The 72089-nt window shown below is 41.8% G+C and overlaps 1 pseudogene; it reads right to left on the bottom strand.

Moving 5' to 3' along the window:
• Positions 1-19867: 19867 nt before the first annotated feature.
• Positions 19868-33869, bottom strand: LOC109932085 (annotated as a pseudogene).
• Positions 33870-72089: the final 38220 nt, after the last annotated feature.

The following is a 72089-nucleotide window of genomic DNA, read 5'->3' as shown; positions in this document are numbered from 1 at the left end:
TGAAAAACGAGGATAACTGAGATGTACGGGAGTGGAATGCCTCATCCTGGGAGCAGATGCTACGGGAGTGGAATGCCTCATCCTGGGAACAGAGGTTTCACAAGCTTCAAAATCTCCCCTCCCCCTACCGCATCCCAAAACCAGTCCAGCTTGTCCCTGCCTCCCTAACCTGTTATTCCTCCCACCTATTCCCTCCTCCTACCTCAAGCCGCACCCCCATCTCCTACCTACTAACCTCATCCCGCCCCCTTGACCTGTCCGTTCTCCCTGGACTGACCTATCCCCTCCCTAACTCCCCACCTACACTCACCTTTACTGGCTCCATCCACGCCTCTTCGACCTGTCTGTTTCCTCTCCACCTATCTTCTCCTCTATCCATCTTCTATCCGCCTCCCCCCTCTCCCTATTTATTTCAGAACCCCCTTCCCCGCCCCCATTTCTGATGAAGGGTCTAGGCACGAAACATCAGCCTTTCTGCTCCTATGATGCTGCTTGGCCTGCTGTGTTCATCCAGCTCTGCACCTTGTTGTCTTAAAATCTGCATAATCAGTTTCATTAATGTCCTTCAGGAAAGAAAATCTACCATTCTTACTTGGTCTGGCCTATCTGTAATTCCAGGCTGAGGTTATGAGAATATGGCTGACTCTTAACTGCTCCCTGAAATAGTCGAACAAGACACTGAGTTCAAAGGTGATTGCCAACAACATCTAATTTCCATGAAAGGATAAGGAAAATAAAATTAAACTTCAATTCCTAACCTTTGCTGGGGTATTAACAGCCTAACATACACTTTAAGAAGTTTGATAATCATTTTAATATTGCCAAAATGTTGCTTGGGTCAGGATAGGAGTTCTTAGTTCTTTAATCAAGCATGATGAGGAGGTTTTCTTTCACAGACATATAAGTAGAAAATGGGGAATGGGAATGTGTGAAAGTAATGGCTGCTAAGGAACCAGTCTTTGGACATTGTAATTTATCCTGTCAATCGACATAGCTATCAAATTAATGTTATAATACACAAAACCTCTCAGAAAGACCAATGCAATCTTCAAAGCAGAAGCACTATCATGCAAACAGTCTGTTGTCATAGTAAACACTGTGCGTCATTACCTCTGAAATTTTAGTCTGTTTCACACTGTGGCTTCTTATTAAAATTGCTACTTAAATTATTACATCCACTAATCATTTGCTCTGTAGTTTAAATCACTCCTGGAATTACATCATTGAACTAATTTAGCATAATTGACGCAAGGTTCAGAGGGTTTTTTGAAGTATTTTTATGCAAATATATCTTTGGGAATACAAGGATAGATTTTCTTTCTAATCTTGAATGAAACCTTTTCACCTTTTATTAGAATAACAAAAGAGCCACGTGGGTGATTTTGAAGTGCTGCACTAGATTGATGTCAAGCTCCAATTGTAATTCATCTTTGTTCTGAAACTGGGAGCAGCAGGAGCAGTACTGGGCTCTCAGCCAGGGGTTTTGCAAGGTTATAATTTTGTCCAAACAATGTGGGGTATTTTTATCAGTTCCTAAACAGCCCACCAGATGGAGTATTGTTGGCAGGGGAGCCTGGGAACTGAGCCGGAGAATGGTGGATGGGTTGGGGCAGAAGTTGGAAGACAAGGTTATCAATCTTACCAGCACTAAACTGAAGCCTCCAAGAATTAAAGATTAATCTTTCAGACACTAACTAACAGCAATCCTGGAGAAAATTAACAGAGGCATTTTTTTTTCCTTTATTTGTTCATGGGATATGGCCATTGCTGGCTGAGCTAGCATTTATTGCCCATTCCTAGTTGCCAATTGAACCAACTGGTTTGCTAGGGTGATTTCGGGGATAGTTAGGAAACAATTACATTGCTGTGAGCCTGGAGTCGCCTGCAGGCCAGAAATGGATTCCAGAATTCATTTTCTAAAGTGAACTAGATGGGTTTAATTGATAATGGTCGTCATTGAGCTAGTGGCTCAAGAACAGCACCTCATTTTCCACTTGGAGACCTTGCAACCATCAGGATTCAATATCAAGTTCAACAACTTTAGGGCTTGAGCTCTCCCATGTCCTTACCCCAACACTCACACACCAGGCCTTTTCATCACATAGTCTGTTATTACACATAACCCATTATCAGCCAATAACAGTTGCCATTAATAGCCATTCACCCTCGTAGCTGGATCATTATCTTACTCCTGTGCCCATCCAATTGTTCTTCTCTCTCTTTGGACTCTATCTCCACCTATTACTTACTTCTTACCCCTCCCCTCACCCTATCTTCTGCATTAAAGCCAACATTTTCCTATAGTTGCGAGGAAGGGTCACACAACCTGAAACATTGATTGTGATTTCTCTCCACAGATGCTGCCAGACCTGCTAAGCTTTTGCAACAATTTCAGTTTCTGTTACCATTAGGCTAATGTCTTTTTTAATTCTCCCAGATTTTCATTTATTCAGATCTACCATGGTGCAATTTGAACACATGTCCCAAGATAATTAACCTGGATTACTAGACCCATGACAATACCTCTATGGTACCACCTCCCCCAAAAGTGTGGATACTGTATATCAGGTATGAAAGAATGCGTTGTTTGACTGACAGTTGATAATTATCCAATGTGTAGAACCACAGGAGATGGGAGAGATACTAAATGAATATTCCTTGTCAGTTTTTACTGTGGAGAAAGAGATGGAGGCGAGGTAACTCAGTGAAATAAATAGTGATGTCTTGAAAACCGTTCTCATTACAGAAGTGGAGGTATTAGTCATCTGAAATAGCATAAAGTTTGACAAATCTCCAGGACCCAATCAAATGGATCCCAAGATGTCGGGGGAAGTTAAGTAAGAAATTGCAGGGCCCCGAGGAAAGAATTTTGTATCATTTCCAGCCATGGGCGAAATGCTGGAGGACTAGAGGGTAGCTAATGTTGTACCATTATTAAGAAAGGCTGTGAGGAGAAGCCTGGGAACCGTAGACCAGTGAGTCTGACATTAGTGATGAGTACGTTGTTGGAGGGGTTGCTGAGAGTTAGGATCTACATACATTTGGAAAGGCGAAGGCTGATTAGAAATAGTTGGAATGGCTTTGTGCGTGGAAAACTGTGTCTCACAAACTTGATTGCATTTTTTGAAGAGGTAAAGAAGAGCACAGATGAAAGCAGATTGATAGACATTTTCTACAAGGATATTAACCAGGCCTTTGACAAGGTTCCAAATGTTAGACTAATAAGTAAAGTTAGATCACATGGGATCCAGGGAGAGCTAGCCACTTGGATACTAATTTGGCTTGACAGTAGGAGACAGAGAGTGGCAGTGGAGGGTTATTTTTCAAACTGAAGACCCGTGACCAACACTGTTTCACACGGATTATTGGTGGGTCCACTGTTGTTTGTCATTTATATAAATGATTTGGATGAGAATATAGGATGCATTGTTGGTAAGTTCGTGGATGACATCAAAATTGATGGTATAGTCGACAGTGAAGTAGACAGTGAAGAAGATTATCTAAGATTACAAAGGGATCTTGATCATTTGGGCCAATGGCCTAAGGAGCGGCAGATGGAGTTTAATTTGGATTTTTTTTATTCATTCACAGGATGAGGGTGTTGCTGGCTAGGCAGCATTTATTGCCTATCCCTAATTGCCAGCTGGCACTTAAGAGTTAACCACATTGCTATAGATCTGGAGTCACATGTAGGCCAGACCTAGTAAGGATGGCAGTTTCCTTCCTCAAAGGACATTAGTGAACCAGTTGGGATTTTCCAACAATTGACAATGGATTCATGGTCATCATTAGACTCTTAATTCCAGATAGTTATTGAATTCAAATTCCACCATCTGCGGTGGCAGGATTCGTATCCAGGTCCCCAGAATGTCATCTGGATCTCTGGATTAGCGATCCAGCGATAATACCACTAGGCCTTTGCCTCCCTGGCAAGGTGTTGCATTTTGGTAAAACAAACAAGGGGAAGACTTATATAGTTCTGGGTGTTGCCAAACAGAGTGAGCTAGGAGTTCATACAGTCCCTCCTGTATGGAAGTAGGCCATTCGGCCCATCAAGTTCATATCAACCCTCCAGAGAGCATCTCACCTGGACCCAATTTCTCGAGGCTCCCCCAGCCCATCCCTGTAACCTGGCATTTCCCATGGCTAATACATCTAGCTTGCACATCCCTGGACACTACAGGGCAATTTAGCACAGCCAATCCATCTAACCTGCACATCTTTGGACTGTAGGAGTAAACCAGAGCACCCAGAGGAAATCCATGTGGAAGCTCCACACAGACAGTCAACTAAGGCTGGAATCAAACTTGGGCCCCTGGCACTCTGAGGCAGCAGTGCCAAACACTGAGCCACTGTGCTGCCCTTCAGGGACACAGTTCTTTGAAAATTGCATCATATGTGGGGTCATTAAAAAGGCGTTCAGCATGCATGCACTCATTGCTCAGAGCATTGAGTATCAAAGTTGTTAAGATTGTGCTGGACATTGGTGAGGCCACTTTTGGAGTACTACATACAGTTCTGGTCACCCTGCTATAGGAAGGATATTATTAAATTGGAGAAGGTTCAGAAAAAATCTACCAGGATGGTGCCGGGACTGGAGGATTTGAGTTATAAGGAGAGGCTGAATAGGCTGGGACTTTTTTCACTGGAGTGTAGGAGATTAAAGGGTGACCTCATAGAGTTTATAAAATCGTAAGGAGCATAGATGAGGTGAACAGCAAAAATCTTTTCCCTAGGGTGGGGCAGTTCAAAACTAGAGAGCATATTTTTAAGGTGAGAGGAGAAAGATTGAAAAGGCAACGTTTTCACACAGAGATAATAGGAGCTGCCGATGCTGGAGAATCTGAGATAACAAGGTGTAGAGCTGGCTGAACACAGCAGGCCAAGCAGCATCAGTGGAGCAGGAAAGCTGATGTTTTGGATCTGGACCCTTCTTCAGAAAATTTCTGAAGCTTTCCTGCTCCTCTGATGCTGCTTGGCCTGCTGTGCTCATCCAGCTCTATACCTTGTTTTCACACAGAGGGTGGCTTGTATGTGGAATGAACTGCCAAAGGAAGTGAGAGATGCATGTACAGTCACAACATGTAAAAGACATTTGCACAGATACATGAATAGCAAAGGTTTAGAGGGATATAGGCTAAGTGCGGGCAGGTGGGACTAGCTTAGTTTGGGAAATTTGGTCTTAATGGACGAGTTGGACCAAAGGGGTCTGTTTCCATGCAGTATGATTCTATAAGTAATGAAGTATCTAACACACCTCTGTCCGTAATAATGATTCAGGTTCAGATTATGATTCTTAATGATGGGCCTGAATGGCCTACTCCTGTTCCCATATCGCTCATCCTTTGTACCACTGATGACAGGGTTACCATTTCTCAATTTGATATATTCTTTGTAGGCCCATTGCATAACCTTTCAACTGAGACCACCTGTCAGCCATTCTCCCACCACTGGTCTGTTCCCTGGGCATGCTGCTTTTCTATATCTCTATCTTTTCTATCATGATTGAAAGGAAGTGTTCGAAGAAAAATGGAAGTGCACTACAGAATATTTTTTAAATTTCCCTACAATATTTCTCTTGGATTTTACTCACTCTTCAGTTTGTCAGGACCCCAGGATATTACAGGAGGGATGGCAACTATGATCAGTGGTCAGACAAGTGAATCAAAATTCTCTAACCACTGAATCTTGGTGCCAGAGATAGTAGGAACTGCAGATGCTGGAGAATCTGAGATAACAAGGTGTACAGCTGGATGAACACAGCAGGCCAAGCAGCATCGGAGGAGCAGGAAGGCTGACGTTTCAGGCCTAGACCCTTCTTCAGAAACGTCAGCCTTCCTGCTCCTCTGATGCTACTTGGCCTGCTGTGTTCATCCAGCTCTACATCTTGTTATCTCAGAATCTTGGTGCCTGTCTGTTGTGTACCAAGTAAAAACCAGGCAATCCTTACCTAAAGGGGGACAAAACTGAAGTAGGATTCATCCTGGAATTGCTGTATCCAAAGCATTTGAGGGTGAACACCTCTTAGAACTTTACTCCTCTTCTGCTGCATCTCTTTGACAATGTAACATTTTGCACTGTGGAAAGAGCAAAAGAGGATTGGAAAAAATTATCAACAAGATTCTATTATTTATAGCTTTTACTTTGAATTAGAACCAACCTTGACTTAACAAGCAAATAATGCTCAAATGAAAGGATATAAGCTGCCAATGATTACCTTGAGTCATAGAGTCCTACAGCACAGAGACAGGCCCATCGGCTCAAATGGCTCCATGCTGAACAAAATATCTATCCATGCTAACCCCATTTCCTGCTCTTGGCCCATATCCTTCTAAACATTTCGTTTCGCTGTATTCATCCAAATGCCTTTTAAATGTTGTTAATGTACCCACCTCAACCACTTCTGCGCACAGCTCATTCCATATGCGTGCCCCCCTCTGTGTAAAAAAGTTGCCCCTCAGGTTCCCATGTATTCTTTCCCCTCTTACCTTAAACTGATGCCCTCTTGTCCTCGATTCCCTAACCCTGGGAAAAAGACTGAGTGCATTCATCCTATCCATGCCCCTCATGATCTTATACATTTCTATAAGATCCGCCTCAGACTCCTATGCTCGAAAAGAAAAGTCCTAGCTTGTCCAACGTCTCCCTATAACTCAGTCCCTTCACTCCTGGCAACATCCTTGTAAATTTCTTCTGGATGACAAACAGCAATGGGCCCAGCACCAACCCCTGAGGCACACCACTAGTCACAGCCCTCCAGTCCAACAAATATCCTTTCACTATTACTCTCTGCTTCCTACTTTCAAGCCAATTGTGTATCCAATTTTCCAGCTCTCCCTGGATTCCACACAATCGTGGGAGCATGAAGTGATAGCCATGGATACCCACATGGGCTTGCCTCTTTGTAGGATACGTGGAACAATCCCTCTTCCGAAGCTACGCTGGCTCTATCCCCCACCTCTTCCTCCATTACGTCGATGACTGTATCGCCTTGTGCTCTTACGAGGAGCTCGAACAGTTCATCCACTTCACTAACACCTTCCATCCCAACCTTAAGTTCACCTGGACCATCTCCGATACCTCTCTCTCCTTCCTGGACCTCTCTGTTTCCATCTCTGGCAGCCACCTGGAAACTGATATCCATTTCAAGCCCACCAACTCCCACAGCTACCTAGAATACACCTCTACTCACCCACCTTCCTGCAAAAATGCCATTCCCTATTCCCAATTCCTTCGCCTCCATCACATCTGCTCCCAAGATGAGGCATTCCACTCCCGGACATCCCAGATGTCCTCGTTTTTCAAGGACCGCAACTTCCACTCCACAGTGGTCAAAAATGTCCTCGACTATGTCTCTTGCATTTCCCGCAACTCATCCCTCACACCCGCTCCCCGCAATAACAGCCAAAACAGAATCCCCCTCGTCCTCACGTACCACCCCACCAACATCCGGATCCAACGCATCATCCTCCGGCACTTCCGCCATCTGCAATCTGACCCCACCACCAAAGACATTTTTCCCTCCCCATCCCTATCTGCTTTCCGGAGGGACCACTCTCTCCGTGACTCCCTTGTTCACTCCACACTCCCCACCAGCCCCACCAACCCCGGCACTTTTCCCTGCAACCGCAGGAAGTGCTACACCTGCCCCTACACCTCCGCCTTCACCCCCATCCCAGGCCCCAAGAAGACTTTCCACACAGATGTTCACCTGCACATCTGCTAATGTGGTATACTGCATCCGCTGTTCCCGATGTGGCCTCCTCTACATCGGGGAAACCAAGTGGAGGCTTGGGACCGCTTTGGGGAACACCTACGCTCGGTTCGCAACAAACGACTGCGCATCCCAGTCGCGAACCACTTCAACACCCCCTCCCACTCCATCCCTGCTGTAGAGTTATTAGGACTTGTGAACTATGGGTACCTTTTCATTAATTGGAAATCAGCTGTCAAGGAGAACTCAGGCAGAGGAATGACGGTACTGATCTGTGTATTATAGTTGGTTGCTGCAGGAAGAGCCAGTATTACCGGGCTGGAGGTACAAGGTATCTTTGTGCACTCAGCAAGAGCGAATATTTTCGCACATGTATCAAGATAATGTGCTCACTAGATTACCAGTTGATTTATATACTAGTACATTCTTATTTTAATTGTGCATACTAATGTAAGAATTTTCACTGTTGACTGAACCATTTGCTTTCTACTTCTTCAAGCACAAACAGTTAAAGGGGCTCAGCAACAAATGCAAGTTTTATCATATTACAGTATCGATTTCCAGCCTGCCAGCTGCAGGCTTTTTCTAACAAAGGAAGGTTAAATCTCATGATGAAGTGCAAAGGCTTTAAACCCAAATCTGGCAGGTCATCAAGTCCTCTTTGTGTTCTGATCAGTTTTACTCAGGTTATTCATGATGCTTTCAACTGCATGTAACCATGCACATAAAAGTGGTCACCTTGCTAACTCCCCTCTCCTCGCTGGCAATTTGATTCAGTGGAAACACATCTCACAACTCAGCCATGTCCTGCAATCTGGGGAAGCCCTGTATATTCCAACTCTCAACTGACATTAAGCAGGAGACTGTGATTGGCAACAATTCCCTGAGCTAAAGAAAGGTAACAGTTAGTCAGGCATCTTTTTCTTTCCAGTATTGCTGAAACGTTTTCTGAGAAGGCAGAAGATACAGAAGCTTGAATACGTATACCAACAGGTTCAAGAACAGCTTTTACCCTACTGTTATTAGACTACTGATCGGACCTCTCTAACTTTGAATCTAATGTTGACCTTGCTGTTGTGCACCTCCTCAGAGAGTAGTAAGGGCGTGGAATGCCCTGCCTGCAAAAATAGTAGACTCGCCAACTTTAAGGGCATTTAAATGGTCATTGGATAAACATATGGATGATAATGGAATAGTTTAGGTTAGATGGGCTTCAGATTGGTTTCACAGGTGAGCACAACATCGAGGGCCGAAGGGCCTGTACTGTGCTGTAATGTTCTATATTCTATGTTCTATGTTCCTGTGCAGTCATTACCTCGTATGCCTCGCTCTGTCTAAGCATCCTATGATCTGTATGCCCTTGTTTGTTATGACCTCCCTGTACTGCTAGCAAAATAAAACCTTTCACTGTACTTAGGTACATGTGACAACAATAAATCAAATCAAATCAAATCAAAAACAGTTCCAATTATGTGGTAGCGGCAAAGTCTGACTCCTTATGATACATGCACATGCATACTCTGACCAAACCAGTAGAAATTCCTACTTGAGTGAAAGACCAAAAAGGTGCCAATACCACGGATCCATTGTCAAATTCACCAAAGATCCTCAGTCAGCATCTTCAAAATGCACGACCACTTCTATCTAGAAGGACAAGGGCAGCAGACATATGAGAACTCCACCACCTCCACATTCCCCTCCAAGCCACTCACCATCCTGACTTGGAAATATATCGCAGTTCCTTCACTGTTGCTGGATAAAAATCCTGGAATTCCCTCCCTAACGACATTGTGGGTCAACCTATAGCAGGTGAACTGCAGTGTTTCAAGAAGGCAGCTCACCACCACCTTCTCAAGGGCAACTCGGGATGGGCAAGAAATGTGGCCAGCCAGCGACACCCACATCCACAAATGAATAAAAAAAGAAGTGTTGGCATGTTCAGCAAAGGAGGCAAGAATTGGAAATCCAAAACACAAAATATTAGTGCTCATTGTATTTACCTCTGCTTTCCTGAATCATTTCTATTCTCCTTACATCTTTAAACAAGCACTTACAGCTTAGATGATAGGTTGTTAATTACCCCATGGGAAACCATAAATCAATATAAACAAATGTGTTGAATAACCCTGAAATGAAGAAATTACCAGCAAGATTCCACATTTTGTAGCTTTTACTTTGATACAAACCAAAACCAACATTAATTAAGCATGAATTAATAAGCAAATGGTTGCTTGAATTAAGAGGTGAATTTTATTTTAAGTAGTCAATACAACAAAGATACAGCTTCCCAAAGAGATGTGGCAGGATGCAACAGTTTTAAAGTTGGTTTAAACTTGGACCCTGACAAGTAGAATCTGTCACTTTTTCATTCAATTGATTTGGATCCTGAATTGCAATCTCCAGTAACTGTACTCCATCTGAGATCCATGGAGACCATATCCACTTGAACAGCACACTGATGCATTATCTCCTCAAGGCCATAAATATAACAATCATTGCTAAATCGTAACAAGAAATTCAGGAGAAATTTATTTACTCAGAGCGTGGTTAGAAAGAGGCATTATCAAAAGGTGTAGTTGAGGTGAATAGCATAGATATATTTAAGAAGGTGCTAGATGAGTACACAAGGGAGAAAGCAACAGAAAAAAAAATGGTTAAAGTCAAGTAAGGAAGGGGAAAGTTCTTGTGCAGCATAAAGTTTAACATAAGCCAGGTGGACCAAAGGACCAATTTCTATTGTTATGATTGGATGAGGAGAAGGAATCAGTCCCTTTCTTTTAACTTCCTCTCAGTTGACCAAACAATTTTTTTTTGTGTGTAGCTGTCACACTTCAAGTAAATTGTATGCCACAAGAAAACAGAACCGATTACCAAGGGTTTCCAGGAAAGAGGAATTTCATTATCTATTAACCCCAAGGCAAAATGATAAAATCTTGACATCAAAAACATAGACTCAAACAAATAAGTTTAATGGGAGAAGTATCGGATTCAGACAAGGAGCATAGAGGTTATGCAATTAAATAGTTCTTACAGTCTTTGAGGTATTAAATTCTTAACCTGAGATCACAGTTTTTTCATCAATATTTAATATCCTCAGCATCAGCAGAATCTGTAGACATCTCCGCATTCCCAATGAATGGTTGTTTCCCATTTTTCTATTCACCATCATTATATTCTAAGATGATGAGGGAAGGAGGCAGAGGCAGAGAGTTGTGGCTCTCAGTGTCACACGTTCATTTTTCCTTCTGTCTGCTCTGCTAATCAAAGTAGCTGTTGAAATGTAGTTCAGTGTGAATTCCAAAGTCTATTTTCTTTCAAAACTGATAACCGCCAAGTGAGTTTTTTGTCTCCCAATGCGTGAAATGATCTTACACCTATAAATTAAGCAGGAGATGTAAATGCCTTAATGTTAACTTATTCATCTAGTTTTGGTGCATTTTGGAAAAATTGTAATCCCAGTGGGTTTCACAAAGCATGACTCAAACTGTGGTCAGGTGGTGTCTGCAACCATATTAGATCCACCTTTCCTCCTTTTTAAAAACATTTGAGTCTATGAAAGATCTCAGGTATAACAACCCAATAACAGAAGTTACAGTTCAATATTACCATGGTTGTAACTTGATGCAGCAAATTCTGTGTAATTCATATTTTCAATCTAACTCTATTTGTTGCAACATTGATGTTATTTTCAACAAGCTACCACACTAAGTGTTAGGAATACAGTTTCAGCTCTAATAATCTTTCATTACAATTAAAAGCATGCAGAAAGATAGCTATTGAAGTCAAGAGACTGAATGGGTTGGAAACTAATTCTACATTCCTGGGTAGATGTTGGACAATATGACAAGGTTATCAGGTGAATTGAAACAAAAACAGAAATTGGTGGAAAAGCTCAGCAGGTCTGGCAGCATCTGTGGAGAGAAATCAAAGTTAATGTTTCAGACCGAGCGAGTTGAACTTTTCCAGCGATCTCTGTTTTTGTTTCTGATTTACATCATCCGCAGTTCTTTCATGTTTTCTTTATAAGGTGAACAGGATTTATTTACCAGTGAAAGATGTATAGTTAGCCCATAGGTTGTGAATGGGTTCCATTCTTGAGTCTGTTCACAAGTCGATTTGTACATAAGTAGGAACACAATGCAGGACAGTATTAAATAGTCAGTCATAAGTACATAGAGATGTTGACACGCCAGATCTTTAAAACTAATATTAATACACATCTGGATTGGATTGCATTCATTAGTACGAATGTTTGTAAGTCTTTGAAATTTACTTTGTAAATCAGGGATGCCCTGTACTTGTTGGATTGATTGGACTTCTGCTGTTTCAATAGATGCTTGTTTTTCAAGGAATTCTTGAGTGGCAAATAAAAATAAACACTTTAAAATTGACTGTAACTGCATAATAAGGGACACTAACAAAGAATTCAGCAAGCAGTTTTAAATGCAGCAGTGAATCATAGTTCTGTAAAATTAGATCAAATTGGGATAATACCCCATGCCAAATGATGGCTAAAAATATTTATGGAACTTAGATCAACAAAATGTGAGCAGTTAACCACTAAAGTCATGTGAAGTACTGAAAAACCACTTAGTACTGAAAGAAACAATTATCTTAGCCTTTCTTCATCGTACAGACTGATAGCACCTCAACAGAGAAACATTCAAAGTAATAAAAAAGATTACAACAATGTAAACATGTAAAAACATCATAAGCAGCATGGGGTAATGCTGATATTTCTACTTTTATTTTTGCTGTTTTGGATGTTACTTGAAGCCTTTGCTTGGCAATCTTGGAAGACAACTTTAATTCCATATAATAAACATTGGGGCCCTTTGATTCAGCTGGCAGCACACTCAAATCTGAATTATAAGGTTCTGAGTTCAAGTTTCATTCCAGAACTACAGCATTATAAAGTCAATGCTTCAAATCCAGTGCAGTACCGAGGAACTGGGCATTGTTGAAGATGACGGCTTTCAAATCAGATGTTAAACTGCAGTCCCATCAGCCTACTCAGGGAGAGACGAACAATTCCATGTGACTACTTTAAAGAGACGAGGAGATATCCATGGTGCTCCACTCAATATTTATCCCTCAATCCACATCATCAACAGAATTGCTGATTATTATTGCAATTATTACCCATTTGCTGTGAGAAAATTAATTGCCAGATTGTCTATATTAAAGCTAAACTTTAAAAGTACTTGAGTGGTTGTAAGCACTTTGTGAGATCCAGAGATGAAAGAGGCTGTTTAAATGCAAGGCTTTCATTCTTTCTGGAAAGGAGACAGTTAAGAGATGACCTGATCGAAGTCTGTGAGGTTTTGAAGGAGTTTGAAAGGGCACGTGTAGGGAAGGTATGAACTTATGAACATACATACCTACTAATTGGTGGTGGAGTAGCGCTTTGAAGCCAGGGGCTCGTCTGCTCCGTCTGCTTTTCTTTTCATTTTTTTTTCCTCATGTTGAAGAGCTCGGTCATAGAAACGCTATTCGCGGCAATGAGTGAGCCTAGTGCAGACTCGAGTGGATCCAGAGCAGAATTGAGTAGGCCCAGCAGTGCAGACTTGTGGTGGCAGCGTCAGAGGCAAGTTAGGGCCCAGTATGGGACCCAGCAGCAACTGCATTGGTGAGGTGGGTCCGTAGCAGACTCATGATTGCGTTTGGGCTGCTGGCTGTATTGGTGACATCTGCACCGGCAAGGTCCATCTAGGAATTATACTGGTAAGGACATCAATGATGCCAAAGAGCGACGACTTTCATTCCAGCGGCAGCGACACGGTGAAGGGGACTCATGCCTGGCCACCAGACTCCTGGCCAGTGACCAGACTCAAAACTTTAATTCTGCTTTCTCCCACAGAATACTGCCAGACCTGCTGAATTTCGCCAGAAATTTCTGTTTTTTGTTTCAGATCTCCAGCATTCACAGTTCTTTGTTTTATTATTCCTCACTTTTATATTCAATTCCCCTCACAAGAAGTGATAACATTATATTAGCTTTCCAAAATACTTACTGTACCTGAATATTAATCTTATATGATTCATTCACTATGACAACCAGATCCCTCTGCATATCAGAGCTCCACAATCATTTACTATTTGGATAATATTCTTCTTTATATTCTTCCTGACAATTTCATACTTTCCCATATGATCCTTTATTTGCCAAATCTTCGCTCACTCATTTAATGTGTTTGTATCCTTTAAAAAATCCCTTATATCCTTTCCACAACCGAACTTTCCTACCTATCTTTGTGTCATCAACTAAATTAGCATTTTTCCTTCCCTAAAGAGCATTAATGAATAAAATACATTTTTAGATCAATTCACAATGGTTTAGCTGTCATCATTAGACTTTTACTTCAAGATTTTTTGGATTCAAATTCCGGCATTTAACTTGGTAGAATCAATGTACCTGAAATATTACGAAAGTATCTAGGTTATTAGTCCAATAGCTATAACACTATGCCATCACCTCCACAGATTTCCTCATATTTACTTTCCTGCATTTTCCCCATAACACTTGATTTACCTATTAATCAAAAATCTATCTATCTCAGCCTTAAATGTACACAAAGAATCTGCCCCTACATGTCAATGTGGCATGGAGTTCCAAAGACTCACAATACTTTGATAGAAGAAATTCCCCTTCATCTCAGTTTTGAATAGGTACCCCTTTATGCCCTCTGGACCTGGATCTCTCATCCAAATGAACCTTCGCTGAACTGCTTTTTCCTTAAATAAGAGGAGCAAAACTGCTCACGCTACTCCAGATGTGGTCTCACCAGCACCTTGTATAGTTGCAGTAAGACTTTGCTTCTCTAATACAGCAAATCCCTTGAAATAAGGGCTAACATTTCATTAAGCTTTCTGATTGCCTTTCTGTGTTTTGTGCACAAGTACCCCTAAGACCCTCTGTGTTGCAGCTTCCTGCAGTTTTTGTCCATTGAAATAATACTCTGTCCTTTCATTCTCCCTTCCAAAATGAACAACTTCACTTTTTAACACATTATACTCCATTTAGCAACTTTTTGCCCACTAACTTAAATAATCAATACCTCTCTCTTTGAAATATTTTTATCCCTCTCGCAATTTGCACTTCCAATTATTTTTGCGGCATCTGTAAAATTTGTCTTCAGGACATTCACTTTGTTCTTCCAAGTCATTAATATATACTGTGAACAGTTGTGGTCCCAGCAAAGATCCCTGTGGAATTCCACTGCTCTTGGGTCAACAACCTGAAAAAGAACCCCTTATCCCCACTCATTGTTTCCTACCCATGAGTTAATTTTTCATCCATGGTAATATACTATCTCCAACATCGGTGGCTCTTATTTTATGACTTAACCTTTTGTGGGGTGTTTTATGGAACACCTTTTGAAAGTCCAGATGCAAGTCGTCTACTGGCTCCCCTCTATCCACTTTGATTGAGACATCCTCAGAAACTCTAAAAAATCAATCAGACTCAATTTCCTTTTCATGAAGGCATTATTACCTCCGTTATAATTTAATCCAACATTTTTCCAACAATAGTTGTTAGGCTAATCAGCCTATTGTTATCCACTTTTTTGCCTTTCTCCCTTTTGAATAAGAGACTTTTCCAGAATCCAAGCATCCACTAATGCACCCATTATCTCTGTATCTATTTCTAATCAGATCATAAGATGTAAGCTATCAGGGCCAGGGAACGCATTTTTGACTTTAGCCCCATAAGTTTGTCTAATACTGTTTGTCCATTGATACTGATGGTATTTAATTCCACCCCCATATTCTTTAGTATTAGTGGGATGCTTGAAGTATCTTCTACATGAAGACTGATGCAAAACATCTATGTAATTCCTCTGTCATTTCCTTGTTCCCCATAACTACCTCTACCAGATTCAATTTCTAAGGACCTTATATAAAAAAACAAAAGAACTGCGGATGCTGTAAACCAGGAAACAAAACAGAAGTTGCTAGAAAAGCTCAGCAAGTCTGGCAGCATCTGTGAAGGAAAAAAAAGAGTCAATGTTTTGGATCCAATGACCCTTCTGTTTTGTTTTCTAAGGACCCTATGTTCACTTTGACCTCTTTCTTCCTTTTTATTTATTTGAAGAAGCTCTTATTGTCAGTTTTATATTCCTCTTTAGTTTGCTCTTATAGTTTATTTTCTCTCTCATTATTATCTTCTTAGTACTTCTTTGCTGGATTCTGAATTTATCCCAGTCTTTTGGCTATTTGGCATTGATTTTTCACATCTTTATCTGCTTTTTCTTTTAACTTAATACTCTCCTTGACTTACTTGGTGAGCCATGATTGGTTTATCCCTCTCTTAGAATCTTTCCTCCTTACTGGGACATATTTTTTTGGAGTCATGAATTTCCTCCTTTTCATTGTAATTCACTTTATATAAGTTAAACACAGCCATTTCTTATCCAAGTTTCTCATATTCAAACTGAATATTAAATTCTATCATGTTATGATCACTACTTCCTAGGGGATCCTGCAAAATCCTGCAGACCTACACTCCTCACCCTGAAACTCAAGTAAATTTCAACCAAATTATGATTGTTGCTACTGAGTGGTCCCTTCATTATGAGGCTATTAATTAATCCTATCTCATTGCACAATACTAGTATAATCTGCATTCTGGTTTGCTCTAGGGTCTGATATTCTTAAAAAGAATCCTGAAAACATTCAATGAGCTCCTTATCTGGTCTACCTTGGCCCATCTGATTTTTCATACTCCTATAATTGAATGAAAATATTCCATGCTTATCGCCATAACTTTCTATAAGCTTCCTTATTTCTTCCTTTCTTCCTTTTGTTTCCTTTTTGTGCAACCCTACGATGTGTTTATTATCAAAAAACTTATACAACACTCTGACAAGTGACTTTGTGCCTGTATAATTTCTCATCTCTACTGAAACCAGTTCTACAGTTCGGTTTCCTGAATTAGTTCAGCCCTCTCTATTCAGCTACAGGAATACTTAGAGGAATAAATAAGGTTTTTGTAATTTCAAAAATATATTTTATTCATAAAAGTTATATTTATATATATACACAAATGCAATTCAGTACTGTACAGTAGCATATCAAGGAAGTAAACAAGCATTGGAATTTGACTCTATACAAACAAACCAAAGGTATTTCTCATTTGAACCAGGCTATATTTACATGCATTTGAGGCACCAGGAGAGTATGATAACTGAACGGACCCCCAGTTAACTTCAGCCACTTCCTGTCCTTCCTAAATGTCATGTACCTTTCAATCATCAGCTCCCACTCTGTGTCATCCTGCAGCCCATGTCTCCGCAATGTCTATCAGGCCGCACTGACTTATTTCTATTTGCATTATCATTTACATTTACATTATTTGCATGATCAGTTCTTCTGCTTTGTTTTGAATGACACGGACATTCAGATACAAAGCCTTTAATTTGTCCTTTTATTGTTTTATAGTCTCTTGCCTTATCTGTTTCCATATATAAAGTAGAGGAGGGAGGCCACAAACATACGATAAGAAAATTCATGAATAACGTATTTCACTCGGAACTTCTGGGATGTGGGACTCATGAACGTAAGAAGTCATTGAGGAGACTGATGTAGTTCACTTTAAAATCATAGAATTATTACAGTGTGGAAGGGGGCTATTTGGTGGATGATGCCTGTACTCATCTCACGTCAATCTCCTGTCTTTTCCCATATCCCTGCACAAAATAACTACCCAAAAAGTTCAATGTCCTCTTGAATGCCTCAATTGAACCTGCTTCCAACACATTTCCAGGTAATACATTCCATATGCTAACAAATCACTATGTGAAAAAGATTTTTCTAACATCTTGCTTTGGTTGCAAATCAATTTAAATCCAAGCCCTCTCATTCATGTTCATTTTACCACAGATTTTACCCTATCTACTCTGTCCTGACCACTCATGATTTTCATAGAAGATCATCGAATCGCTGCAACGTGGGAGCAGGCCCTTCGGCCCAACAAGTCCACACTGACGCTCAGAGCATCCCACCCAGACCCATCCCCCTATAACCCACCTTATCTACACATCCCTGAACACTATGGGTAATTTAGCATGGCCAATCCACCTAACCTGCACATCTTTGGACTGTGGGAGGAAACCAGAGCACCCGGAGGGAAACCCACGCAGACACGGGGAGAATGTGCAAACTCCACACAGACAGTCGCCCGAGGGTGGAATCAAACCTGCGTCCCTGGTGCTGTGAGGCAGCAGTGCTAACCACTGAGCCACCGTACCGCCCCTCTATCAGATCCCTGCCAAGCCTTCTTCTCTCCAGAGAAAAAAGTCCCAACTTCTTCAATCTTTCTTCATAATTGACGTTTCTCATTCCTGGAACCATTGTTTGTACAATCAGTTCTCTGGTTTGTTCTGAATGATATGAATATTTAGATACAAAGCCTTTAGTTTTGTCCATTTTGTAGTCTCTTGCCTTATCTGTTTCCGTATGTAAAGTAGAGGGGGTGGGACCACAAACGTATGATAAGGGAATTCAGGGGTAACACTCTGGTAGATTGCTTCTGCACTCTTTCCAATCCATTCGCATCCAGCAGAGGTCTAACAAGTGTCTTGTACTTCAGGTGTCTTCAAGATACACAATAATGCAGAACTGCTGAGCAGAAACTGAAAGCCAAGTTGTGTACCAATGAGGATGGCCTCAACCGTGATCTTGGGTTCATGTTGCACTACGTGTAACTCCACCATACTGTTCTGTGTTTGTAAGATCTGCCTTACTGTTCTGTTTGGACACCACCACATTGGTAACTTGTTATGATCTCTGTACCTTAATTAGTTTGTACAGGTTTGGACTACTTGTTACTTTGGTTAGAGCCTTGTCATGCAACTCTTATACCTCTCATGTTATTCCAACCATTTGGTTTGTCTCCAGCACCATCTTATCTTTGATTTATTGTAATTATCTCTCTGCCTCAATTAATCAGATCATAGGTCATCCCTTCACTTGCTATTCAACTGTTGACAATTTACTCACACCATTTGACACTTTTGATCACCTGCACTAACATTATTTGTACTTTTCTTTTGACCCTCTTAATTACCTGGAATTATCTTATACTCTATGCCTCTGCTGATAAAGTCAAAAACACGGTCCATTACTTACTGCTTTCTCCCTGCTTCCTTAAATGATTTGTGCACATATATACCAAGGTCCTTTTAGTCCTGCAATCACTTTAGCATTGTACCCGCTATTTTATATTATCTTTCAGTGTTCTTCTGACCAGTGTACTTTGAAGAGAAGCATTCTTTAAGGAGAAGGCAGATACACGCATTACGAAGAAAATAATAGAAGGCCAATCTGGATAGAGCTATTTGGAGAGGGGTGGGAGGAAACTCATGTTGAGCAAGAAAAAAAGCTGAATGGTCAGCTATATAATTCAATATAATAACTGGCTTTGAGTAGAAAATGTGAATGTTGGCAAGGAAACAAGTCTGGTCTAAAATTGGAAGTGGGTGTTGAAAGACAGTAGCACAGCATGAAAAATGATGTGATGATAATGGTCTTCCATTCTTTTGAGTTCAGCTTCGAAATCTGAAATCTTTCTGTATAATATCGTATAAATCCTAAATCCTGGAATCTATAGCTGCTTAACTTTTGTTAATTAAAAGCAAGTGTACTTCAAAGTAATAGCAACAAGGCAACAGCTATATTTAACAAGAACAACAATGTCTTGTATTTAGATAACACCTTACAATAGCTTAAAAATCAAGTGGGACATAGGAATGGGATTCCAGAGATGAGAGTTAAGATGTAGCTGGCAATGTGACCCCCAGTGATGGTTCAATTAACTTTGTGGATGACAGAGATGCTGCAACTAGGTAAGTACAAATATCCCAGAGGTCTGTGGGGCCAGAGGAGATTACAAAGTTTGGGAGGGTGGACACCATGGATGGTAATCTTCAGTGTTGGCATACCAACTAGACAGATAGAACTAGACCAAGCTGCTAGATCACAAGATGTTCTCAACACAAGATGTTCTGAGGAAGGGTCACTGGACCCGAAACGTTAACTCTGTTTTTGGCTTCATAGATGCTGCCAGACCTGCTGAGCTTTTCCAGCAACTTTGTTTTTGTTCCTGATTTACAGCATCCGCAGTTCTTTCAGTTTTTATTTCACAAGATGTTCTCATTTGCCTCCCTTCTGATCTGAAATGGGGGTGTAGTTGGTAAGGTCACATCCTTGAGCTCAACAATGCTGTAGTGATCAGGCAGATGTTTCTTGGGTTCAGGTTTACCCTTTAATCCCACAGTAGCATGATCTTATCTTTAATTCCCACCATACCTTGTCTTACCAGTACATGGCATACAGCTGTATCAACATTGTATCTCACTGGGTCACCACTATGGATAATTAAACCATCAAAAAAATTCACGGACCTGGTTCTCTGACCTTGGAGTTTTCCAGAAACAACCATGCCACAGCCCTTAGCCCTACTTCCTGTAATGAAGAACATCAAAGCAGGCTGTACACATTGCCAGAGATAGTAGGAACTGCAGACGCTGGAGAATCTGAGATAACAAGGTGTAGAGCTGGATGAACACAGAAGGTCAAGCAGCATCAGAGGAGCAAGAAGGCTGACGTTTCGGCCCTAGACCCTTTTTCAGAAAAGGGTCTAGGCCTGAAACATCAGCCTTCCTGCTCCTCTGATGCTGCTTGGTGTGCTGTGTTCATCCAGCTCTACACCTTTATCTCTGTACATATTGTTCTTAACAACTTGTAACACAGGGATTCTGCCTGAACAGCGGGACAAAGCCCTCTAGTAGCAAACCTAACAGCGTAAACTGCAACACTTCCATCTGGGAAACCTGTGCCACCATTTTCCTTCTTGGAGCCCCAACTTGGAACAAAAAGTGCTCAGCTCTTGTTTTGTATAAAACCACCACCAATTCACCTGCGTTACTAATTATATAATTAACCAGCCCTGCCCATCAGGGAGCGGTCATCTCTTTTTAGTTTAAATCAACCTATTCTGACATGTTACGACACACCTTTGGAGCAGGTAGGACTGGAAACCAAGCCTCCTGGCCCAGAGATAGAGACATTACCACTAGAAGGTTCAATGCGTATCACTTGTGTTCAATCAACTCTGGAATTGTTCAGGTTGACACCAGTCAACTTTAATGGTGCAGTGGTATTGTTCCTACCTCCGTGCCAGGAAGGCTGGGTTCAAGTTCCACCTGCTCCGGAAATGGGTAATAACATCTCTGAACAGGCCGATTCAAAAATATCTTCGGATTGATCCGAGAGGAGGCAATGACCAAGTGGTTCCGTTGCACCATGGCAGGTAGTGGAATTTAAACTACAAACAAAAACATCATGTGGCACAAATCTTGTGTATTATCCTTACCTCTGGACCAGGAGACCAGGGTTCAAGTTCTACTTGCTCCAGAGGTGTGCAATAACATCTTGGAACAGATTGATGAGGAAAAATAGGTTAAATAAAAGAAATCTAGATTCAGGTTCAAGTTGTGGGGCTTTGTGGCATTGTAGTAATGTCCTGACCTCAAAACCAGGAAACCTGAGCTCAACTTTCACCTGCTGCAGATGTGTGTCATAACATAGCTGGACTGGTCGATCCTTAAAGGGACCTGAATTTACAACATTGAGAAGGAACATGTTGGAACAGTCACATAGGGAGATCACAAAGATACAGATGAGGGTTTCAGCAGTTGAGTTGAAGCAGGGGTGGAATTAGGTGATGGTACAGGGGTGGAAATAGGTAGTGTCAGCGTTTGGGTCAGGTATGTACTCCATACGGTTCTGGTCGCTCTGCTATAGGAACAACGTAATTAAATTGGAAAGGCTGCAGAAAAGATTTACCAGGATCTTATTGAGGCTAGTGGGTATGAATTATAAGGTGAGGCTGGATATCTGGGACATTTTCACTGGAGCATAGGAGGTTTAGGGGTGACCTTAAAGAGGTTTATAATATCATGTGCGGCATAGATAAGGCAAATAGCAAAGGTCTTTTCTGGAGTAGAGAAGTTCAAAACAACAGGGCAAGATTTTAAGGTGGGAGGGGAATGATTTAAAAGGGACCTGAGGGGCAACCCATTCACACAGACGGTGCATCCTATATGGAACGAACTGTCAGAGAAAGTGGTGGATTCAGGTATAGTTACAATGTTTAAAAGACATTTGGACGGGTACATGAATAGGAAAGGTTTAGAGAGATATGGGCCAAATGCAGGCAAGTGGGATTAGTTTAGTTTGGAAAATCGGCAAGGACGAGCTGGATTGAAGGGTCTGTTTCTATACTGTATAACTCTACCACTGTGTGCACAGAAGATTGCTGGGGGAATCAAATATCCCAACGAGGTTGCAAACATTCTGCCTCAGCCTCAGATCATTGGTCGTTGAGTAATGGAGTTAGTAGCTAGGGAATGGACCAAATACAGCAGCTTCATGCTTCCCAACATTTAATTGGAGGCAATTCCCAATAATCCAGCGTTGAATTTCGGAGAAGAGGATTGAAAACTGGTAAGGAAGTCAAGCTGATGCCATGCATGAGAAAACTAACAGTGTTTTCGGCTGAGGTAACCAATGACCGAAGATGGAGATGCAAATCTAAGAGAGCTAAGGATAATTCCTTGATGCGTCCGAGCTGTAATGGTGCATGTGTCAGAAGATAAACCATTGCACGTGATACGCTGCTATGATTAGATACAAACAGAAACAGACAAGTACAGTTCCAGACAGCTGGATGGCAGTGGAGTCGGAGAATGTGGTCAATTGTGTCAAACGCTGCAGGCGGGTCAAGAAGAATGGGGAAGGATTGCTTATCTTTCTCACAGTCATGTGAGAAAGGGATGACTTTGAAAAGAGCCATTTTGAAACTCTGGGAAGGACAGAAACCTTATGTGACAACAATGATGACATTACAGGAACATCTTTAACACGTTCAGGATCTTGTACAGCATGTGAAGCCTTACAGCATAACATAAATCCTGAGATCGACTGCTCCTTACTGATGCACGTCTTTAATCAGATGTGCTTACTATCATAAACACCTCCTACCAGACATTCATTAATTGCACAGCTGGATCATGACCACATGGCTTCCTATTATAGAATACATAAAACAAAGGACATTGTTTTTAGGTCTAGACACTGAAACCTCAAACATTCATGCTCTGCCCAAAGGCAGGTTCTGAGCTCATTGTCTGCTGATATTTCATGATGAACTGTTTCTGTCCATTGTGGTCTGCCAGTGCTTTCCTCTCTCATCAGGGGGAGGCCCTGAGTCAGCCATCTCAGCTGGAACAGGAATCAAACCTGTGCTGATGGGTATTTATTCACAGCCATGAACTAGCCATCCTGCTAACTGCCCTCCTACGGTAATTGATTCACCTCAAACCAGTGTGCAAGTGAAGCTTGCAGTTTGGCGACAAAATTGAATGACAAATGTTCATGAAGATTTTTATTTATTCGGTCACAGGATGAGGGTGACACCGGCTCGGACTGCATTTATGGCCCATTCCTAATTGCCCAGAGGGTGTAGTATTGTAACGAGGTCAGCCAGATAAACTTCATAGAATATGACTTCTGTGATTGGGACTATTAATGTGATCCAATCAGGAAGCCCTGGTGACAGATAAACGCTGGTGTGTCAGACATCTTGCTCAGTCTGAGAGCTGAGTCAATGTTAAGGACTCTTCACATGTAAATAAAGGGTGACTTGGTGAAGGCATACAGCCTCTGTGGAATTTCTTTCAGCAGCTACAAGAGAAAAGTACACTCCAGAAGAAATTTGATCACAACAGTTGTCTTTGATTTGGGGTAAGCATTTTTGGCATCATGATTTTGTTTTAATCATTTGAACCTGTGGTTGAAGACTGGACCCAGTATATGGAAAGAATGTGTTATTTTTTCCAGACAAGTTACATTGGGGAAGATCAAAAGCAATGAATAATTCTCTTGACAACTTGTGGGCCTGCAGCTTTTTTGGTTATTAGGAGCCTAACATTCCCTGAGGCACCAGATACTAAAACCTTTCAAAAGTTATAGGTTTAGTTAAGGAATATTACAAGCCCAAGCCTCCTCTAATTCTGAGTTTTACTCAGCAATTTAAAAACTAGGGGAATCTTTATTGGGATTTTTGACTCGGTTAAGATGACTGGCAGAAGCATGTGATTTTGGTTTAGCCCTGAATGAGATGCTGAGAGATTATTTGGTATGTGGGATTAATGATGTAACCATGCAAAATAACCTAGTAGCTGAAGCAACATCCAAATCCGAACCAATCAAAATAAACATCTGATTAAATGGTCATCCAGTTCTAATGGAGGCCGATACCAGCACTGCCATTTCAGTGATCTTTAACAAATTTCACTCTGGACTACAAACCTAATGTCTGTGCAAGACTTTGGCTAGACTGAGAGCCTATACCAAGGAAGCTTTACAGATTAAGGGTACAACTTTGTTCTAGTCTCTTATGAGAAGCAACTGGTTCAGTTACCACCGATTATAAATTTAAAAAACTCAGGCCCAAGCTTGATGGGGTGAAATTGGTTGAGGAAGATTCATCTAGATGAGCTCAATATTTTTGATTAGAAAATGGCTGCCTGAGTGAAATCCTAATTAAATACCCAGATGTTTTTTAGGAAGCTCTAGGGACTATCAAAGGAGCCAACGCCATGTTGCATGTTGACCAGGAAGCAATTTCACGATTCTGTAAGACCCACCCAGTGCCAGTTGCCTTATGGGCAAAAGTAGAGGGAGAAACCTGGAAGCTGTAAAGCGAAGGAATTATCAAACCAGTGCAGTTTGCAGAATGGGTAGCACCTGTTGTATCGATTGTGAAGCCCAAAGGGTCGGTTCACGTTTTGTGGGTATTTTAAACAAACGGTAAACTGCTGTTTGCAGCTGGATAAATACCCAATCCCTCGCAATTAGGATTTATATACGAAGCTGGCAGTGGGGGATGTGGGGGGAAGGCTGTTCTTCACAAAGCTGGACATGAGGTATGCATACCTGCAATTGTGGTTACATCAGGATTCTCAGAAGTATGTTACAATTTAATACCCATAAAGGTTTGTACCAGTATACGAGATTGCCCTTTGGGGTATCATCAGCCTGTGCCATTTTTCAGTAGACAATGGAGAACATTTTACAAGGTCTACTCCAGGTTGCCATTTATCTAGATAACATACTAATAACAGAAGACCAATAAGGAGCACTTAGAGAACTTGGAATGGTCCTTAATGCTTCTTCCATGTTGGCTTATGCCTTAGAAGGGAAAAGTGTGTGATCCAGGCAGCCAAAGTGACCTACATGGGCTACAGAGTCGACAAGACTGGGTTACACATGTTGGAAGATAAAGGGAGGGTGATTAAATGTATCCAGTTCCCACATCTGTACCAGAGCTTAGGTCTTTCCTTTGGCTGGGGAATTATTACAGAAAGTTCATACGTAACTTGGCCTCTATCCTGGCATCTTTGCATCAACTCTTTAAAAAAAAAATCAGCTTTGGAAATGGTCATGTAGCCAAGCCATTGCTTTCCGGGAAATGAAGAAACAGCTATCATTCTTAAAGCTGTTGGCACACTATAATCCCAAGCAAGATCTGGTATTGATATGCAATGTCTCTCCACACTGCATCAGTATAGTATTATTGCATAGGTGGCCCAATGGAGAATAATGCCCAATAGCGTATGCATCCAGACTTTGGTTAATGCCAAGAGTAAATATGCCCAGATAGAGAAGGAAGGTGTGGCGTGATATTTGGAGTCAGGAGTTCCACCAATACCTTTATTATTTACAAATTTATATCCATAATGGAAAACAATCCCCTGCTAGATCTACTTATAGAGGACAAGGCAGTGCCACCCATAGCTTCAGGAAGAATTCAGCGATGGACTCTAATTCTAAGTGTGTATAATTACAAGTTGGAACACTGTCTGGGAGGACAAGTAGCAAATGCAGATGCATTGAGCCACTTCCCACTGGCAGATACACCATCACTGGAAGAGTATGCAATGGTTTTAAATTTTCTAGACACACTTCTGGTCACAGTTGACAACACCAGACTTTGGATGCAGAAAGATCCAGTCCTGGCAAAACTGAAACAGTTGGTGGTGACTAGGGGAACCAAACGGCCGTCACAACCAGAATTGAAACTTTTTTGGACCCAGAGAGATGGGATCACGGTAGGGATGACCCATTATTATGGGGAGCAAGCGTGATTATCCCAAGCAGAGTTCGCTGTCAGACACTGGCTGAGCTCATTCTGGGGCTTCCAAAATGAAGATGTTGGTGAGAAGTTAAGTCTGGTGGCCAGAACTGGACGCAGATGAAGCTGCATTGGTGGGGCAATGCCAGAGTGCCAACGAGGACAAAGGTTACCAGCATGAATATCTCTCATTTTCATGGGAATGACCAGGAAAAGCCTGGACTTGGTTGCATGTTGATTATGCAAGTCCTCTTATGGGCTTAATGTTCTTAGTCATTGTGACATGCATAGAGTTCATTTATCAAACATGGGGGCAACAATAAAAAAACTGCATGCATTTCTTTGCAATATATGGACTCTGGAAGGTGTTGACCACAGATAACAGGCCATTGTTTACCAGCAGGGAATTTGAGTATTTCCTAAAGTAGATTGGCATTCAGCATATATGGCCAGCTCCATACCATCCATTATTCAATGGTCTAGCAGAAGGAACAATCCAAAACTTGAAGGCAGGCTTAAAAAAAAGCCTACAGTTTCACTTGATGACAAACTGCACCGGTTCCTATTTGATTATAGATTCACCCCTCATGCAACTGCAGGGATACCTCCAGCAGAGCTGCTAATGGGAAGAAGACTCCACACCAGGTTAAATGTGATCTTCCTGGACATGGCGGGGTGGGGGTGGGGTTGTGGGGGACGGGCAGGGTGAAACAGCATCAGGAGCAGGCCAATGCCAGACACAAGACTCTGACAGTGTGTGGGAATCACTGGAATGGCCAATAGCATCCAGGAATGTGCAGATTGGGTGGGTTGCCAAATGGAAATGCAGGTTTGCAGTGATAGAGTGGGAGAGATGTGTCTGGGGCTATGGTCTTCAGAAGGTCAGTGTGGATTCGATGGGCCGAATGGCCTGCTTCCACGCTGTAGGGATTCTATGATTTTAAGCACTTCACCACAATTTTTGAAGTAATTTTGAATTGATCCACCAATGCTGTAAAATGGAATAAGTACTTCTCGTGTAGAAAGGCCTCGTCAATAGCAATGAACTGAAAACATACCGAAGGGTAAGTATAGGTTTGAGACACTGGGAGAAATCCCCAACCACAATTTTCTACATCTGACTGAAAGGGCAAGTGTGGGTTTCATTCAATGCCTTTAGAAAGGCAGTGCAGCGTTTGCACGGTATGGCACTGAAATGTCAACTTGTGATGAAAGCCCAGTTAGTCCAATGGCCAGATCGCCATTTCTGCAGCACGGACTGGATTTGTACATCAGGACCTGTGAAATCCCAAACACAGCAAAACCCTTGGGAATAGCCTAGGAATGAAGATAGACTGGAACTTTTTTCACTGGAATGTGGGAGTTTGAGGAGTGACCCTATAGAGGTTTATAAAGTCATGAGGGGCATAGATAAGTTGAAGAGCAAAGGTCTTTTCCCCAAGGTAGGGGAGTTCAAAACAAGGGGGCATTTTTTTAAGGTGAGAGGAGAAATCTTCAAAATCCCCTGGCACCTTAAACACTCTGAGAAAAGTCCCTCAAAGTCAGAGAATTCCAAGTGTTCTCACTTCTGTCATGTTCATAGTTAACAGGAAAAATTAGACAGTTAAAAACCTAGTCTATCCCTTGGGTGACTATTAGGTTGACATCCCAATGTAACACGACCATCCAATTCATATTCGCTGACCTCTTAGATCCTTGGGACCCGTGACAAGCCAACACCTCCCCCCCCATCCCCCCGACTAGAATACCCTAACCCAACACGTTTCCACATACACACTTCCTCGCCCCCAATGCATGCCAATGGGCTGAAACATTGGACCTCAACACCCCCATGTCTTGTATGTCCATATAGATTCTACAACTGCATATGTTCATTTAGATTATTGGTAGTAGGCAGGAATGTGAGTTGCCACAATCATATCAAATAGTGGAGCAGGCTCAAAGGGCCGAATGGGCTACTATTATTTCCTGTTCATATGTTCAATTTGTAAGTCCTTCCAGTATGGCTGGTAGTGAGTGGGACAGCTTTCTGGTCAGTCATGCTTGGTACAGAGTGGCACCCCCTCAAACTATAGATTCTGGTGGCCTGTTCCAGGAAAATCCAGCTGTGGAAAAAGACATAAGAATGTGTTTTGACCACCTCATACACCACTAGGCAGGAGAAAAGAAAAGAATAACTCAATGGCACTTGAAGATTCAAAGCAACCTGAAAGTTTCATACTTCAAAGAACGTCTAATTCACACCACCTCTGTTTGGATTATATTTGTACAAAGTCAGATTGCAATCCAGAGTAAGGTTGTGACAATAATTCTGAGATGGAGGCATTAACACAACAGACTTTTGTTTTATTCTTTCAGGTTTAATGATTTATTCTTCTCCTTGAATTTCAATGTGGTGACCATGTTTAAAATGGAGAAGACAGCAATACAACTCAGAACAGAAATTCACCTATAGGTTTAGTATCAAGAACGAATCAAAGTCCTTGAAGACCCAATGCTAACCTAGTCACAATCCTATGAACCTGTTTGCTGTACGAGCCTCTCTGCTCCTATGATGCTGCTTGGCCTGCTGTGTTCATCCAGCCCTGCGCCTTGTTGTCTCGGATTCTCCAGCATCTGCAGTTCCTACTATCTCTGCTGTACAAGTTCTCTGGTTTAATCAGTCTGCTCTCTTTGAAGATCCAGATCAGAGGTCTGGTGAGTGGATGAATTGATGTAGACTAAAGCACAGATTTGCCCTTGAGGTTCTTTTCTAATTTAGGTCTGGCTCATTCACACTCTGTTGTTCGGTAAATTGAGCAGAGTCCCTCGGCATGCCTTATTAACTGCACACAAAGGTTTATTAGATTAATTTTGTTATATTACTTTTCCATAATTGAGACCATATTTCCCTAGTCCGTGAGGACTTGACACAGGCAACAATATACAAATATAGTGCTACACAGTCAGTCTAATACCATGTAACATTATGTTTAGGAGCTGTATTATTTGTATGCATGTTGTTGAGGAACATTTGAAATTTTATTGCGTACATAAGAACATAAGATGAGGAGGACTAAACCATACAGTCCCTTGGGCTGTCTCTGCCACTCAATGCAATCATGCATTTGCTTGTTTAAACCTCTCCCCCATGATTTCCTGTTACGTCAAACTCTGTCCAAATCAACCTCAACCTTCTGGGATTCAGAATTCTAAAGTTTCACAATGATTTATGTAAAATATGTAAAATAAATTCCTCATCTCAGTCCTAAATGATCAGTGTTTGCTCTGTCAGGGTAATTCAGAATCTTATGTTTCAATGGTATTATCTCTCATTTGTCTGATCTACTATGAACATAGGTCTCATTTACTCAGTCTCTTATCATAGGAAACTCTCTGTAAGCTAACGCATTAATTGCATTGTATTGTACCACTATCTGTAATTGTTCACATTGTCATTGTGTCCCATGTGCAGACTTTGTCTTACAGCAGTGAGATGGAACATCAAAAGACCAACAGGAACCTAACTGAAGAACTGCATTGTGGGTTTGATAACAGGAAGGCATGATGGAAAATTTGGTCAAGTCACAGATTTGCCAGCAAGAGCAGTCAATAAATTTAGTTGAAGCTGTAACACAGCCATGAGAAAGTCAGAAGTCACATGACACCAGGTTATAGTGCAATAAGTTTATTTGAAATTGTAAGCTTTTGGAGTGCTTCTCCTTCGTCAGGTGAAGGCTTCGTCACCCTGATGAAGGAGCAGCGCTCCAAAAGCTTGTAATTTCAAAAAAACCTGGTGTCGTGACTTCTGACTTTGTCCACCCCCAACATCAGCACCTCCATGTGATGGCAGCCATGAGAAAGGAAGTGAGGGGGACAGCGCCTTTCTGTGCTTACTAAGACCATAAAAATGTCTTCTCTGCACCTGCTCTGAATGTTAGTGATAATATCCCAGACAAATGTCTGTCTGTTCAAGCATGGCCTTTATTTTGGGTGTGTGTGCGTGCATGTGTGTGTGTGTGTCAGAGAAAAGGTACATCTGGCACTACCTTCAAAGAGGACAGTGATAGAATTCATAAGACCTTAAAATGGGCCAAACCTTATGTGACACAGAACCATAATAAGAGAAAGGTATACAGGAAGCTTTTGAAGAAGCATTTTGATTGTAACAAGGTCAGCCAGCTTGACTTCATAGAATGAGTTCCCTAATTGGGGCTGTTAAACTGGTCCAATCACAGAGCCCTTGCTACAGATAACAGAGGAATGTCAGAGATTCTGGCATCCCGAGATTTGCCTTTGAAGAGGCAGTACTAGAAAGAAGGACTTTTTCTGTGTAAATAAAGAGTGACTTGAAAAGGTGGTGTGGACTTTATTGTACTTTAAACTCAATCTCAAAAGTTCTTCATTAGCACTTTTCTGTAATAAGCTACACATATAAATATACATTTCTTAGGAACTTCCAGCCAGCTGGATATAAAATGCAATTGTCCATGCAGACAAGATTGATTCTTTTCAAAATATAACTTAAATCCACTTAAGTTTGATTTAATTTATTATTGTCACATATATTGAGACACAGTGAAAAGTATTGTTTTGCATGCTAACCAGACAAATCATACCTTACACAGGTACATCAGGATAACAGAACAGAATATAGTGTTACTGTTAATCTAATATGAGAGGTCCATTTCACAATAAATATCAGAATGATTCCAAATTTCTTAAGGTGTGGATAACAAAGATACTGTTTAATCACGTGCTTTTAAGTTTGAATCAAGGAGTGTGCTCTTAAAGATCTGACTTTTCTCTGAATTAGCATTAAGTCACATCCAGTGTTTTATCTTCTTCTGAAACATACTCCAGGATAAGCTTTTGTGTTAAGCTAACTCTCATTGTCATCAGCAACAGTGTCAGTCTTCTATCATTGTAAGGTAATGGACATGCAGGAAATCAATTCCATTGGGAATGGGGGAGCACCATATTCTGCACTTTTGTTGATAGCTGAAGAGACCAATTTGTGAGGCCAGAGCTATTACAGTTGTTGCACAGAAAGTTTACCAGGTGTCATTATGGGTTGTTTTTGGTGTTTTCACCTGTTTCCAAGCCACAGTCACTAGTTAGGATTAGCTGGCCTACAGGTGATTCTTGCCATTTTCTATCATCAGCGAGTGTGAGAACGAATGTTTAGAATCCTCATTCCACATTTCCAGGCATTATTGAAGCTGAGCTTTGGCCGTCCTACTGGTCATCTGGCTCCAGCTATCTTGCAATACAGAAAATCTTCAGGTACGCAAACGCCTTCCATCCTGCCAACATGCTGGAGCCAGTGGCTCTGCCTCTTAAGTGCCAACGCACTTAGCAGCTTTATCTTGGAGAGAACCGCTGCATTTCTGATTTTGTCCATCCATGAGATGCCCAGATAGTGCTGCAAAAGGCTAAAATGAAAGTTGTTGATCTTCTTTTCTTGATAGCTGTAAGTAGCCAATGTTTCCCAGGCTTCCAACAAGGTATCAAGAACATGGACTTTATATACGCAAGCCTCGGTTTTGAGAGTCAGCTTATTATTCTATGCACATTTTGTGAATTGACCACAAGGTGACAGTTGCTTCTATTTGTGCATATCAAGTTCTGCATCAAAAGACAGAATGTCCCTCATCGGGGACCCATGAGGAATGAATGTGCCGACGACTTTCAGCAGCGTATTATTTAGTGTGATTGGGGTGGAAACTAGCTCTCAAGTGGTAAAAGTCACAGGATGACAGGGCTGTTACCATTAACTGTGGCATCAGAACTGGCATGCTGAAGATAGGGGAAGGTAACTTGCCAGTCCAATAATTCACACTCCTTTGATGCCATGTCAATTTGATTCATTTAAACTTAGCGTGAGTCACATTGCCAGGTTCAATAAAGGATTGTGGAGATTGGGTATTAAGCAGTCAATTTGATGAAAAGGTGACCTGGAGTCTTAGAACAGAGGGAGTTAAATAAGACAGCACAGTAAGGGGCCATCAGAGGATGGAGAACAGTAAATACCGAATGTCTTGCAATTGTAATGAGGCACCTCAGGGTCAAATACACTGTTTGGAGAAAAGTTTATTTTATTGCACTTTCTGTAATATCCAGTTCAAAAAGATTTGGATTTTTTGACAACTTTTATGAAGGCAGAAAAACAATACAAAAGGATAGCTTGGAAACCAGCTTTAGGGTCAGGCGGGTGACCCATGAATGTCAGGTAATGTTAAGCGTTCACTTTATCAGAACAGAAAAAGATAAGTTGTGTTCATTGGAATAAGTCAGAATTAGGGTAAGTGTTGGCATAGTGGTAATGTCACTGCACTAGTAATTCAGAACACTAGGCTAATGTTCTGAGCACATGGGCTTGAACCCAGCATGGCAGATGGTGAAATTTGAAGTCAATGGCGAAAAAAATTGAAATAAAAAGCTAGACTCATAGTAACCATTAGTGACTGCTGTAAAAATCCATCTGGTTCACTAATGGTCTTCATTAAGGAAATCTTCCACTCTTACCTTGTCTAGCTTACATGTGACTCCAGGGCCACATCAATGTGGTTGACTCTTAACTACCCTCAGGCAATGAGGGATGGGTAATAAATGGTGGCCTAGCCAGAGATACTCACGTTCCATGAACCAATTTCAAAAAGTCAAATCGATTTGCAACTGTCACTCCATATGGTCACCTGACGAGAAATAAAGCAATTTAATAAATGACATCAAATCTCCTTCCATGGCACATTCTGTTCAGATTACCATCTGAGAAATACATCTGTCTGTCCTATAAATTTTATTGATATGTTTATGTGTAAGCAATTTTTCTTAAATACTGTATAAGCGTTTATGGGATGTGAGCATCATTGGTTGGGCTAGCAATTATCATCCATCCTTAAATGCCCTTGAGAAGGTTATACATACAAATATATAATTTGGAGCAGGAGTAAGCCATTTGCCTCTTGAGACTGCTCCGTCATTTGATTATAATGATTCCTGATGTGGTTGTAGCCCCCACTCCATTTACCATTCATACCTTTCACCTCCTTGCTTACCAAGAATGTATACACCCCTGCCTTATTGTTAAAAACTCTAATTCCTTCCTGTTTTGAAAACCAGATTTCCGATGACTCAAGACTCTCTGAGAAGAAAAGAATCTCCTTCCCTCCGCCTTTAAATAGTTCATGTTTTATGTCGAAACGGTGACCTGTCTTTCGAGATTCTCCCACAAGAGAAATAAATCCTCAGGATCTTAAAAGTTTCAATTAAGAGTACACTTACTCTTGTAAATGTCGTTGGGTATAAACTTAGCCTGTCCAACATTCCCTGAAAAAGAGAACCTACCCATTCTAGGTGTCAATCTATTAACCCGTCTCTAACTGCTTCCTTGCAAAGGTGATCAATATTATACATAGTTCTCAAATGCGCCCTGTAAAACTGAGGCATAACCTCCCCGATTTTGTATTCAATTAACCTCGCAGTAAATGGTAGCATTTTATTAGTCTTCCTGTTGTACTTGTATACTAATATTTTGTAATTCAAACACTAGGACACCCAGATCCCTCTAGAATGTTCTGGAAAGTTGTATAATCTCTCACCATTGAGGTAATAAGCTTCTTTTGTATTCTTCCAGGCAAAATGGACAATAAGACATTTTCCCACATTGAAATCCATTCACCAGATCTTTGCCTATTCATTTAATATATTTATATCCCTTGTTCCATCCTTATGACTTAATATTTTAACTATTTTTGTGTTGTCAACAAATTTTGCAATACTGGGCTGAATTTTAGCGTAAACTTGGCCAAAGTGTCAATTTCTAGGAGTTTCAAGGAAGGTTTCTCTCTGTAAGCACTAACAGCTTTGCTCACACTATTGACCACACATCTCCGATGTCCTGCTTATGCCATACCTTTGCCAGTGATGGAAGTACTCGCTACTGCAGGGATCTTCCAGGATTCCCAAAACCATATCCGCGTACCAGAGCAAGTGCCGACAATGAAGATCTCCTCCTATGTGTGAAGATTTGCACCAGGAATGTTTGAGAAAGGGGTGTTAGGTCTCAATTCACCAAAAGGGACCTTAAGTTCCTGTTGGATAGGGTCAGGGCAGAGGGGGGGCTCTCCTCTTTCTTCTGGGCCATCAGAAGAGACCACAACATCAGATCCTACCAGCCTGATCTGAAATCGCCACCCAGGTCAGTGCAGTGTCCGTGGTCCAGTGGAATGCTCAATATTGTGGCAAGAATGTTAATAAGGTCAAGAATCATCATCTTCAATTTGCCACCTCACACTCACTCGAACTCCTGTATTGCGTCATCTCCCAACAAGGCTCGTGGTCTACCATTTGCACTTTTCAAAGTAGCATTCCCCTAATCATTCTCCCCCATCTCAATTATCCACCCCCCCCACCCCGCCTCCAAGTCTACTAACCCTGCATGCCCACTGTGTTGCCTACTCACTCACTTGACAAACGGGACAAGATTACTTTAGGGTATCTGGTCAGTATGGGTTAATTGGACCAAAGGTCTGTTTCCATGCTGTACAACTCTAATACTCTATAATCACTTCCTTTGTCTCATTCTGAGAAAAATCAGCCAAGAATATGGTGGAGAGGATCCTTGCCTTGGCAGAATAGGACAGGAATCACACATGTGGTGATCCTGAGACCTCCATGTCTCTGCAGCCAAGTAAAAATAATTTCAAATGCTGTGCTGTTCTCTCATTACCATCACAATTAATTTATTCATTACAAGCCCAAACTACCAACCTTATTTTGCAATTCATTCTCTTTCCTATCCCTTGCAGGCACCAGTAGCATCTGCACAGTCTTCAACCTGAAGGGAATGGTTCCACAAGATATCATCCCCTCCTACACCTGTGAGGCAGAAGCCACAGATCCCTTAGAGGATAACCCAGCAAGGCTGCCTGTTGCAATCTCTAACAGCTCAGATACTGATACTTTGGTGGGTATTTTTGTTAGAGTCAACAGCGCATTCTGATGAATGCCAAAACTCTAAAGCCTATCGAGGAGGAAACACCACAGGTCACTAGCGCTCAGAAGACTGGCACAGACTAGGCACTGCTCAACAACAATCAAAGGAGGACCGATCAACTCAGCCATTCATTAATTCATCCAAGTGGACAAGCAGACACAGGAGCAGGGGGCTGGTTTATCGAGGACACTGGGTGAATTGACTCGAAGGTTCCACCAACGCTATTTGTACCATGCTGCATCAGGCATTTGAACTTCTGGCTGTGACCATGAACAGGTTGGCAGCTGCAATGAGAGCCAAGTCCTGCGCACTCATTCTTTAATGCAGATGCTCAGAAACTGCACTCTATTGTTATTGCCATTGATGCTCAGCAGTCAATAGAAGGCTCCCAGGCAGATGTGGAACCACGCACAGGACCCCAAAGGGGACCCATGTGGGGATTCAAGCCATAAGATAAGGTGATAAGACCATAAAATGTAGGAGCAAAAGTAAACCATTCCATGAGATCACAGCTGGTCTGATAATCCTCAATTTTCTTGTCTTTTCCTCATGACCCTTGATTTTCTTACTGAGGAGAAATCTATCGAGGTCATCCTTGAGCGTAATTAACAGCCCAGCCTTGACAGCCCTTGGTTCAAAAGAGCTCCACAGATTTACCAACCTCAGAGAAATATTCCTTTTCATCTGTCTTAAATGGGAAACCCCTAACCCTGAGATTATGCACTCTGGTCCTAGACTCTTCTACAAGGAGAAATAACTACTCTGCATCTAAACTGCCAACCTCTTAATAATTGTATACGTTTCAATAGGTTCTCCTCTTAATCTTCTAAACTCCAAAGAACACCGGCCCAATCTACCCAAACTCTCCTAACGCAAAAAAAACCTGTTCCAGTTGGTTGCCTTGCCGAGCTGGTTCATTGATCCGCAGATGTTTCATTACCACGTTGGGTAACATCAGTGCAGCCTCCAGTGAAGTGCCGTTGTGTTTTCCCGCCTGTTACTTAAACTCTGGAGTCCGTTGAGCTGGATTACCTCACTTCCAGTTTTCCTTCGCAGTGGGGTGTATATGGGGTCGAGATCTACGTGTTTGTTGATGGCTTTCTTCATGGAGTACCACGCTCCTAGGAATTTCTGTGCTTGTCTCTGCTTTGCTTGTCCCAGGATCTTGGTGTTGTCCCAGTTGAATTGGTGGTTCTCCTTATCCATGTGGATACAGATGAGTGAGCATTAGTCATGTCTGTTTATAGCCAATTGATGTTTGTGTAAACAAGGTGTGGAGCTGGATGAACACAGCAGGCCGAGCAGCATCATAGGAGCAGGAAGGCTGACGTTTATTTCTGATAAAGGGTCTGGGCCCGAAACGTCAGCCTTCCTGCTCCTATGATGCTGCTTGGCCTGCTGTGTTCATCCAGCTCAACACTTTGTTATCTCAGATTCTCCAGCATCTGCAGTTCCTACTATCTCTGATGTTTGTGCACCCTTGTTGTTAATTTCCTACCTGTTTGTCTGATGTAGTGTTTGTCACAGCCTCTGCAGGGAATATTGTAGATGACATTGGTCCTGTCCATAATGGGTATTGGGTTTTTGGTTCAGGTGAGCAGTTATCATAGGGTTGATGTGGGTTTGTGTGATACACTGATGCCCAGTGGTCATAGGAGTCTTGTAGTCAGTTCAGATGTGTTCCTGATGTAAGGTAGTGTGAAGAGTGTGTCGGAGCATGTAGTATCTTCCTGGTGTCGTTCATGTAATAAGCATCTTCTGACCCAGTTGTTCGGGTATCCATTGTCTTTGAATACTTGGAAGAGGTACTCTTCTTCTTTCTGGTGTAGCTCTGTGCTGCTGCAGTGTGTTGTTGCCCATTTAAATAATGTTCTCACACAACTTCGTTTGTGTGTGTTAGGGTGGTTGCTATGGAAATTCAGTACTTGGTCAGTGTGTGTGGCTTTCCTGTGTACCTTTGTTTGGAATTCCCATTTGTCCTGCGCTCTACCATGATGTCCAGGAATGGGAGCTGTTGTTTTTCTCCTCTTCTCTGATGAGGGTGTTGTTTATTAGTTCATGTGTTGCCTCCAGTTTGGTTTGGTTTGCTTAATGATGACAAAGGTGTCATCCACGTAGCATATCCATAGTTTTGGTTCGATTAGCGGAAGGGCCATACTTTCAAGTCTCTGCATCACCGCTTCAGCTATTAGTCTGGACTTAGGTGATCCCATGGGTGTCCCGTTGATCTGTTCATATATTTGGCCGTTAAAGGTGAAGTGGGTGGTGAGGCATAGGTGCAGTAATTTCAGCATTTTGTCTGTGGAGATGGTGTCACTAGGGTCTTGTTCTTGTTTTAGTAGTGTCATCATTGTTTTTCTTGCTATCGATCTGAATAGGGCAGTAATGTTGAATGATACCATGGTTTTGTCGTCATCTATTCTTATGTCCTTGAGGGAATTGAGGAACTCTTGGGCTGAGTGGATTGAGCGGGGTGACTTGTTGACGAGGTGCTTTAGTCTTTTTTGTAGTTCCTTGGCTAATCTGTGTGATGGCGTGTCTGGCAGGGAGACAATGGGTCTAAGGGGTACTTCCGGTGTGTGTACTTATGGGAGGCCGTAGAATCAGAGGGTGTTAGTTCCTTCGGGTTTCATTCTTAGGAAGTCTGTTTTGTTGATCTGTCCAGTCTCTTTCGCGTGTTGAGGATCTTGTTGCCTAGTTGCGATGTCGGGTCTGTCTGCACTTGCTGGTACGTGCTCTCGTCAGCTAGCAGTCCATGTGCCTTGGAGAGGTAGTCCCGTTTATTTAGTATTACTGTCATGCGCACTTCGTCTGCTGGTAGTATTGTGATGTTCTAGTCCTTTTTCTAGGGCTTTCCTTTCCGATGTGTTGAGGGTGTTGCAGTTTGTTGACTGATGTTGATGGCTCATTCTAGGTCCATTGTCCAGTCTTGGTTGGTAGCTTCCAGGAATAAAGTTTTTTGACATGTAATTTCTCTGTTATATCTGTGGAGCCGGTTGTGTGCGTCATTTATCATTACCTTTACTATCTTGCGGCCGTTTTGTTTTGCTGTTTTGCGAGCTTGTGGGTTGTTGATGGGGGGGCTTTATATTTCACACTATGTGGTAATACCTGATTCCTGAGGCATCCATGTAGAAAGTAGAGGTGTTCGCAGGTAGCACTCTGTCGTTTGGCGTAGTTCTCCTATTTTAGTGCCAATTTGAACACTCAACGGACTCCAGAGTTTAAATAACAGGCAGGAAAACACAATGGCGCTTCATCGGAGGCTGCACTGATGGTGTTACCCAGCAGGGTAACAAAATGTCTGTGAAACAATGAACCAGCTCGGCAAGCCAACAACTGCAACATCCACAACCCGAGTTACAAATCTGCTCTAAAATCTTAGCAAGAAAAGCCTACCTACTCAGAATCAACCTGATCCAGACTGTCTCCAACTGAATTTCCTTTCCTTTGACATTTTCTAATCATTTAATTCAAAGCCATTATTACATACCTCTGGAACAGGTGGGATGTGAACTAAAGCTTTCTGCTTCAGAGGTAGGGACAGTGTCACTGCACCACAGCATTTAGTCTCAGATAATGGGACCAAAACTGTTCACAGTTATGATCTGACTAGTGCCTTGTATAGTTCTAGCGAGACCACCCTGTTTTTATACTCCATTCCCTCTGAAACAAAGGTGAGCAGTCCACTTGCTTTCCCGATAAACTGCTGAACTTGGATGATTCATGCACAAGGTCCCCTAAATCCCTCTATGTTGCTGCTTTCTGCAGTCTTTCTCGAATTGAATAGTATTCAGCTCTTCCTCCCACTAAAGTGGATAACCTTACATTATATTCTGAGATAACAAGGTGTAGAGCTGGATGAACACGGCAGGCCAAGCAGCATCAGAGGAGCAGGAAAGATGAGGTTTCGAGTCTGGACCCTTCTTCAGAAATGGGAGAGGGGAAAGGGATTCTGAAATAAATAGAGAGGGGGGGAGGCGGATGGCAGATGGATAAAGGAGCAGAGAGGTGGAGACGAGACGGACAGGTTAAGGAGGTGGGGATGGAGCCAGTAAAGGTGAGTGTAGGTGGGGAGTTAGGATGGGGATTGGTCAGTCCAGGGAAGACAGACAGGTCAAGGAGGCGGGGATGAGGCTGGTAGGTAGGAGGTGGGGTTAGGGGTTGAGGTGGGAGGAGTGGATCAGTGGGAGAAAAGAAAGACAGGTCAGGGAGGCGGGGACGAGCTGGGCTGGTTTTAGGATGAGGTTGGTGGTGGGGAGATTTTGAAGCTTGTGAAGTCCACATTGAGATCATTGGGCTGCAGGGATCCCAAGCAAAATATGAGGTGCTGTTCCTGCAACCTTTAGGTGGCATCATTGTGGCACTGGAGGCCCAGGATAGACATGTCATCCGAGGAGTGGGAGGGGGAGTTGAAGAGGTTCGCTACTGGGACTCGTTTGACGCGAACCGAGCGTAGGTGTTCCACAAAGTGGTCTCCAAGCCTCCACTTGGTTTCCCAGATGTAGAGGAGGCCACATCGGGAACAGCGGATACAGTATACCACATTAGCAGATGTGCAGGTGAATATCTGTTTAATGTGGAAGGTTTTCTTGGGCCTGGGATGGGGGTGAGGGGGATGGTGTAGGGGCAGGTGTAGCACTTCCTGCAGTTGCAAGGAAAAGTGCCAGGGGTGGTGGGGCTAGTGTGGAGTGGACAAGGGAGTCACTGAGAGAGCAGTCCCTCCGGAAGGCAGATAAGGGTGGGGAGGGAAAAATGTCCTTAGTAGTGGGGTCAGACATTTACATGGGTTTCTATGTGTATATGTGTTTTGAATAATATGGTTTCACTTAATACAGTTATTTTTCAGGTACATAAATACCACAACGTAATTGTTAATTGAGGATAATCTGTACAGTCTGGTATTTCCACTTTATCTACTACAAAGGTTACTCCCTCAAAGAAGTCCAGTAAATTCATTAAGCATTATTTCCTTTCCACAAAATCTCTTTCACAAAAGAGATGGTGGTCAGCTTTCTTCTTGAACAACTGCCATCTTTCGGGGGGAGATATAACCTTATTGCTGTTTGAAGAGAACTTGCAGGATTTTGACCCAACGACAATGAAGAAATGATGGTATATCTCTAAGTCTAAACAGTGTGTGACTCAGAGGGGAGCTAGTAGTGATGGTATCCCCACATGTCATCTACCTTTTCCTTTTAGGCTATAGAGTTTGTGTGTTTGGAAGGTACTGTTGAAGGAGCCTTGGAGAGCTGCTATGAAAGTCAACCTTCATCAAAATAAGATACAGAAACCGATTAAACAATTATTCATTCACAGGATGTGTGCTTGCAGTCTGGAATGGCATTTATTGTAAATCTCTAATTGCTCTTGAAATGGTGGCTGTGAGCTGCCTCCTTGAATCACTGCAATACATTTGCTGTAGATACACAACAATGCCCTCAGGGAGAGAGTTCCAGGATTTTGGCCTAGTGACACTGAAGGACCGAAGATACATTTTGAAGTCAAAATGGTGAATGGTTTAGAGGGGGGCTTGCAGGTGGTGGTGTTCTCATCTATCTGCTGACCTTGTCCTTCAAGATTGTAGTTGTTATGGGTTTGCAAGGTGCTGTCTAAGGATGTTTGGTGAATTTATGCAGTCCATCTTCTAGATGGTGCACACTGCCGTTACTAAGCAATGATTGTGGAAGAACTGAACATTTGTTGATGTGGTGCGAATCAAGCATTTGTGCTGTCCTAGATGGTGTCAAGCTTCTTGAGTGTTGTTGAGACAGCACTCATCCAAGCAAGTGAGAATTATTCCATCACACTCCTAACTTGTGCATCTAAATGGTGGACAGGTCCTTGGAAGCAAAACATAAGTTACTTACTCAAAATTCCTAGCCTCTGACAAGCCCTTGTATCATTTTATTTTTATGGCCAATCCAGTTCAGTTTCTGGTCAATGATAACATCCCTAAGCTGCTAATGGTGGAAGATCCATTGATGAATAGTGCCAGAAATATTGAGGGATGTTTAAGTTCTCTCTTGTTGGAAATGGTCATTTCCTGGCAATGTCACTGAAACTTAGCAGTATTTACAGAAGACCGGGCATTTGCAACATGACTGCAACTTTCAAAATCTGTCTCATTGCAAATTTTTTTAAAAAATATTATTCAGTCATGGGAGAAGGACATCACTGGCTAGGCCAACATTCATTGGTCATCCCTAAATGCTCAGAGAGCAGTTAAGAGTCAACCACATTGCTGTGGGTCTGGAGTCACATATAGGCCAAACCAGGTAAAGATGTCAGTTTCCTTCCCTAAAGGACATTAGTTAGCCAGATTGTCTTTCCCCTACAATTGGCAATAGATTTACTGTCATCATTATTTATTTATTTATCACATTTACTCCAGATTTTTATTAAATTCAAATTCTACCATTGGCAGGATCTGAACCTGGGTCCCCAGAACATTACCTGAGTCTTTAGGGTAACAGTCCAGCAATAATACCATGAAGCCATCCCCTCCCCTTACACAGTGATAATCTAAAGCTTTTGGCACTTGACACCAAATCACCATTTTTTTGTAGCCACTAAAACTATTCAACACCATTGAGTCCAGTTGTCATTAAATGGTACATAAACGTTATCATGTAAAAACTTAAATGCTAAAAGAATGTACAATATTCAAGTTTAGCTTTTGGGAACAAGTTGTTTCCTGAAGATGTTGTTCACTGAGCTTAATGATTCAATTAGAATGTTGTGTGGAAATGAAGAGAAGTTGATTAACAATTAGCAAAACACAGTGAGTGTAATCAGGTAGTTACGCTATCGATGATTTTCTGAGTGGTTTGGATTACCTCCTTTGATATCCTTCCTAATCAATCTTGGGCACTTGGCAGTGGAATCATTACAGCATCTGAAAATAAAAGAAAAATCATTTAAACAAGACAAAGCACTGCTGAAAACAATACTAGTAAGAGTAAAAATGATCAAAGTATTTATCCTTGCACTGTAAGGTGTGATTGTAGTGCCTTCTGTAATGTAATCATTCTTTTGCAATTAAGACAATAAGATCATAAGAAATGGGAACATGAGTAGGCTGTCAGTCTCTTGACCTTGCTCCATCATTCAATAGGATTATAGCTGATCACTTTCCTGCCCTTTCCCAGTAACCCTTGAAATGGTTCTGAAGAAGGATCACTGGATTAGAAACATAAGTTCTGCTTTCTCTCCATAGATGCTGCCAGATCTGCTGGGATTTACCAGCAATTTCTGTTTTTGTTTCTGATGCAAAATACCTTAACTCCTCTATCATTTCCTTGTTCCCCATAACCATGTCCCCAGATTCATTTCCTAAATGTTCACTTTGACCTCTCTCTTCCTACGTTTAAAAAAAACTCTTATTGTTAGTTTGTACATTCTCTCAATTTGACATTGTAGTTTATTTTCTCTTTTTATTAACTCTTTAATCCTCCTTTGCTGGATTCTGAATTATCCTAATCTTCAGGGCTATCACGGACATTGGTCTGCTTGTATGCTCACTTTTTTTTGTTCATTAACGGGATGAGGGTGTCGCTGGCTAGGCAGCATTTATTGTCCATCCCTAATTGTGCAGGGGGCAGTTATGAGTCAACCACATTGCTGTAGGTCTGCAGTCACATGTAGGCCAGACCAGATAAAGGTGGCTGTTTCCTTCTCCAAAGGACATTCGTGAACCAGATGGGTTTTTCCGACAATCGGCAATGGATTCATGGTCATCATTAGACTTTTAATTCCAGATATTTATTGAATTCAAATATCTGCCATGGCAGAATTCTCACCCAGGTCCTCAAAACATTACCTGGATCTCTGGATTAACAGTTTAACAACGTAATACTCTCCTTAGGAGCAGAGAGGCTGACGTTTCGGGCCTAGACCCTTCATCAGAAAAGGGGGAGGGGAAGGGGGTTTTGAAATAAATAGGGAGAGAGTGGGAGGCGGATAGAAGAGGGATAGAGGAGAGGATAGGTGGAGAGGAAACAAACAGGTCGAAGAGGCGGGGATGGGGCCAGGAAAGGTGAGTGTAGGTAGGGAGTTAGGAAGGGGATAGGTCAGTCCAGGGAGGACGGACAGGTCAAGGGGGTGGGATGAGGTTGGTCGGTAGGAGATGGAGGTGCGGCTTGAGGTGGGAGGAGGGGATAGGTGGGAGGAAGAACAGGTTAGGGAGGCAGGGACGAGCTGGACTGGTTTTGGGATGCGGTAGGGGGAGGGGAGATTTTGAAACTTGTGAAATCCACATTGATACCATTGGGCTGCAGGGTTCCCAAGCGGAATATGAGTTGCTGTTCCTGCAACCTTCGGGTGGCATCGTTGTGGCACTGCAGGAGGCCCAGGATGGACATGTCGTCTGAGGAATGGGAGGGGGAGTTGAAATGGTTCGCGACTGGGAGGTGCAGTTGTTTGTTGCGAACCTCGTTTTTCAAGGACCGTAACTTCCCCTCCTCGGTGGTCGAGAACGCCCTCAACCGTGTCTCCCACATCTCCCGCACCTCATCCCTCACACCCCGTCCACGCAATAAAAACCAAAAAAGAATCCCCCTCGTCCTCACGTACCACCCCACCAACCTCCGGATCCAACGCATCATCCTCCGACACTTCCGCCATCTGCAATCCGACCCCACCACCAAAGACATCTTTCCCTCCCCACCTTTATCTGCTTTCCGGAGGGACAACTCTCTCCGTGACTCCCTTGTCCGCTCCACACTCCCCTCCAGCTCCACCACACCCGGCACTTTTCCCTGCAACCGCAGGAAGTGCTACACCTGCCCCCATACCTCCTCCCTCACCCCCATCCCAGGCCCCAAGAAGACTTTCCACATCAAGCAGATGTTCACCTGCACATCTGCCAATGTGGTATACTGCATCCGCTGTACCCGGTGTGGCTTCCTCTACATCGGGGAAACCAAGCGGAGACTCGGGGACCGCTTTGCAGAACACTTACGCTCGGTTCGCAACAAACAACTGCACCTCCCAGTCGCGAACCATTTCAACTCCCCCTCCCATTCCTCAGACGACATGTCCATCCTGGGCCTCCTGCAGTGCCACAACGATGCCACCCGAAGGTTGCAGGAACAGCAACTCATATTCCGCTTGGGAACCCTGCAGCCCAATGGTATCAATGTGGATTTCACAAGTTTCAAAATCTCCCCTCCCCCTACCGCATCCCAAAACCAGTCCAGCTCGTCCCTGCCTCCCTAACCTGTTCTTCCTCCCACCTATCCCCTCCTCCCACCTCAAGCCGCACCTCCATCTCCTACCGACCAACCTCATCCCACCCCCTTGACCTGTCCGTCCTCCCTGGACTGACCTATCCCCTTCCTAACTCCCTACCTACACTCACCTTTCCTGGCCCCATCCCCGCCTCTTCGACCTGTTTGTTTCCTCTCCACCTATCCTCTCCTCTATCCCTCTTCTATCCGCCTCCCACTCTCTCCCTATTTATTTCAAAACCCCCTTCCCCTCCCCCTTTTCTGATGAAGGGTCTAGGCCCGAAACGTCAGCCTCTCTGCTCCTATGATGCTGCTTGGCCTGCTGTGTTCATCCAGCCCTGCACCTTGTTGTCTCGGATTCTCCAGCATCTGCAGTTCCTACTATCTCTAATACTCTCCTTAGCTTCCTTGATTAGCCATTATTGGCTTATTTTTCTCTTAGAATCTTTCCTCCTTGCTGGGATATATTTTTGCTGAGCATCCTGAATTACCTCCTTAAATGTCTGCCCTTGCTTGCTTTCTGTCATTCCTGCTCATCTATCCACCCAGTCCAGTCTTGTTAAGTCTATCTTTCCATCATTGCAATTCTTTTTATTTAAGTTAACATTGCTGTTTCTGATCCATGTTTTTCTCACTCAAACTGTATATTAAATTCTATCATGTTATGATCATCAATTCCTAGGAGATCTTTTACTCAGAGGTCATTTAGTAAACCTGCCTCATCACCCATTACTAGATTCAAAAAGTCTGTTCATTAGTTGGTTATATGACATATTAATCCAGGAAACAATGTCCAACACACTCTTTGAATTTGTTGCCATAGCTACCCTTTCCACTTTGATTAACACAATCAATATAAACATTAAAGTCAGCCATAATTATTGTGCTATTCTCTTTACATACTCATATTAGTTGTTTATTTACAGTCTTTCCCACAGTGTGCCTATTGTTTGGGAGGTGTTGATACGTACATTACTCCTACCAGTGTCTTCTTTTCCTTGTTGTTATTTACCTCCACCTAAATGGACTGTACATTATCCAAGCCTAGATCATCTCTCTCAACTGTCCTATTTTCATCTCTTATTAACAGGGCTACCTACCATCTTTTCCAACCCTCCTGTCTCACCAATAGTTCAAATACCCCAGAATGTTAAATTCCCAGTTCTGATCTTCTTGTAACCATGTTTCCACAATAACTATGAAATCACATTCATTGAGAATTAGAGTTAGAATTAGCTTTATTGTCACATACACTCACATGAGTGCAGTGAAAAGTTTGCAAGTCACCCGTTAAGGCACCATCTTAAGTATAGATTCTTAAGTACAAATTCTTAGGGGAAAAGAATTAGAAAAGTAAAGAAATAAAAAGCCCAGCAATAAATTACAAAAATAGAGAAATAAGAGTTCAGAATAACAATCCTTTCAACCCAGACCATGCCAGGTTTCACCTCAAAGCCAAGAGTTTGAGTCCATGCTGAGGCCAGGAGTTTGAGTCCACACTGAGGCCGGTAGGCTCAAGTCCAGGCTGAGGCCTCGATATGCCCCATTAATTCATCTACCTTATTCTAAATGCTCTGTGGATTAAGGTACAAAGCCTCTAAGTTTGTGCTATTCTCAAACTTCCCTATGCTGGTATGGTTACTTGTTGCAATATGATATTCACACATTCTGTCCCATCCTTTTCTTTTCTGGCACCAATCAGCCCCATCACTAACCTGTCATCCTACCTTCTCCTTTATCATTGATTCCCTAATTTTCCATGCAACCAAAACCACTCCCTTCACCACCACCAAGATGTGGAGGTGCCAGTATTGGACTGAGGTGGACAGGCAGAAGTCACATGACATTAGGTTATAGTCCAACAGGTTTATTTGAAATCACGAGCTTTCGGAGTGCTGCTCCTGAGGGGCCTGATGAAGGAGCAGCACTCCGAAAGCCTGTGATTTCAAATAAACCTGTTGGACTATAACCTAGTGTCATGCGACTTCTGACTTTCTTCACCACCACCCACCTCCCCCTTCCATCCCTACTTAGTTTAAAGCCCCATCACAGGCTTAGTTATGCCATTTGCCAGGACTCTGGCACCAGTACGATTCAGGTGGAGCCCATCCTATCGGAACAGCTCCCTCCTTTCCCATACTGGTGCCAATGTCCCTTGAAATTGAACACATCCCTCCCACACTAATTATTGAGCCATGGGTTTACCTCTTTAATTTTTTTGAACTTGTACCAATTAGCTTGTGGCTCAGGTAGTAGTCCAGAGATTATTGCCTTTTTGGTTCTGCTTTTTAACTAAGCCCCTAGCTGGTCATGTTACCTCCGCAGAACCTCATTTTTCATTCTACCTATATCGTTGGTACCTATATGGACCACCACAACTGAATATTTCCACTCCTACACCAAGTTCCTCTGCAGTGCAAGCACCAGGCAGGCTAGACTGTCACTGGTACTCTCGATCTATTCCCCTGACTATACTATCAATTATTAATTTTGAATCTAGTTGGAGTCATTCACCACTGCAGGGACAGCTAGACCTCAATTGTTGGAAATATGATACTCCAATCCTACATTTGATTCTTAGGTGGAATTGTAAAACATTGGTCTAAAATTTCAGTCTTGAGTGGCTGGAAGCATCAGATTCCAACTTAAATTCCTTTTCCTTTCTGTAATTTTAGAAATAATATTTCAGACATATTCTTACTGCCTCCATACAATTTCATTGAATGGATTTCCAATGCTCCCTCAGTCAATGTGCAGTCTTGATAGACAGGCATGTGGTGAAGATAGGATTATAATTCTGAAACCTGTAACAAGGTGCCTCACCTCACCAGGAGCCTGACAAATTATCCTTCAACTTACAGCATTGTACGAGGCTATGGCAGCAAGAGTAGTGTAAGGTAATTAAGTGAATTTCCATTGCTTAACATGTCTGGGGCTGATGGTTAAGGTGAGATTCAGTCAACGTTGAGAAATATCATCATTTTTCAGCATTTGAAGGACGTGTGCTACACAAGATTTCACTGACAATGTGCATTAATTCTAGTCTCAACCAGGCAGCAATTCCATTTCTGAACCAATCATGCTTGTTGCTTCTTTGAATGTGATTGTAATTAATGTTAGGTTAGTGGCAGGTTTAAAAGGATCTTGTGGTACAGGGGTAGTCTACCTACCTTTGAGCTGGCAGGCCTTAGTTTAGGTCCCACCTGCACTACACGTTTGAACAACTTGATTAAGAAATAATTGTTTTATCAGAGCTCCTGTGGCATAATAGTAGTGTCTTTACCTTGGGGTCAGAAGGCCCATGCTCAAATCCCACCAACCCCAAGCATGTTGCATGTTGCATGTTGCATGTTGTATGTGAGCAAGTTGATTTAATAATAACTAAAAGTCATTTTATAATGTGGATCAATCCTCAATGAGAAATAGGTTGCTGGAGTTCTCAACGCATGAGGAAACAATGGCCTGGTGTTATTATTGCAAGACAATTAATCCAGAAACTCAGCTAATGATCTAGGGACGTGAGTTCAAATCCTGCCCTGGCAGATGGTCAAGTTTGAATTCAATAAAAAGAACCTGGAATTAAAAGTCTATTGATCACTGTGAATCCATTGTGGATTGTCAGGAAAAACACATCTGGTTCACTAATGTCCTTTAGGGAAGGAAACTGCCATCCTTACTTGGTCTGGTCCACATGTGTCTCCAGATTTACAGTAATACGGTTGACTCTTAACTGCCCTGTAGGCAAGCAGGGATGGGCAAGAAATGCTGGACTAGCCAGCAATGTCCACATCCCATAATGAAGAAAAAGTGTAAAATCTTTGCATTTGACAGATAGCCGAAACTTTCTCCTCATTTTGAGGTGTTGTCCATGGCTCAGTGGACAGAATTTCAGGAGTGAGAAGATCATCGATTCATATCAAAACCTAGACATCTGAGGAGAAATGTTTACAATGCTGCATATTTTTGTGTCTTTAGAGAACTTGAATATCTGGCTTTCTCACCTGTCATCTAAATTGCTAATAAACATACTGAACAATTGAGGCCCCAAAACAGATCTTTGTGGAACAGCATTTTCTGTGAAACTGTAATATCTGCCTATCATACTCCCTGATTCCTGTTGCTTTGCCAAACACCTAGTCAGGTCAATAATTTTCCTTCAATTCAAAAGACATCAATTTTCGCTCAAAGCTGTTTATAAAGAATTTTATCAATTGCTCTGTGTACTGCTTCAGTTACCTCTTCCAAAAAGATCCTTCAAGTTTATCATGCATCATGCTTTACAAATACATTCTGGATCTCTCTGATTTAAAGGTGTTCAGGCACTCCATCAAGAATTATATACTTTAACTTCCCATGAACAAATGTCAGGCTAACTGGTCTATGATTCTCCACCTCTTCTTTCTCTCTTTATAAATCATGGTTGGAAATAGACTTTTTTAAACTAAGGAAATGTTTGCTGAATTGTGATAAGGTTGGAATCTCAAAGTTGGGGATATTTGCGATGTTTTCATCTTTTGTTAAATTCATTCATGGGATCTGGGAGTCACTGAATAGGCTAACATATTGTCCATCCCTAATTTTCTCGTAAGATGGCAGTGAGCTGCCTTTCTTGAACCATTTTGGTTCATGCGTAGGCACATCCACATTGCTATTAGAGACGAAGTTCCAGGATTTTGACCCCACGAGAGAAATTTCCAGTGATATCGTTCCAAGTCAGGGCAAGCTTGGAAAGAAATTTATAGGCAATGCGTCCTTGCATCTGCGGCCTTTCTCCTTCTAGCTGGTAGAGGTTACTAGTTTGGAAGATGCTGTCAAAGGAAAAGAGTTGCTGCAGTGCATCATGTAGATGGTAATCACTGGTAGCAAATGTTGAAGGTGATAGATGGTGTGCCGAACAAACAGGCTGCTTTTTCCTGGATGGTGCTCAGTTTCTTAGTACTTCCTTTCATATCCTTAGATACAAACCATCTGCCACTTTGAGTTTGTCATTATTTAATGTTACTACTTTTTTAAAATTCTGTTAACTTATGTACATTACATTTGGTGAGTCTCTGGCCGTGAGTCAAAATTGATTTCCTTGTGTGTGCAGCATGGTCTCTTGTTTCTCAACTGTGAACTGTATACACAGTCATTACTTAACATATTTTCCATTTCTTTATTTTCATTTACAATATCATTTAAATCTGAGAGGGATAGACTTTTGTTTAGCAAAAGTAATAATGGATATAGGCCAAGGTAGGTATATGGAGATAGTAAGAACTGCCGATGCTGGATTCTGAGATAACACAGTCTGGAGCTGGAGAACACAGCAGGCCAGGCAGCATCAGAGGAGCAGGAAAGCTGACGTTTCGAGTCGGGACCCTTCTTCAGAAAGGCATGGAGTTGGGCTACAAATCGGCCATGATCTCACTAAATGGCAGAACTGGCTCGAGAGGCTGAATGGTCTATCCCTGGTCCTATAATCCTATTTTGTCGATTTTCTGAGAGACCCTCATTGTTTCTAATGGCCCACTTTTTTTTCGCAATCCAATGTATAAAAAGGTTTGTGTTGCTTTTTTTTTGCACCTTGCAAATTTTCTTCAGACTGCGCTTTTTGTACCTCTCACTTTCTCTATTGAAATGTTTTGCCATTCTTTGTTTGCGCCCCTCCCAACAGAATCCTTTTCTTTCTTCTAACCCCACCTTCTTTGACAACACCCTTCTAAACCTATGACCTCTCCCACACAGAAAGCCAAGGGCAGCAGATGAATTGGAATCACTATTTGCCAGTTCCTTTAGATGTGGGCTTACAATGCCAAAGCATGTAAGGCTACAGTCGATGTGTTGGAAAGTGGGATTGCAATAGTTAGCTGGTTATTTTTGTTTGGCAGAGACATGATGGGCCAAAGGGCCTTTTTCTGTGCTATGGATCTCTATAACTCTATAACTTTGTTATGATATTACCAGCTGATATTACCACTGGACAAGTCAGACCCCAGAATGAAATCTGGTTTGATATGTTACATATTTTTCATTTAACATAGTGGTCTTTCTCTGAAAGCTAAGTACACACTTCTGGCCTCAAGTTTTCAAGCTAAAACCCTTACATTGAGGCATATTTCCTAACTAGTCTGAACTAACTCCATTCTCCAGGAGAAGCTCTTCTTATATCTAACCCCAGGTCGGTCTTCTATGGGTTAAACATTCCCATCAGTGGGTTTTCCTCAGCAAAAATCAATCCTTGAGCTTCTAAACCAAAAGCAAGCCAATGCTTTCAGTGATAGCAGGAACTGCAGATGCTGGAGAATCTGAGATAACAAGGTGTAGAGCTGGATGAACACAGCAGGCCAAGCAGCATCATAGGAGCAGGAAGGCAGACGTTTCGGGCCTAGACCCTTCATCAGAAATCCTTTCAGTGCTTTCAGTGTTTTCTCTCTCCAAGTGTAAAACTCACAGTACAATCAAACATCAGGTATCACTCCTAAAGGAGAATGACAAATGGTGATTCCAATTCATCTGCCGCCCTTGACTTTCTGTGCGGGAGAGGTCACAGGTTTAGAAGCTGCTGTCTGAGAGAGTGGGGTTAGAAGAAAGAAAAAGATTCCGTTGAGGGGAGCTGCAAATAAGTCACCTGCTCACTGACACATACTGGTTTCAAACAATGGCTGCAGAAATACTAGCAAGTTAATTGCTAAGCCCCTTCATACACACAAACCAAAACACACATGTTGTTGTTATTATTTAAATATCTAAAATTTAGCACAAACAATTTTATATATAAATCATAAATCATATATAAATCATCACTCTCTCCGAGTTGTACATCAACCTGACTTGGAACTATCTCGCCATTCCTTCAATGTCACTGAGTCACAATCCTGAAACCCTTCCTAAAGGCATTGTGGACCTCAGCAGTTCAAGATACTTTATCTGGGACAATAAGGAGTGAGCAATAAATGCTGATACAGCCAATGATATCCACATTCCAAGAATGAATAAAAAAAAGCAAAACACCTTTACACCATAGCTACCCCGCATAGCACATGCTAAAAGTATCTCAAATAAATTGAGGAAAATAAATAAGTTAGGAATTATGAGTGAATTTCTATATTGTTCACCACAGAGCTCTGATATTAATTTGGTTGTTGGTTAGGATGGATGGCTGATTTGCAATGCAAAGTAATGTTAAACAGCACATGCAAAATTTCCAACCCAGCACTGGTTGAAGTTAGTACGAAGGTCCTGCCCTCTTGACCTGACCTCCTTACCCAAGGTATGATGATACTCAGGTTAAAACGTGCCACCAGTCATCTCTCTAATGTGGGAGCAGTCTATGGTCTGCGATTTTAGTGACCACTTCTGATAGAATGGTAAGATTGTTTGGGAAATTTGTTAACTTTGTTCTGTAAAACCAATGACTTTTAAGGTATGCTACCAAACCAATAGTCACAATCTTGTGATAAATGCCATAAGTTAAACAGCTACCACAAAGCATGCAGCTATTATACATGAGTTCCCAACCCATTATTGGCCCCCATGTTAAATGCCAGACCATGTACAATTCCATTCTTGTAATCCATTCTAAGCCTGCAGAAACATAGCAAAAGTTTGATCCCTTTTTTAATGCTGTAAACATTGGATTCTCCAGGCTGCCATGATTTAGTCTGTCAGCATCATGGCGCATTTTACTAGGCTAATGCTCCCTAGCAAAGTCCAACATATCATTCTGCTGTGTTTTGATTTCCTAAACTACGTGCATTTAATGTTGTGATTACAGAATAGTTTAGATTTTTTTAACTATAATGAGTGTTGCAAGCCTTAATTTGCATTATGCTTCAAAATATGCATGAACTAATGCATACAGCTGCATATGTTTTGGGAGTGTACCTGGTTTTCAACAGGTCATTCATTACAGGCTGCCAAAGGCAAGTCTGTTCAAAACATTTATTCACTGTTCAATAGCGCTAAATTGAAGTAAGATGGATAGGTGAGTGGTTTGGAGGATTTAGTCGCATTTGGCAGAGAGACAATGAGTTAGGAACTTGGTTTTGTTTCCTGAATGATGGGCCATGGACATGAGTAGGAACATGTGTTGGCATGCAGAGCATGAAGGGCCATAGATTGGCACAGATAGTCCTTGCAGAGTGTGGCATGGGTTGTCATGGATGAGCCTTGGGGAGTGTATAGGTGTTGTGGCAAGGTGAGGGGTGAGGCTTGGTGGCTGATGGTGGTATTTTACATCTGACAGATTTCTGTACCCCCATGACAAGCTTTCCACCCAGTCCAGCTCTGTATCTGGCAGCCTCCTCAGTTCATGCAGTGTCAGGTGCCCTGACTTCTAACCCAACTGGAAGTCTAATGTCTGGCCCAAACACGCCAACCTATGCCATTTGCTCCCCAGGGCCCACTCATGCCAACCCTTGTCACACTCACCAAGGCCTATCCATGCCAACCCATGGCACACAACCTCTTTGAATGAGCTCTTTATCTCCACCTATCTTCCTTAAAGATGGGCTGGGAACAGATCCAATGGGATACCCGAGCTACCTAAAGGAAAGCACAAAATTCATCCCTGCTCTTACCTGATCCACTTTGCCTACTTTGGATTTCACATTCGTGGGCTGCCAACATCCCACTTCAGCAAATGATTTAAATGGCCAGCTGTCTTTTAAATTGCGAACATGCAACTCCCCACCTGCCCCCATGGGAATGTGAAGTACCAAGGTTGTGGGGGGAATGTGCAATTTCAATCTGGTCCTAAACCTTCTAAGAAACATCACTGTTTTCAAATAGCTGTGCAATTCCTTGTGCAATTAATTTGCTGGTTGCTATCTCTTTTTCAAATTGATAAGGTATTATGTCGTTGTGAACATCCTCCATTTACACATATCAATTTCCCTTTTTCCGCTTTCACTGTCAATTATTTTGTACAATAGCAGAACAAACCATAGGATATTTTTTCCCGTTAGCTTATTCACACCCAAGAGTGAATAAGACTTGAAATGGATGTGACTTTGATTTCCCTTCTCGATGTGAATAAGGAAATGATACACAAAGGTGAATAAACAAAGGAGGATGATGGAAGTTGTTAAGGCTTGGCTCGAGGACAGTATGTTGGCTCAGTGGTTAGCACTGCTGCCTCACAGTGCCAGGAATCTGGGTTTGATTCCACCCTCAGATGACTGTCTGTATGAGTTTCCTCTGGGTGCACTGATTTCCTCCCAAAGTCCAAAGATGAGGAGGTTAGGTGGACTGACCGTGCTAATTTGCTCATAGTGTCCAGAGATGTGCAGGCTATGTGGGTTAATGATGGGGAGTACAGGGATAGGGTAGGGCGTGGGTCTGGGTGGGATGCTATGCAGAGGGTTGGTGAAGACTCAATGGGCCAAATGGCCTCTTTCTGCACTGTAGGGATTCTATGATTCTAGTGTTACCAAACAAGTAAAACTGCAACAGCATTATCCAAAAGAGTTGCTGTAATCAACCTAATGCTAGTTCAACATCAATTACCAATGTTTCCATTTGAAAAGAATCCAGTTTGAACTCATGTTGACCTTTCAACTAAAGCTAACAAAAAATGGAAGCTGAGATAACAAGGTGTAGAGCTGGATGAATACAGCAGGCCAAGCATCATCAGAGGAGCAGGAAGGCTGATATTTAAGGGTCTAGACCCGAAACGTCAGCCTTCCTGCTCCTCTGATGCTGCTTGGCCTGCTGTGTTCATCCAGCTCTGCACCTTGTTATCTCAGATTCTCCTGCATCTGCAGTTCCTACTATCTCCAAAAAAAATGGAAGCTGTTTGTATGTTTCAGATATAGTCACCTTTACAAGCTAGTATTCCTGAAATTATCCATTAAGCAGCAAAATCAAAACAGTGTTAAATGATCATACTTTCGTGTAAGTATTAGATTTTTAAGAGAAAATGGATTCTAAAGGAAAGTTATCAATTTATAGCAGTTGGTTATGCTTAGTTGCCAATAATATTTACTTATTAACAAGCGACATTGAAATATTTGTCTCCTCTAAATTAAAGAGATGAAACGCACAATAGGCGACCACTTTGCAGAACACCTGCATTCAATCTGCAAAAAATTATCCTGAGCTTCCTGTTGCCTGCCACTACAGTACACTACTAGGTTCCCTGGTCAATATCTATGTCTCCATTTTCTGAAGAAGTGTCCAGATCCGAAACGTCAGCTTTCGTGCTCCTCTGATACTGTCTGGCCTGCTGTGCTCATCCAGCTCTACACCTTGTTATCTATGTCTCAGGCTTGCTGCAGTGCTTCAGCAAAGCTCAGCATTCCCACTTGGGGACCCTGCAGCCTTCTGGACTCAATATTGAGTTCAATCATTTTAGGTCCATGTCTTTAACCCAACCCCTACACAGCAGGCCTTGTCATCACATGGGCTGATACTACAATCAACCCATTTTCAGTCATTAATCGTCCTCATTAGCAACTATTCATTCTCTCAGGCCAACCTTTACCCATTCCTTTGTCTGCCCAATCGATGTTCTTTCTCTCTTGCTCCATATCCACCTATTGTTTACTCCTCCCCCCCCACCCCCCAGCCCATCTTCAGCATATATACCAACCTTTCCCCAGCTATAATCAGCTCTGAAGATGTGTTACTGGATTTGAAGCATTAATTCTGCTTTCTCTTTACAGATGCTGCCGTTCCTGTGGGATTATTTCAGCAATTTCTGATTTTGTCTTTTTCTGTCTTTTTTTAAATACTAGTATTTCTCATATGCATCAAATCTACTGGGACTCTTCATGTCTTCTCAAATAGGGAAACTGCTCAGTTCTAATGGACCTGAAATGTTAAATCTGTCCCCTCAGAGGAATGTAAGTGATCACATTAGAATCCCTACAGTGTGGACATTTGATCCATCAAGTTCACACTGACCCTTCAAAGAGCATGCCCCTGACCCACCCCCCAGTCCTATCACCTTTTGTTTCCCATGGCTAATCTACCGAGCCTGCATATCCCTGAACACCATGGGCAATTTAGCATGGCCAACTTTGGACTGTGGGAGGAAACTGGAACACCCAGAGAAAACCCACACAGACATGGAGAGAAAGTGCAAACTCCACACAATCACCTGAGGGTGAAATCGAACCCAGGTGCCTGGCGCTACAAAGCAGCAGTGCTAGCCACTGAGCTACTTGTGCCACCCCGTCATCCTAGCCAATATTTATTCCTCAACCAGCATTGCTAAAACTGATTGTCTGTTCATTGTCAGCTTGGTTTGGGTGCACACAAATTTCCTGCCGAGTTCACCTAGTTAGTTAATCATTTTTAGTTTAATTCATTCAATACATCTACACTTCACTAACAAGGCCAACATGTAATACCTTAGCCTACATGTCTAAGAAGGTGGCCCAGACCAAAAGACAAAGACAGAGATAACAGTGGTCTTTTGCTCTAGGCACCTTGACAATTTGTTCCACTTGCTCCTCCCTCCTTCTCTGTCTGCAGCATTAGAAACAGTATTTCCAGCTCCTTCCAGTTCTCTGGAAGAGTCATACTGGACTTGAAACTGTTTCTCTCTTCACTGGTGCCACCAGACCTGCTGCCTTTCTCCAGTGCATTCTGTTTCTTATTTCAGATTTCCAACATCCACACTGTTTTGTTTTTATTCCATAAGCCATTAGTTCAAGCTTCAGAAACGTAACTACTAGCTATTGTACCTCCTGGCTGCAAAGTGCTTTGGGATATTCTAAGGACAGCATGAGTTTTAAAATAATACACGTTATGTTGCAAAAAGCCAACTTATTATTTCATCAAAAAGGTAGCAGCTCAGACAGTGCAGCATTGTATCAAGACTGTACCTGATTATATGCTCTGAGTGGAATCTAAATCTTTTTTGCCATCAAACTAATGGAAATAGAAGTTACTTCAAGTTGAGGCTACCTCAAATCTCTAAATGCCATGAGGAAGAAATTCCAGATAAGTTCTCTCAATCACCTTCCCCAGCTTTATTTATAATTAGGGTATTGTATGTGCTGCCACCATAGCTCCCAGGTATACATTTCCGAGGTTCCTGTTGTTGTAACGTAAACAAAATAGCCAACTCTAGTCTAACTAGAAGAATCTATTGTAGTTATCAAAACATAGTTTATTGTAGCTCTGCAACTTTTTACATGTTACAAGCTTGTGGCATGCATTCTTACAGAGTATTAGGAGGACTTAGTCTTCGGTCTGACTCCTTCAAGACCTTTAGTTACGAGTCCCATCAGACCACATGACTTCACGTGGTGTTTATTGCAGTCAGTCAAACATACACAGCACAGATTTCCATCATCTCGTAAAGGGAAGTGCGCTGAATGAAATTCTATCCATTCTTTAATGGAGCAGTCAGCAAATAGGAGATGCTACTACTTTGAAGCACCTTGGGCCTATTTATAATCTAATAACAATCTGAGCATGTGTATACCCCTGTACAATAAAAATATCCTTACTGTTAATAAAACCTAAGACTAGAAATGTTGAGCAGCAATACAGTATCATTATCCTACAACACTTCATGCTTTGCTATTTCAATAAAATAAGTTTGATGGATTTTTATTTGGAAGACAATGACAAAAATAGATCTCGAACTGGTTTCTGAATGAGCTGATGCACTGACCACACTCTGTAACTGTAATTTACTGGATGGCAAAACCACATCCATCTGAAATAATGGGCTTGCGATATAAAAATGGAAATATTTGTCATCTGTGTAAGATAATTGCTGAAAGTAATGATAAAAATGGCTTAACTAAAGCAATAAATATAATTTATTATACCAATGAGGAACTGACCTCATCTTATGATCCCACCAAAGAAACAACTATACATCGAAAAGGCCTGGAATACTGTTTTTAAAAAGACAATTGTGTACAGCCTTTAGGCTATCGCAGTTTGGAGGGTGGAAAATGTAACTCTACTGTTTCAAACAAAGAGCGAGGGAGAAAACTGGGAATTACAGACCGATGAACCTACATCAGTATAGGACAATGATTGAGTTGATTATGAAGGATATGATAACAAGACACTTAAAAAAAGTCAACATGGATTTATGAAAGAAAAATACTGTTTGACAACCACTAGAGGTTTAAAGAATGAAAATAGAATAGATGAAGGCGAACCAGTGGTTGTGGAGCATTTAAGTTTTCAGAAAGCTTTTGATAAAGTCCCACATGAGGAATTAGTATACAAAATCAAAGAATTTGCAATTAGTGGTTACGTACTGGCATGGATTGAGAACTTTTCAGCAGACAGGAAACAGAGAGAGCATATAAATGGATCATTTACAGAGTGAAAAGTGATAACAAGTGGCATGCTTCAGGGATTAGACTGTTCACAATATGTATTAATGATTTGTGTGAGGGAAGCAAGTGTAATATTTTCAAATTTGCTAATAGTACAAAATTAGATGGTCACTTGAGTGTAGAGGAGGGCAGAATAAGGATTCATGGCAATTTAGATAAGTTGACTGAGTTGACAAGTTCATGGTACAGGACATTGGTGAAGGTTTTTCTGGAATACTGCGTGCAATTCTGGTCAGATGAGATTTACCAAGATGTTGCCAGGTATGGAAGGTTTGAGTTATAAAGGAAGGCTGGATAGGCTGGGACTTTTTCCACTGAAGTGTACAAGATTGAGAAGTGACCTTAAAGAAGTTTACAAAATAATGAGGGGTATAGATAGAGTCAATGGTAGTTGTCTATTCCCTAGGATGAGGAATTTCAAGACTAAGGGCACATTTTTATGGTGAGAGGAGAGACATGAAGGTCAAATTTTTAAACAGAGGATGGTTTGTGTGCAGAATAAACTTCCTGAGGAAGTATTGGATGTGGGTACAATTACTACATTTAAAAGATATTTAGATAAGTACATGAATAGGAAAGGTTTGAGGGATATGGGCCAAGAGCAGGCAGGTGGGACTACTTTAGTTTGGGATTATGTTGAGCATGGATTGGTTGGACCAAAGGGTCTGTTTCCGTGCTGTACAACTCTATGACAGATGAATATAATGGGTAAACATAGAGTTGTCCATTTCAGAAGCAAAACCAAAACAGCAGAGTATTATTTAAATGCTGATAGATTGAAAAAGTTTGATGTACAAAAGGATCTTGGTGTCTTTGTACACCCGGCATTAAAAACAAGCATGGATTTGCAGCAAGCAGTTAAGAAGGCAAATAGTATGTCGTACCTCATTGCAAGATGATTTGAGTACAAGAGCGTGAAAATCTTAGGTCAGGTCTGCAGGCCCTTGGTGAGTCTACACCTGGTGCATATGTGCACTTTTAGTCTCTTTACCAAAGAAAATACTAACTTGCTAAAGAAAAGTGCAGAAAACTTTCATGTTGCAGCTGTACAAAACTCTGGTGCGGCCGCACTTGGAGTATTGCGTACAGTTCTGGTCACCGCATTATAGGAAGGATGTGGAAGCATTGGAAAGGGTGCAGAGAGATTTACCAGGATGTTGCCTGGTATGGAGGGAAGGTCTTATGAGGAAAGGCTGAGGGTCTTGAGGCTGTTTTCATTAGAGAGAAGAAGGTTAAGAGGTGACTTGATAGAGACATACAAGATGATCAGAGGATTAGATAGGGTGGACAGTGGGAGCCTTTTTCCTTGGATGGTGATGGCTAGCATGAGGGGACATAGCTTTAAATTGAGGGGTGATAGATATAGGACAGATGTCAGAGGTAGGTTCTTTACTCAGAGAGTAGTAAGGGCGTGGAATGCCCTGCCTGCAAAAATAGTAGACTCGCCAACTTTAAGGGCATTTAAATGGTCATTGGATAAACATATGGATGATAATGGAATAGTTTAGGTTAGATGGGCTTCAGACTGGTTTCACAGGTCGGCACAACATCGAGGGCCGAAGGGCCTGTACTGCGCTGTAATGTTCTATGTTCTATGTTCTATGTTCTATAAACATTTACCAAACTGATTCCTGGGATGGCAGGTTTGTCATATGAGAAATTGGGTGGACTCAGCCTGTGTTCACTGAAGTCTAGAAGAATGAGATGGGATCCTATTGAAGCATTTAAAATTCTGACAGAGATAGTAGGAACTGCAGAGGCTGGAGAATCTGAGATAGCAAGGTGTAGAGCTGGATGAACACAGCAGGCCAAGCAGCATCAGAGGAGCAGGAAGGCTGACGTTTCGGGGCTCGACCCTTCTTCAGAAAAGGGTCAGAAAAACCTTTTTCTGAAGAAGACTCTAGGCCCGAAACGTCAGCCTTCCTGCTCCTCTGATGCTGCTTGGCCTGCTGTGTTCATCCAGCTCTACACTTCGTTACCTAAAATTCTGACAGGGCTGGACAGACTGGATGGGATAATATTTTCCACTGGCTGGGTGTGGTGCAGTCCAGAACAAGGAATCACAATCTCAGCACACGCAGAAGGCCATTTTGGCTTGAGATTAGGAGATATTTCTTCACTAGAGGGTGGTGAACTTTTGAAATTCTCTACTGGAAGGTTTTGGAAGTTATATGCTAGGTCAGTTTTATGCTGGGTGGAGGTTCCTCGGTCTTCTCATTGACCCTCAACCAAGTCTGGGACAGAGAAGATTGAGAAAAGCCTTGCTGCCTGGTGGCCAATTGGGGCCTGTAATAGGCACTTAAGGCCTCATAGTCCTTCATGGTACGTTAGGACAAGGGTCATATCATGTGGTGAAACCATAAGCTGAATCCTGGTGGACATTATAATGATTGGGCAATCACTCACAGAAGTCAGGCATCCTTTCTGCAGGAGAAAGTGAACCAGGAATTTGCCATCCCAAACAACCCTCATGGAGCTAGAAACCCCATTAGTAGCCAGCAGTCAACCTAAATGGGATCTAGTACTGACTGACTCCCAGAAATGGGAGGCAATGGCCTAGTGGTATTATGTTGGACTGTTAATCCAGTGACGCAGGTAGTGTTATGGGGACCCAGGTTCGAATCCTGCCACAGCAGATGGTGGAATTTGAATTCAATAGATATCTGGAAATAAGAGTCTAATGATGACCTTGAATCCATTGCCGATTGTCGGAAAAACCCATCTGGTTCACTAATGTCCTTTAGGGAAGGAAACGGCCATCCTTACCTGGTCTGGCCTACATGTGACTCCACACCCACAACAATGTGGTTGACTCTTAACTGCCCTCTGGGCAATTAGGGATGGGCAATAAATGCTGCCTAGTCAGCAACTCCCTCATCCTGTGAATGACTAAAGAGAAAAAAATGGCCCTGATGAGATTACCACCAGCCTTTCTGCTGGAGGGCAGATCCACTTCAATGACCGTTAAATTCTGACTGTAATTTCTGAAGATGACCACACTTCTGAATTCTTCCCATTTCAAGTGCAGGCTATATCATTCGGTTCTTCTTTTCTCGTCATGGTCTACACTTATTAAAACCCACCAGAATTGTAAAGATAATATTCACACCAACTGTCTCTTTTCCAGTGAGAACATGTGCAAATTACATAATCCATCCATCCTAGCCCTGAACAGAAAGGTTTCTACTCCGTCAATATGACCTGACACAAAGATTCAGGAAACATAGAAAACAGGAGCAGGGTTTGGCCATTCAGCCCATCAAGCATGTTCCACTATTCAATATGATCATGGGTGATCATCCAACTCAATGTCCTGTTCCACCCTCCCCTCAGACCCTTTGATCCCTTTAGCCCTAAGAGGTATATCTAAATCCTTCTTGAAAATATTCAATCTTTTGGTTTAAAACGCATTCTGTGACAGAGAATTCCACAGGCTCACCAGTCTCTGGGTGAAGAAATGCCTCTTCACTCGGTCCTAAATGGCCACGCCCCATATCGTTTAACTGTGACTTCTGGTTCTGAACTCCCTGATATTCAGGAACATCATTCAGAACTTGAGTTCTGAAAGGAAGTCAGACCAGACTCGAAACATTAACTCTTTTTCTCTCTCCACAGATGCTGCCAGACCTGCTGAGTTTCTTCAGTATTCTCTGTGTTTGTTTCAGGTTTCCAGCATCCCCAGTATTTAGCCTTTACATATTATTGATTTTCAGGAACTTTGTCTTGAATTGGATATTTTGGGCTTTTACCAGAAATTGGGTAGGCAGGGGTGCATGGGGAGTTGTGGAGCATGATTGTACTTAGCTGAGATGACCCCCTTGACTTCTTTCACCATCCTCTCCAAGGATGCCAAAACACAATCCCAAAGCTGGTGGCAGAAAACAGTGTATGCACGGGAAATTGTCCATCAGCTCAGTATTTCAGTGATGATGGCAGAACACTAGGCGAGAAGTCAAAATATATTTGTTTGCCAGTGGCACAGTAACCTATTCGTTCATTGGTAGCTGAACAACAAGCTATCTTAAAATGCTAATACAGGTAGTTCTCCTATAATACGATAGTTGCATTCTTGTGCTATAGAAAATCACCGTAGAAATTCGTGTTATAGGGAAATTGTTATAGAAAATCACTATACCTGTACATCAGAAATTTCACATTATCCAAACAGCATCCACTATTCAACAATCGCGTTATAGCCAATTCACGTTAACAAAACGTGTGTTTTAGCAGAAATACCTGTGTGTAAAATAAACCAAAAACAAAGGTCCTGTTTCAACTTGTGCAAAAGAAAGCTCTGCTGAATACTGCCCTTCAGTAAACTACATGGGATTACATTAAATATACAGCACAGCAACAGGCTATTCGGTTTGCTCTTCCAAGTTTCCTGCAAGCCTGCCTACCTCATGTGTATTTTTAACAGAACATAATTTAAATTTGGTGGTAATGATGTAAAGGTAAACCCGTTTTTATAACTGTGTTCAGAGAACCCGCAATTAAAGGGGAAGAACACCTGTTATTAACACAGAAAAAGAAATGTGAAAACAAACTTTATTGGATGAAAATCTTGTTTGTATAGATATTTTTGTTTAGAAATTACTTGGAGCAAGATGCAATCATATGCAGCAACATTTCCCTCAGTTTGAAATGTTTGTTTTAGTCTCGTACAGGCAGATGTATCTATTCTGGATAGGTATAGCTGATGGTCTCTCAATGATGTTGTGATAAAACCCACTCTGGTATGCTGTCTTTAGGCATTACATTCTGTTCCTCATTGAAGTATTGAAATTTGTAGCACAGTGGGAAGTAATTCAGCTCACTCTACCTGTGCTAGGTCTTTACTACAGCAAATCAAAATTGATCCCACTCTCTTACGCAATTAATCTGCATCTTTGTCTCCTTGAAATACTTCTCCTGAGAAGCATCAATCCTTGCGTCAACAATTACTGGTGGTAAATTATTTAACAGTCCAACATTTAACCACAAAAAGAAAATTCCTCCTCGCCTCTGTCCTCACTTTAGGGTGGATTTTTTTGAACTGATGGCCCAATATCAATGACTTCATGATCAATCTTTCCATGTTACCACACAATTTCATAAATAAATGATTATTCCTATTAATTCTCCATTGCCCCACTAGAAACAGATCCAAATCTTGTAACTAGATTCCCATCTCTTTCACTTTACAGTGAATCTTTGCTCTACGTACCTCCTCTTACCCTACTTCGTTAAATATATCAATATATGATAATATATAAATATATCACTGTCAATATATCATTTGATATCTGTCATTTGTCAGCATGCAAAATCTACAAGATGCACAGCAGAAATTCACCAAAGATCCTCAGGCAGCATCTTCTAAACCCATGACCACTTCCATCTAGAAGGACAAGGGCAGTAGATATATGGAAAAACTACCACCTTCAAGATCCCCCTCAAGCCACTCACAATCTTAACTTGGAAATATATTGTCTTTCCTTCATTGTCACTGTCAAAATCCTGGAATTCCCTCCGTAATGGCATTGCGGGTCAACCTACAGCAGGAAGACTGCAGCAGTTCAAGAAGGCAGCTCACCACCACCTTCTCAAGGGCAACTAGGGATGAGCAAGAAATGCTGGCCAGCCAGTGACACCCACATCCCACATATGAATTTTAAAAACTCTTCGATGGCATATCTATCTTCCTATTAAATATATCCAGGGCAGTCACCTCAAAAAATCTCTATGCTGCTCCCTCGCCTAGGCTTTGGCCAGCAGTCCCCTCCACTGCTGTGTGCAGAATCCCTGAACAGCTCAAGTAGAGAGTATATAGTTTTGCAACAGCCTTGGGCCTACACCACAATAATGCAATGATGCAATACATGGAAATTGCATCGCCTCTTCCACCTTAACTTGCACAGTATCAGTAGGTCACAATTTTTACAACTTACTTTCTCCGACAAGTTGGGAGAATAATAAGGTACTATGATTTTCGAAGTGAGGCAATTCCACCCTGACCCCGGTCCCCGGAAGCTCCTTCCCTCCCTCTCAGAACAGCAGTCAGGTTCCCCTTGTTCTCACCTTCCATCTCACTAGCTTCCATATTCAAAGGATCATCTTCTGCCACTTCTCCCACCTCCATCAGGATGCTACCGGCCAAACATATCTTCCACCCCTTTGTCAATATTGCACAGGGACCATTCCTTCTGTGGCATCCTGATCCACATCCCTGACACTTCTTCACTCTTCCATGGTACCTTCCTATGCCATCACAGAAGGTGTAACACTTGCCCTTTACGTCCTTCCTCCTCAATTTACAAGGTCCTAAACACACTGTCCAGGTGAAGCAACATTTTACTTGTACTCCTTTTCAATCTGAACGTACTGCTCACAATGCAATCTACTCTTCATTGGTGAGACTAAACCCAGATTGGGTGATGGCTTTGCGGAATATCTCTACTTTGTCTTAAGAATGGCCCTGACCTTCTGGTCTCTCACCAATCAATACCTTATCTTGCTGTCATGCTAACATTTGTATCCTAAATCTGATGTAATGATCCAGTGAAGCTCAACACAAGCTGGATGACCAGCAAGTCATTTTCAATTTGGGCACTATGCAGCCTTTGAATTCAACCTTGAATTCAATACCTTCAGGCCTTTATCCTCCAATTTGATTATATTCCCTTCCTCCCTCACCCAGTGTCATTTTGCATGGATTATTCTCATCAAAGCTGAGCTATTTTCTACTGTTCACATCTAATATTTGGAGGTAAGAATATTTTTGGATGTGGGGTTCTATAAACATTCATAAAACATCATGCATACTTGATCATATTGTAGTCACAAGAATAGCTCATTTATGTCCAAATTTCCACAATCTTTTACTTTGTTTGGTTTGTTTGTACCCAGATTATACATGTATCTAGGAAGAAATCAGAGTCATCATCTCATGTTTACCTACTTTAAATTGTATTTTTATACATACTTATATGCAGTGGGAACAGAATTGGGCATAGACTTGGTAGACTGTTTCCAACCCATGTTCTTTTCGATTTTTTTATTCATTCATGAGATGAGGGCATTGCTGGCTAGGCCAGCATTTATTTCGCATCCCAGAGGGCATTTAAGAGTCAACCACATTGCTTTGGGTCTGGAGTCACATGCAGGCCAGACCAGGTAAGGAAGGCAGTTTCCTTCCCTGAAGGATATCATTGAAACAGATGAATATTTCCCAACAATCAACAATGGATTCAGGTAATTATGAGGCTCTTAATTCCAGATTTTTATTGAATACAAGTTCCACCATCTGCCATGGCAGGATTCAAACCTGGCTCCCAGACCATTACTTAAGTCTCTGGATTAACAGTCCAGCCATAATGACACAAAGGTTGTTGCTTTCTTACTCATTGATAAGATTGACATTCATTAACCAACACTTCCATCTGCCAACTAATTTTCTATCCTGTTACATTTTCTCTCATGCTGCATGTCATACATTTTTAAAATAAGCCTCTTTGAGGAACTTTATCAAATTCATGCTAAACATCCATAATAACCCCTTAATCATCTAATTTATTACATTTTAAAAAAAGAAATTATGGCACTTTTGGCCCCATTAACAAGATGGCAGCAGAGTAGGCTTATCCAATCTGTCTGCTCTTCTTCTTTCTTTTCTGTTTTCTTCTTTTTTAGTTTTTGTTTCTTGCAACTAACTTACCTTCTGGAGAGAGACAGTGGCAGTGACGGTATCAGGCTTGTTGAATTGGGTGGTTGGCTCGATGTGCAAGGCAGCAATTGGGGACCTGACCCAGAACTCTTGGTGAGTTCTCAATGCCTGGTGAATGGACCAAAAGCGAGACCGAGGATCGGAGCATGGACTGTAGGCGTGGCTGAGGATTCTTGCGTGGACCGAAGACAGATGGCACCTGGCTCAGGGCTTTGGCAGTCTGAGATACCAGGAGCGAGCCCAATGCAACGATGGAGTTTCCCCGGCTTCAGCAGTGACGATGAGAGATCGAGCCAACATGCTCGGGAAAGCATACCAAAGCAGAGGAGATCGAGCCATTGTAGGAATTGCAGTTCGAGTATGGCTAAGCACTTAAGAAAGACTGTAAAGGTTGAACTTGTGGCTTTATTTCTTTATTTTTCGACTTAATGCTAAGAAGGACTGTAATGTTTAATTTTTAGCTTTATTTCTTTTTTTACCCTGTATTAAAAGTGATTGTAATGCTTAACTTTGTTCCTTATTTCTTTCCCCCTTGTTCTTAAGATTTTGTATCTGGGTACTTGTACTTAAGATGGTGTCATGTGTGATGACATTGAAAACTTAAAGTCTAAATCTAATCTAATCTCAATGAGACTTGCCTTTAAATAAAAGGCAAGCCAGCTTTCATTATTGCATATATTTCTAAATGCTTACTCATTCTAAAATGATTAAATTCTAAAATGAATTACGTATTCTCAGAATTTGCCCACAACTGCTGTTTAACCAGTCTACGGTTATCCGGTTAGAGATAGTAAGAACTGCTGATGCTGGAGTCAGAGATAACACAGTGTGGAGCTGGAGAAACGCAGCAAGCTAGGCAGCGTCAGAGGATCAGGAAAGTTGACATTTTGGGTCAGGAAATCTGAAGAAGGGTCCCGACCCGAAATGTCAACTTTCCTGTTCCTCTGATGCTGCTTGGCCTACAGTTATCTGGTTTATCTTTCTCTTCTTCCTTGAATAAATGTGTTCCATCAATTAATCTTCAGCTCCATGGCACAGCTCATATACTTAAAAGTTGGTTAAAACAATGTAGTAGTAGATATTCATAGCCCTTCACTGACTCCTTACAACAGCCAAGAGTATGTACAATGCAGAACCAGAAATCTGTCCATTTTCCGTGGATTGGTTCCAGATTTGAATGATGTCTGGTTGCCTCTTCAGGTATTTGTAGCCTGGTAGATAGTAGGAAAGTAAACTCTCGACTTACTCTGGTACACTTCTGCAAAATTCTGTCTATTTAATTATTATATACAGTCTACAATGAGGAGGTATATCTCCCAGTAATACAGACTGTCCTTTCATTCGGCGGAGAAATTTCTTCACCCAGAGAATGGTGAAATTGTGGAATTCTCTGCCACAGAATGCAATTGAAACCAAAACATTGAATATATTCACAAAGGAGATAGATATAGATCTTAGGGCGAAAGGATCTAAAGGGTATGGGGCAAAAACGGGAACAGGGTACTGAGTTGGATGATCAGCCATGATCATATTGAATAGCAGAGCAGGCTCAAAGGGCCAAATGGCCTAATCCTGCTCCTATTTTACATGTTTATTTGCAGAATCAGTGCAGAATTGCTGATGTCATCATATATATATATAGCTATTTCATCATTCTGCATTGAGTTTGGATTTTTTCTGAGAAGTAAATCATTTCTTGGTTTAGCCTTTTCATCTACCATTATATAAAGTATGGGTTCTAGATCTGTCCAATATCAACTGTCAAAAAAAATCACAATAATATAAGCTCAAACATAACACATAAATAAAGGCTAGTTTAGTATTGTTCCTCTATATCAAATGTCCAGGTCTCCAAGCAGGTCACACAAGTATATTTGTAGTACAGTTGATAAAATTCCACTTCTGAGGATCTGAGTTCATAACCTATTCTTTTGACATTGATGGGATGGTACATCATGAGGTGTGGTGTCTTTCAGATTATTTGCTGAATGCCTGAGGTTTCATTCACAACAGTGAATATCAACGATCCTGATGGGCTACACTTTACCCTAAGGATCTGGTTGCCTCTGTAGGTTCCCTGTTAATGTTTGTCAGTGATGCAGTCTTGACATGAAACAATGCCTTATTCCTAATCTATCCTTAGTGTTTAATTATGATGTTAAGGATTGATTGACCTTGTGCCTTTTCCCTGAACTGACTCCGAGGCGTGAATTTGTTGTATAAGATAATGGTTTGAAAAAGTTCATTTTGAACAGTATTGAACTCCATTCAGTCTGATGATTCACACAGTTTTTGGGTGGAGACACAGTTGGCCTTGAATGAGGTTTCGATGGAAACAGGCATGACATACCTATCTTCTGATATTTGCAATTATATCGAACTAGTTATCTCGTGCAATCATGCAATTAACTATACCTTGCAACATGTTGCCAGGGGACGTGGTAGAAGCAAATAAGGTAACATTTAAGAGTAATTTAGACAGACACATGAGCAGGTAGAAAATAAAGGGATGTAGACCATGCGCAGGCAGAGGGGATAAGTTTAGAACGGCATCCAGGCTAACTCAGACATGGTGGGCTGAAGGGCCTTTTCCCATGCTGTACTGTTCTATGTTCTATGTAAGACAAGTAACTCTTCTTTTTCAGGCTCTACAATGGTTTATTTTCTACCACTGATAATAGGCAGCCTCCTCAGATTCAGAGATAACACAGTATGGAGTTGGAGGAACACTGCAGGCCAGGCAGCATCAGAGGAGCAGGAAAGTTGATGTTTCAGGTCAGGACCCTTCTTCAGAAAAGTCTTCCTCAGAAGGGTCCGGACCCAAAACATCAACTTTCCTGCTCCTCTGATGCTGCATGGCCTGCTGTGTTTCTCCAGCTCCATATTGTATTATCTCTGACTCCAGCATCTGTAGTTGCTAGCTATCTCCTTAGATTTAGTCTCTTCTTAGACTTAGACTCATATCCATAGAATCAAGGATTAGTGGTAGTGAATCACTCTAGCCAGACCCCTTCAGTGGTTCATAACCAGAAGATGCAACTTGCTGTCGGTATCAGTGAATATGACATGATGAGCAGTGGGTGTAGAATCAAATTCCACTCCACACTGAAGAAGCAAATAGTTTTCGAAGACAAGTGATGTTACCATTTTAATAACATGACCACTTTAAGAAGACAGAAATTCAGTCAGCCGCAATCATCAGTTCAGTGAGAAGGCCCACGGTCACCTTTTCAGAGCAACTAGACAATAAATGATGCCAACAACAACCACTTCTTTAAAGTAACATCTTAAGGAAGATTCAGAGTTAAATGTGGTCTGAAAACCAATTCCTTCCACATCATTAAGCCTCTCATATCACCATTAGGAGTTCCAGTTGGTTCATCTGGAATTTACAGAATTCCCCATCAAAATATTGTGGTTTCAAGCAATCAGAATATTCTCCTGTGTCAGGAAGGTAGCAGTAGCTAGGAGAAAACTTCATTCGCTCAATAAATGGATTTCTGATTTCACTTGCCCAGTTCCTCTTACTTAGAATAAGGGGGAGAGTCTGGAGGAACTGAGCATTCTCTATCCCTCTAGAAGATTTGGGGAAATTTAATAGAATTATGTGAGATTGTGATAAGAGTAAATAAGAAGGATATTCCATTGGTCGGGGGCGCTGGTAACAAGTGGGAACAGATTTAAGACAATTGTCTGAAGGCCCAGAAGGGAGAGTGCAAGGAATTTTTAATGCCGTGTTTTGTCATGAACCGGAATGCACTGTCTAATGGGCCAATAGGAAAAGATTCAAAGTGGTTTCCAAAAGGGAACTAGATAAATACATGAAAAAGTTTTAAAAATTCCTGCGCGGAGGGAAAAGACAAGTGACATGGGATTAATCAGTTAGAGCTTTCTAAGAGCCAGCATAGACACAAAATTGCTACCTCCTGCACTGTATCATTTTCTCATTTTATTTTAGAGTCATAGAATAATGCAGCATGGTAACAGGCCCTTCGGCACAAACTGGTCCATGCTGACCATGGTGCCCACTCAGCTAGTTTCAAATGCCTGCATTTGGTCCATATCCCTCTAAACCCTTCCGTCCATGTACCTATCCAAACGTTTTTCAAATGTTGCTATTGTATCTGCCTCAACCACTTTCTCTAGCATCCCATTCGATATATGCACCACTCTCTGCATGAAGAAATTACTCCTCAGATCCATCTTTAATCTTTCTCCTCTCACCGTAAACCCATGCCCTCTAGTTTTCAATTCCGCATCCCTGGGGAAAAAAAAAGACTATGTGCATTCATCAATGCCCCTCATGATTTTATACACCTCAATATGGTGACCCCTCATTCTTCTACATTCCAAGGAACAAAGTCCTATAGTGGCTAACCTCTCCCTATAACCCAGGCCTACTAGTCCTGGCAACATCCTTGTAAATCTTCTTTGCACACTTTGCAAACTGAATAAATAGCTGGATTATCTTAATTACAAACAGATGAGCTAATTTAAACCACTTTTGAAAGACTATCATAGATTTAAGATGCAGTCATGTCTTTCACAGTAATGCACATGTAATCACTTGTTAAGAATTATACAAAGATAATTTGGTACTTATATGTGGAAATCATTTGTCGGAAAAGCTATTACGATAAACACAAAGTACTTGACAAGTCAATAATTTGCTGATACTTAAAAAGTTAGGAACCACATTTATAAAGCTGTGTAGATTCCAAAAACTTCTCCCTTAATAGTCAAGTTATCATGTGCTAGCAGCTGACCCACTTGTTTTTGGATTTGTCAAAGAAATATACAGTCAATTATATCCAATGGACATCGACATTATTACAACAGTTAGACAAATGAGTACACATAATAACTAAATGTGCTCCAGAAACTATTCAATGTAGGAATGGGATGCTGAAATTGCATGATCAACCATGATCATATTGAATGGTGGTGCATGCCCAAAGGGTCAAATGGCCTCCTGCACCTATTTTCTGTGTTTAGAGGGATAGGATAGAGAGGGTGGGTGTGGGTGGGATTCTCTTTGGAGGGTCAGTATGGACTCGATGGGCTGAATGACCTGCTTCCACACTGCGGGGATTCTCTGATTCTATGAATCATTGTTTTTGAGGATTCAATCTTCAATCTTTGATATTTGCTGTAGAAACGGAACAACAGATACACAATTTCTCTTCCTTCTTTTCATTCTCACAGCCCAATCGACTCTTAATAACTGCAACTGCATTTGCATTTACCTTCCAGCCTGCACTAGATACCAATCCTCCCAATGTTCCTCTGATGCTGCTTGACTTGCTGTGTTCATCCAGCTCTACACCTTGTTATCTCAGATTCTCCAGCATCTGCAGTTCCTACTATCACCAAAGTGACCTGTTTTGTTTTTGTATGCTCATTACCTGTGTTCATGTATGTTTATTTTCACGTATTTTGAGGGAGATTGTAATTTATAAAACTCCACTCTTTCACTCATGAAACCTCGGAATTGGCTCTCCATTTTTGATTTGGTTAACTAAGTTTAACAGAAGTGGGATAGCTACGTGCTATAAAGAAATGTCACAACTGACGGAGGTTAAAAAATAGTGGAGAGTTATGATCCATCCTCACCTGCTTATAACAAATGTCAACTGCTGTTGATTTTGTTGAGGCAAGGATTTTGTGGATTCAATTGGCCTTCACACCAACCTCCTGGACCAAAATTCCTGCAAGAGATACCTGTGTGATTGGGCATGCCTGCAAGACAACTCCCCTAGCCAGCTCCCCCCTCCTGAAAGCTCCCACTCTGTGGTTTGCCAAATGCTCTTCCCAAGATCACAAGAAACAGCAGTGTTGTGAACACAGCCCAGTCCATCACACAAACCAGAGATAATAGGAACTGCCGATGCTGGAGAATCTGAGATAACAAGGTGTAGAGCTGGATGAACACAGCAAGACAAGCAGCATCAGAGGAGCAGGAAAGCTGACATTTCAAAGGGTCCAGACCCGCAACGTCAGCTTCCCTGCTCCTCCAATGCTGCTTGGCCTGCTGTGTTCATCCAGTCTACACCTTGTTATCCCATCACACAAACCAGCCTTCCATCCATCGACTCCACCTATACTTCCCGCTGCCTCAGGAAAGCAATCAACATAATCAAGATGCCTCCCACCCCGGTTATACTTTCTCCCCCACTCTTCCGTTGGGCAGAAGATATAAAAGTTTGAATACACACTTGAACTGTTTCAAGAACAGCTTCTTCCCTGCTGTTAATCAAACTTTTGAACAGACCTCTCAAACATTAACATTGATCTCTCTCTGCACCTTCTCTGTGGCTGTAACACTATATTCTACACTCTGTTCTGCTACCCTGATGCACATTGTATGGTGTGATCTGCCTGTACAGCACAGAAAACAATAGTTTTCACTGTTGCTCAGTACATGTGACAACAATTAATCAATCAATCAATTAATCCCCCAACCCTGTGGAGTCTCATCTTTTGCTCAAGGCCCCCCCCACAACAAGTTTCCAATTTCCCACCAAACATGATACCTCCAACCACAGCCTCCTTCAATTTAGACCCTATCTCTCTTCCCCACCTTAGCTCCTTGCTCCTGAACTGTCCTGCCTCCAAAATTCACCAGTCCAACTGACCATCCCCAACTCCTTCCCAATTCAAACAGGCTGGCCTCAGTCAGGGAACTAATTGGTTAAAAATCCATTGCGTGTGGAGGAATCCCAAACTGTGGACATCCTGCAATTACCATTTTATTACAATTTAAACCTAGAGGGAATGTGACTTAGTGCCTCACAAAGAAATTCCCATCTCCTGTCAGTGGGGTTTCCCACAATTTTCTAACTAACCCCATTGTCTGTGTGTCAGGTAAGTAAAAAATATTCCCCATTAACTCTATAATTATGTCTATGAAGAACAACTGCACTAGGTGTAAATAAACTCTGACATTATAATCAGATGTCTTAGACA

This window comes from Rhincodon typus, chromosome 7 (assembly GCF_021869965.1).
Source record: "Rhincodon typus isolate 14 chromosome 7, sRhiTyp1.1, whole genome shotgun sequence".
Classification (NCBI taxonomy): Eukaryota; Metazoa; Chordata; class Chondrichthyes; order Orectolobiformes; family Rhincodontidae; genus Rhincodon; species Rhincodon typus.
The sequence above is the reverse complement of the archived record's forward strand: the minus strand, read 5'-3'. Positions and strand labels throughout refer to the sequence as shown.